The sequence below is a fragment of the Pyrus communis genome, chromosome 12 (genome assembly GCF_041283825.1).
Source record: "Pyrus communis isolate YQ-2024b chromosome 12, ASM4128382v1, whole genome shotgun sequence".
Taxonomy (NCBI): domain Eukaryota; kingdom Viridiplantae; phylum Streptophyta; class Magnoliopsida; order Rosales; family Rosaceae; genus Pyrus; species Pyrus communis.
Window position 1 is genome coordinate 4,858,311 of NC_142576.1, and position 63,380 is coordinate 4,921,690.

The 63,380-nt window shown below is 37.0% G+C and overlaps 7 protein-coding genes and 3 pseudogenes across 11 annotated transcripts; 1 reads left to right on the plus strand and 9 right to left on the minus strand.

The window, feature by feature from the left end:
* Positions 1-984: 984 nt before the first annotated feature.
* On the minus strand, positions 985-1,345 carry LOC148692213 (non-specific lipid-transfer protein pseudogene; annotated as a pseudogene).
* A 6,837-nt stretch (positions 1,346-8,182) lies between these two features.
* On the minus strand, positions 8,183-8,597 carry LOC137745133 (non-specific lipid-transfer protein pseudogene; annotated as a pseudogene).
* A 3,702-nt stretch (positions 8,598-12,299) lies between these two features.
* LOC137744854 (non-specific lipid-transfer protein) lies at positions 12,300-13,137 on the minus strand. The gene is made up of 2 exons (XM_068484662.2): positions 12,698-13,137; positions 12,300-12,509 (listed from the first exon to the last, which is right to left on the minus strand). The coding sequence occupies exons 1-2, from the start codon at positions 13,033-13,035 to the stop codon at positions 12,500-12,502; spliced, it is 348 nt and encodes a 115-aa protein (XP_068340763.2). The 5' UTR covers positions 13,036-13,137; the 3' UTR covers positions 12,300-12,499.
* Positions 13,138-18,051: 4,914 nt separating this feature from the next.
* On the minus strand, positions 18,052-18,990 carry LOC148692214 (non-specific lipid-transfer protein 1-like). The gene is made up of 2 exons (XM_088681966.1): positions 18,446-18,990; positions 18,052-18,277 (listed from the first exon to the last, which is right to left on the minus strand). The coding sequence occupies exons 1-2, from the start codon at positions 18,784-18,786 to the stop codon at positions 18,268-18,270; spliced, it is 351 nt and encodes a 116-aa protein (XP_088538092.1). The 5' UTR covers positions 18,787-18,990; the 3' UTR covers positions 18,052-18,267.
* Positions 18,991-22,311: 3,321 nt separating this feature from the next.
* LOC137744235 (uncharacterized) lies at positions 22,312-22,906 on the plus strand. Its single transcript, XM_088681648.1, has 2 exons — positions 22,312-22,492; positions 22,575-22,906. Exons 1-2 carry the CDS (start codon positions 22,312-22,314, stop codon positions 22,904-22,906), a joined length of 513 nt encoding a protein of 170 aa, XP_088537774.1.
* A 3,426-nt stretch (positions 22,907-26,332) lies between these two features.
* Positions 26,333-30,420, minus strand: LOC137745295 (MACPF domain-containing protein CAD1). The gene is made up of 7 exons (XM_068485228.2): positions 29,630-30,420; positions 28,708-28,946; positions 28,425-28,620; positions 28,249-28,326; positions 27,782-27,965; positions 27,508-27,671; positions 26,333-27,189 (listed from the first exon to the last, which is right to left on the minus strand). Exons 1-7 carry the CDS (start codon positions 29,885-29,887, stop codon positions 26,572-26,574), a joined length of 1,737 nt encoding a protein of 578 aa, XP_068341329.2. The 5' UTR covers positions 29,888-30,420; the 3' UTR covers positions 26,333-26,571.
* Positions 30,421-33,108: 2,688 nt separating this feature from the next.
* Positions 33,109-34,540, minus strand: LOC137744236 (pentatricopeptide repeat-containing protein At2g02980, chloroplastic-like; annotated as a pseudogene).
* LOC137745499 (serine/threonine-protein kinase STY13-like) lies at positions 34,485-38,344 on the minus strand. Of its 4 annotated transcripts, XM_088681413.1 has the most exons (7): positions 38,125-38,344; positions 37,372-37,644; positions 37,010-37,142; positions 36,697-36,892; positions 36,044-36,168; positions 35,192-35,350; positions 34,485-35,065 (listed from the first exon to the last, which is right to left on the minus strand). In XM_088681413.1, the coding sequence occupies exons 2-7, from the start codon at positions 37,590-37,592 to the stop codon at positions 34,778-34,780; spliced, it is 1,122 nt and encodes a 373-aa protein (XP_088537539.1). In that variant the 5' UTR covers positions 37,593-37,644; positions 38,125-38,344; the 3' UTR covers positions 34,485-34,777. The 4 variants fall into 4 exon arrangements, with proteins under 4 accessions (XP_088537539.1, XP_068341559.2, XP_068341560.2 ...); XM_068485458.2 differs by having other exon boundaries at positions 36,697-37,142; XM_068485459.2 differs by having other exon boundaries at positions 37,372-38,344.
* Positions 38,345-47,855: 9,511 nt separating this feature from the next.
* Positions 47,856-49,528, minus strand: LOC137744237 (uncharacterized). 2 transcript variants are annotated; one of them, XM_088680698.1, is made up of 3 exons: positions 49,318-49,528; positions 48,389-48,843; positions 47,856-48,228 (listed from the first exon to the last, which is right to left on the minus strand). In XM_088680698.1, the coding sequence occupies exons 1-3, from the start codon at positions 49,395-49,397 to the stop codon at positions 48,071-48,073; spliced, it is 693 nt and encodes a 230-aa protein (XP_088536824.1). In that variant the 5' UTR covers positions 49,398-49,528; the 3' UTR covers positions 47,856-48,070. The 2 variants fall into 2 exon arrangements, 1 of the variants encoding a protein (XP_088536824.1); XR_015953783.1 differs by lacking the exon at positions 48,389-48,843 and having other exon boundaries at positions 48,060-48,238; positions 49,318-49,453.
* A 6,053-nt stretch (positions 49,529-55,581) lies between these two features.
* On the minus strand, positions 55,582-58,694 carry LOC137744238 (protein DETOXIFICATION 53-like). Its single transcript, XM_088681040.1, has 2 exons — positions 58,443-58,694; positions 55,582-57,100 (listed from the first exon to the last, which is right to left on the minus strand). Exons 1-2 carry the CDS (start codon positions 58,692-58,694, stop codon positions 55,673-55,675), a joined length of 1,680 nt encoding a protein of 559 aa, XP_088537166.1. The 3' UTR covers positions 55,582-55,672.
* Positions 58,695-63,380: the final 4,686 nt, after the last annotated feature.

Consider the following 63,380-nt stretch of genomic DNA (forward strand, 5'->3'; position numbering starts at 1 on the left):
GCATTTATTTACAAGAAATTTACCTAAATCCGCCTAGGCGCTAGCCCGCCGCCCGACTAGCGCCTTGCGTTTTCTATCATGACATCTTTTAGTCCAAAACTTTCAAGTGAAGAGATATCTTTGAGATATTCTGAGTCTTTTGACTAGAATATTAGTAGAGATTTTTTTTTTGACCAAACATATTATATATACTTAGGGGGAGGAGGTGGACTTAGCCTCACAATGGGTTAGCGATAATGTGGTTCAATTCGCTTTTGACGAGAATCGAACCTAAAACCTCTTACTTACAAGTGAAGAATAATACCACTAGACCGTATTACAAAGTGACTATTAATAGAGAATTTGAGTTGGTGAATCTTCTAGTCTCCTATTAATTAACTATACGGTTAAGAAATTTTACTACAGAGAGCCTTTTTAGTTCACTTATCACCTACCAAGTAATTGGCATATATATATATATATATATATATAAGAATAATTTATCTTCCTAGGTTCGATTTCTTACTTTGGTGAATCGCACGATGATGATTAGGAAAAGTTGCAATACCTCTGTAAGTTTTCACGAGCCCTGAAAGAATGAACTGCTTTGACGAAGTCACCAACTATCCATCCTTTTGAGGAAAATAGAAGAATAATTTATATGTCCACAAAGCATGCGCACCTTTGTCACGAAGGGACAAATCTTATTGATTGATTTACCCCCAAGAATAAAAGTTACACTTTTCTCACAGATATTTCAAAAAATAGATCACGTTATTTAACACTTCTTTTTACACGAGGACAAATAACTTGATAAAACCATGACGATAGAACACATGAATTTGAAAGAAAAAGAGAGAGAGAGAGAGAGAGAGAGCACATGACCACACTGCAACCCAACAACAAATTAAACATAGCAAATTCATAATTTTTTTCGTGAAGGTGATGTATTAGACACAGAAATAATAAATAACAATAGGCAACGAACAAGAGTACTAAGGATTTTTATACATACTGGTCGCAGTTGGTGGAGGAGCTAATTTTGTACGGGACATCGACTCCTCACTTGTCGGGAAGCCCTTCTGTTAGGGATACATTAACTCCAGGGACGTCGGAAGCCGTCTGTCTCAGGCAATTGCAAATGATTCGGCGGTCAGCAGTGTTCCTGCTGGTAGAGTTGTTGAGGTTTCTAACCATTGCAACAAGATGCAGTGACAGCTCCGCCATTCCTCACGCAGGTTATGCACGAAAGGTTGCGGGACACTTGTGCACGTGTTATCGCATCGACTATAGGCACGCTCACGCTCACCACCATGCACAAGGCCACCACGAAAGCAAGCTTAATCGTCATTGCAGAGCTGCCCATTATTAATGACTAAATGATCAACAACGATCGAGTTCTGTGATTAATGGATGTAGATAATGACTTGATTTGGGGACTTGGAACCGTGGTCTTGTGATTATATTGATCGGACATGGGGTGAATCTAAGCTAGAGTGACAAGCCTTTTGCGATCGTCGAGGTGTACGTATTACATAAATTCCTATGATCAGTCGTTAATTAAAGGAAAATATTAGGTTTATATTTTTATACCACATTTGTGTATCCGTATTAGATGATGCGAAATGCTATGTATATGTTATGTTCATTAATAATTTTACATTATTAACTATTAATTATATGCATCAATTGTCACATTAAGTAATATTCTTTCTATTTTTCGTCAAACAGAGCTAATTTCATTAAAAAAGAAGACTACTACAAGGTTAGGAAAGTCCAAAGACAACCCAAACCAAATGAAATACAAGGACGGACCCAAAAACAGAGCCCAAAACAACCGTAAAGGGAAGAAACCCTAGATCTGAACAAAGGGACCAGCCACCTTCGCCCAAACAGTCACACTGTCGTTGCACAGCCACCATCGCTGGGAAGAACCAACTTACCATATTGACGAACGGAAAATGGGAGTGGTGAACCATCCGCATTCTAAGCACTCTATAATCCAACCAATTACTGCAAATTACACTTTAACAGCCACCCACACGCAAAGCATGTCTCCAAATGGGATCCATCGAGATAAAGCCCGATGAGCTGAGTAGCAGAGGCCGGTGGGCAGGGATTCACGGCAGGGAACAACGGTTGGAGTGGAAGAAAGCTTGAACCGAGATATAAGATGAGAACCGCCATGAACCGTGACAAAGTTCAGAGAAATCGAGAGAGAGCTCAAAGCAAGATGAGACTAAGGCTCGGGTTTGTGAGAGAGTCCTTCCTCCTTGGGTGAGGGAAAGAAAGCAGCGAGAGAAAAAAGCTAGTTGGGAAAACAAATTCCCACTCAAGTAATATTCATATATGATCTTAATGTTATGAATGAAACTCACATTGATAAGATAAAGGATTTTGTATGGTTTATAAGGAGTTGTGCTACTCCTAAAATTGTCAATTCGTTTTATAGTACAAACTCAATTTTTTTTCATGGTATCAAAATAAATTGTTCCACATGTAAAACCCAACGGCTGCACGTGCTTCACGTCACCCATTTGTGTTGACCACATGTTTGGCTTAAACACTTATCACATGTGAGAAGGGTGTTGAGAATAAAACTTACATATACAATGAAAGAAAATACATTGCATAGATTTATAAAGAGTTAATGTTACTTACCATATTACCAATTAGCTTCATTGGCACACCAAGAATGACCACTAATTAATACCTTAACAGCTGACAATATATCTCGATTTTGAGATGTGTTTGCACTAATTCAAGGAATAGACAACTTACATAGTGATAATAACAATACTCTTTTATTTTTTAGGTCGAACACTACTCATTTAATTTCTTATCGAATCACATTTTGAGTTATAGTGTGTGGTTGAGTTTCGAGAACCTTAAATGATTTCACTATTAAGTCAATACCACTGTTTGGGAAATAATGCTAGGGATACTAAATGTATAGACTAAATTTTGTAAGAATAATGTTAGGGAGACTAAATTTATAGATAAAATTTTGAAATTAAATGATAAGTCACCAATAGGAAATGAGCACGTTTATCAATACTTAAGTAATAATCCGCTTAATTTTCATATCATTTAGTTTACAAAATTTTGTCTTCAAATTTAGTCTTCCTAACATTACTCATTTTGTAAACTAAATGACATAGATATTGATGAATAGATTATTATTTAAATAGTTATTAACGTGCTTATTTCTTAATGGTGACACATCTTTTAGTTTGCAAATTTAATCTACCTAGCATTACTCACCCAAGTAAACCAAATTTTTAGAAGTTTTTTTCTCTTCCTGATTTGTTTCATCATTTTCATTTCGTAAAAATGAGGTCTATATAATTCGGATTAGTAAAGAAAAAGATGCGCGCGGCCTAACAGCCCCAAACGGTCAGGTCCACGCCCCACAAACAAGTGATCGCAAGTGATAAGTTGAATTTTCTTGAAGGGCTTATCATTCAAGGCATTAGAATTTGGGGAATGTTTTCTCTTTTGGAACATGAAAAATTTCAGAGAATTTCCTCAACGGATCTATAAACCGAAGTTATCATACAAAAGGGATTCTCTACGGGTCGTAAACCAAACGAATATGATGAGCAATGCGTGATACTTTAGGCCACTTTGATATGTAGCCATCAGCAAGGATATGAGAAGCATTATCATTCTGGAAATCATTGTATTAGCTTAGCAAAAGATTTTAGCTCTGTGTAGTATACCACGGTTCCACCCTTTATTTTGAACACTAGCTCTAAAAGGAGCTTAGGTATCAGTACTTTTGTAACCAAGTAGCTCACTTGACGAAGAAAGTGCCAACGGGGTTAGGACCCCAAAGTAGTTAATTTTTCTCAACTAAACTAATAGCACTGTTTGTATATCACAAATTTTATTATATAACAATAGCAGGCTCAACAACCATAAGGAGCTTTTAATCAATTAGCCTTCAAAGTAAAAACCTGGAGATTTTGATTTTTCACTGTATTTGAGTGGCAAAAAATGTAAGTACTCTCGACTACATCACAAGTCTTCATTAATAATTCGTGGAATGATAATATCATGAGATGTTGTTCTTTGATTCATATTTACCGTCCCACATACGGTAGGAGTTTTTCTTGATTACAACTATTCTTTTACTGTACACTAGGACAAGAGTTGTTCTATTATTGCATCTTTCCTTCTTTTCTTTAATAATCATATGATTGAGTTAGTTAGAGGTTGTTAGTGAGGGTATTTGGGTCTTTTGCAATAGGCCTAATGACTATAAAAAGGAAGTTGTAGAGATCATTTTCTGTAGAGTTGTATTCGACTATTATGATAAATACAGAGAGCATTTCCTTCATCTTCTTTCCTTGTTCATCTTTCTGCCATTGTTTCTTTCTTCAATCTTTTATAGACTCATAGGTTAACATGGTATTTCAATGTAGTTAACATGGTATCAAAGCCACCAGGCTCACGCCATGGATTCTGGTGGTTCTGTTTTTTTTTCATTAGATTTCATCGTTTTCATCGTTTTTCATTAGATTTTCTTTAATGCTTCTGTGATCGTCCAGTAACTTCTTGGCAATCCGCTCTGACTCCATCTAGTCGCCAGTTCCTCCCTGGCCCGGAGACTATTGAGATCAAGATACCATTTTTTTTTATATATCGAGCGGGCCTTCCGCCTAACCCAAATATGATAGCTTCTGCCTTTCGAACTCTCTTGAATGATGATGATGTTGGAAGGGTGATTGAAGGTGATGACTTGGCCTTGGAACTCATCACTAAGCGTGGTCTTAATGGAGACAAAGCACCTAATGGCCAACTTTTTCGTGTTGCTGCCATCCATGGCCATGCCTTATTTTTCCCCAAATTGGAGTTCTGATTTGTGATATTTGGATTCAAGACTTGAATGGTTGTTGATCTCTGGTGTGTTTTATGGGCTTTTTCGCTCAAGAACTGAAGATTCAGTCATCCGCTGGTTTAGGTGTTGCTCGAAGATTGGGCGTTTGGCGATCTGAAACGGTGCTATTCGGAGATCTGTTGGTGTGAGTTTCGTGAATCAGGTGATTTTTTTTACTAATTTTGTATGATGCCTATTCTTTGAAGCTGTGGTGTTTGTTTTGCCTTAATTTTGTGATTTGATTGAAGTAAAGTTTTGGGGTGTGTTGGTTAGAATCTTGATGTGTTGGTTAGGGGTTTGTCTTTCCTTGGAGTATCATTCTCTGGGATTTGAGAATATGTTGGGAGTTAAAGTTTGTGGGTTTAAAGAAGAAAGTGTCATTCTTTCTATGAATCTTGGAGTGTCATTCTCCTTGGTTAATCTTGGTGTTAGTCTGTGTAAAGATTTAGGAAGATCTCAAGAGTGTCAATCTCCTTGGTTGATTTAATTTCTTGGAGTGTCATTCTCCTTGGTTGATTTGGGTTCTTGGAGTGTCATTCTCCTAGGTTGATTTGATTTCTTGGAGTGTCATTCTCCTTGGTTGATTTGGTGCCAGTCTCTGTAAAGATTTAGGATAGGTAATTTGCATATATAGTGAGTGTGCTACTATGGCTTCTCAGTTCAAAGTCGAAAATTTGTTGGGTATGTTAACAATAAAGCTAGATTGTAGGCTTTCATCATGGCTTCACCAACAACAAAAGTTGTAGTCTTGTGTGATGATAATGGGGTGAGCAGAGGTTTTGGTCAGCAGTTACAAAGGTGTCAGTGGGTGCTTTCTTGTTTGTAGCAATTTAATTCTTGAAGCATGGCAGATATCTTGCTCTCGCAGTTCCAGATCAATCTCAAATACATGGCTAGTTCAAACTACACTTGGATACTCCAAGTTTAGTTTGAGGGGGGAGTAATAACCATATGATTGTGTTAGGTAGAGGTTGTTAGTGAGGGTATTTGGGTCTTTTGCAATAAGCCTAATGACTATAAAAAGGAAGTTGTAGAGATCATTTTCTATAGAGTTGTATTCGACTATTGTGATAAATACAGAGAGCATTTCCTTCATCTTCTTTCCTTGTTCATCTTTTTGTCGTTGTTTCTTTCTTCAATCTTTTATAGATTCATAGGTTAACATGGTATTTCAATGTGGTTAACATGGTATCAGAGCCACCAGGCTCACGCCATGGATTCTGGTGATTCTGTTTTTTTTTCATTAGATTTCATCGTTTTCATTAGATTTTCTTCAATGCTTCTGTGATCGTCCAGTAACTTCTTGGCAATCCGCTTTGACTCCGTCTAATCGCCAGTTCCTCCCTGGCCTGGAGACTATTAAGATCAAGATACCATTTTTTTTTTTTTATATCGAGCGGGTCTTCCGCCTAACCCAAGTATGACAGCTTCTGCCTTTCGAACTCTCTTGAATGACGACGATGTTGGAAAGGCAATTGAAGGTGATGACTTGGCCTTGGAACTCATCACTAAGCGTAGTCTTAATGGAGACGAAGCACCTGATGGCCAACTTCTTCGTGTTGCTGCCATTCATGGCCATGCCTTATTTTTCCCCAAATTGGAGTTCTGATTTGTGATATTTGGATTCAAGACTTGAATGGTTGTTGATCTCCGGTGTGTTTTCTGGGCTTTTTCGGTCAAGAACTGAAGATTCAGTCATATGTTGGTTTAGGTGTTGCTCAAAGATTGGGCGTTTGGCGATCTGAAACTGTGTTATTTGGAGATCTGTTGGTGTGAGTTTCGTGAATCAGGTGATTTTGTTTACTAATTTTGTATGATGCCTATTCTTTGAAGCTGTGGTGTTTGTTTTGCCTTAATTTCGTGATTTGATTGAAGTAAAGTTTTGGGGTATGTTGGTTAGAATCTTGATGCGTTGGCTTGGGGTTTGTCTTTCCTTGGAGTATCATTCTCTGGGATTTGAGAATATGTTGGGAGTTAAAGTTTGTGGGTTTAAAGAAGAAAGTGTCATTCTTTCTATGAATCTTGGAGTGTCATTCTCCTTGGTTAATCTTGGTGTTAGTCTCTGTAAAGATTTAGGAAGATCTCAGGAGTGTCAATCTCCTTGGTTGATTTAATTTCTTGGAGTGTCATTCTCCTTGGTTGATTTGGTGCCAGTCTCTGTAAAGATTTAGGATGGGTAATTTGCATATACAGTGAGTGTGTTACTATGGCTTCGCAATTCAAAGTCGAAAATCTGTTGGGTATGTTAACAATAAAGCTAGATTGTTGGCTTTCATCATGGCTTCACCAACAACAAAAGTTGTAGTCTTGTGTGATGATAATGGGGTGAGCAGATGTTTTGGTCAGCAGTTACAAAGGTGTCAGTGGGTGTTTTCTTGTTTGCAGCAAGTTAATTCTTGAAGCATGGCATATATCTTGCTCTTGCAGTTCCAAATCAATCTCAAATACCTGGCTAGTTCAAACTACACTTGGATACTCCAAGTTTACTTTGAGGGGGGAGTAATAATCATATGATTGAGTTAGTTAGAGGTTGTTAGTGAGGGTATTTGGGTCTTTTGCAATAGGCCTAATGACTATAAAAAGGAAGTTGTAGAGATCATTTTTTGTAGAGTAGTATTCGGCTATTGTGATAAATACAGAGAGCATTTCCTTTATCTTCTTTCCTTGTTCATTTTTTTCCATTGTTTCTTTCTTCAATCTTTCATAGATTCATAGGTTAACATGGTATTTCAATGTAGTTAACATTCTTTTCTATAACTATTTTAACTAAACCCATCTTATAATTAACGAGTTATTGGTGAAAAATTCAATCCGGCGGTTGTTCATGCTAATTTTGCTTCCTTTTTTCTCTTTCCGTTTCATTTTTATTTAGTTTCTGATGGGAGGAAGAGGGAAGTAGTAAAATGGAATAGCAAAAGAGAACAACATTACCTAAACTTAAATATTATTAATTAATTCAATATGGACGAGTATTATAATATTGATGACCTAGTAGATGATTCAGAAGTAGTACTAGAACAACTTAAACGATTCCCTCATGAGGAATCCCGTGTGGCCGGACCGCACAAGCACATTTTATTTTCACTAAATATTATCTGCGGCCGGAATTTGATAATCTCCCATCGCTTACTTCACGCTGCAATCACACAACAACAGAACACACAAAAATCAATAAAATATATTTTTGTTCTTGAGGAAGATGCATTAGCCAAAACAAAAACAATTAGCAACGATGTATGCATTTTTTCGGGTTTATGGAGTTCAACTTAGATCAAAGATCTAATGGTTTGACATTCAACAGGAATTAGGGTTTTGTGATGCTTACGTGGCGCAGTTGATGGAGGTGCTGATCTTGTCGATCGGGGACGTTGACTCCACACTTTCCAGGAAGCGCTGCTGCATTGTTAGGGTTAACACCTCTGATGCTGCCGGCAAGATTCTTCAGGCAGTTGCAAGCAGCCTGGCGGTCAGTGGTGGTCCTGGCGATGCCGTTAATGGTTCTGATTCCATTGCAACAAGCTGGAGGGATGCAAGGCTGCTGGTCACTTGGCCACATGTTATGGCATGAGCAACGCTCACCGCCATGCTCAAGGCCACCACCAAAGCAAGCTTGGTCACTGTAGAGCTAACCATAATTAATGACTTAAAGAGGCTGTTGATTACCAAATATGTGTATGAAAAATGGATATGAAAGAACTTGATTTGAAAACTCGACTAGCTAGTGAGTTCTAAAGGCACTATGGTGTGGTGCTTATATAGAAAAAAATTAAGAAAGAACAGTTGAACTAAGGGTATAGTGGTCAACAACTTTTGTGGCCACGTTTACGTGTTTAATTACTTGTTACATCAATATCACCATGAAATATTAATTTGAACTCCTTACATTTTAAAGTTATTGAACACTCGTCGGAACATATATCAAATTATGATTTGTATACAATGAAAAATGATTTCTTTTTTACGCAACGATACTCTATTTTAAAACTTAGGGGATAGTTGGGGTAAGTCATACAATGGGCGGTCATAGTAATTTGATTTTAAAACTTGTTATCTAAGAATCGAACCTAGTCAAAACATTCCACTTACAAGTGAAAAATTATACATAAACAACCGTGTATTTTATTTGATAAATCTTCTTGCTACTAAGTCTCATGTGTGGTCGGCTAGTATAGTGAGAAACATATATTACTTTATGGGGGCGTTTGTTTGCCCTCACTAACTCGGACTGGACTGGACTAGACTAGCTATTAGTCCAATACTGTGTTTGTTCCATGCTGGGACTAACATTAATGAGACTAAAGGGGACTAGCATGGACAAAACCCTTCACTAAGAGGTCTTAGTGAGACCCCCCAATAACCATGGGACTAGCTAAGACTATTCTCTATTTCTCGTTCTTGTCATGCTCAACGACCACTCCCGACAGACTCCTCGTCATCGCCGGTCACCTAGATCAATCATTAACTTCCCGACTCTCTTTCAGATCCATTTCACAACCAACTTTCATATAAAATATACCAAATTGAAGCTGGGAGTGACAAGATTACGATTTTACTTGAATCGAGGCCAAAATGTGGTCGAATGTGGCCGGAAAATGGCCTGGAAGTCTCGGCCTGTTTGGGCTTCTTCAAATCCATGACAAATTCGAGCATGCAAAGCTAAGATCTCGGTCCAAGGATGGTGATGAATTTTTTGGCGGTGCTAACTTCATCCAATTTAATGAGGGTTGGCCAAAAAACACATCGGGAAACCTGCAACTCGTCGGGAAAATTGGAGCCGTGAGGTTCTGTTTGAACAACGCATAGCTAGAGAGGGAGGGAGGACAGAGAAATAGAGACTGGAATCAATAAGGAGTTTGACCAGAAATGAGAAAGAGAAATGAATTGAGAGGTTTGAGAGGAAAAAAAGAGGGAGAGGGTGGGACGATGAGAGAAGACGAAAAGAGTGGGACGGAAATGGTAGGAAAAGATGGAGAAAAAGATAAGATCATAATAAAATATTAATAATTTATATATTAAATAAAATAATATTAGAATTTGTTATTATCCAGCTTCTTAGTCCAATGCTGCATCAAACGTTTCACTAAGTTAGTCCAGTTTAGTCTAGTCTAAGCCAGTCCAGCTTAGTCCTTGAAGCTCATCCAGTCCGAGATAGTCCGGCGCAACAAACGCCCCCTATGTGAACTGAACTACAGAAGAAAAAAGGCATGCATGTACGTCTGGTAGGAGTTGGGAGGGAGAGGGAGTTAGTTGGTGGTTGTGATGAAATTAATGCTTTTGGTACGTACCATGCTCTAATTTGTAATTGCAGTTGAGTTCCTTAAATGCTCTTAAGCACAAATTTAAGCGTATTAGCCTAATCACATAAATGATCCGTCACTTACCATCGACGTGAACGAGAAAGTATTTAATTATATGATTGGCGAAAACCCTAAGATAAGTTTCATAAAACGAAATTCACGCCTCTCGTGTAAAAAAGCCATCAAAGGAGAATCAAATTCCTTGTACAAATTTGGGGATGGACATTATAATTTGGGGAAGGACTTTATAATTTGGGGAAGGACATGAGAAGCATTATCATGCTGGAAATCCTTGTATTATGCTTACCAAAAGGTACGTAATAACGACTGGACTATACTAACTAAGGTCTCATTTGTTAACCATTTAATTTTTAGGTTTAGTTCTTTTCAATTTAGAAAAGAAATGAAACCTGTTTCAAAATTGTTTGTTAACTGTTTTTCATTTTTTTTTTTTTTTTTTAGTTTTCTTTTTAGGTGGAACTTGGAAAATAATAATAATAAATTATAATATTTTCAAATAGTGAATTTGAGGTCATTACATAAAAAGTACATGTGAAAAGGCAAGAGAAAAGACCCTGGCTGACCAGTTTGAAGCCACACGTTCGAAGAACAAGGTAGCAGAGAGAGGAGATGCTCGCCGTGAGGAACGATCGGCACAGGACGTGTAGAGAGCAAATTTTTTGATCTGAACCTTTACCAGGTTTCAAAGTTTGGTTGTTGACGGGGGTGAGTGGCGTTTTGAGGCGTGTTGGTGCGGCTAGGGTAATCGAGGTGTGGTACTGCAACTAAAGAAGAGATCGCTGGTTCGTTTTGAAAACATATTGACAATCCTTCTTCTGAAAATTAAAAAAGACTTTGGATAATATTAGGAGTTAATTAGGAATAGTATAGTGGGTGGAGAAAGGGATTCCGTGGAGAAATTGTAAACACGAAAAATTCCTGCAACAAGAAACAAGAATACCGTGTACAAAATAATATTTTTGTGTTAATGATTTTGGGGTTACAATCTCTTTGTAATTTGATCCTCTGATTACACGTGAGCGTTGAAATTTTAATTATTGGTCAACATTAATTTCACCGAAATTTCGATGTCCACAGAAATAACATTTTAAATTTTTAACTTTTTATGGTGACCGAGATAATAATATGAGAATTTTAACCAAACACTTCTGGTACTGTTTATTTTAACAAAAAACAACATTTTTTCTAAAAAGTCAGTCCTAGTACTATTCACTTACAACACTTTTTTGTCATTTTCGTTAAAATTCAAAGTTTTCAAACCATTTTCATTAGTTTTCCTTTATAATATAGATAGAAAAAAGCAGATTAGGTGGGTTTAGCAGCACTCAAGCCAGATGTTAAACAGTTTGCTCTTCCTGGAGGCATAAAGTGAAGTAAGATCAGTATTAAGATGAAAATTAGCAATTCTTGCTCTTGTTTTAAGTCTACCCGGAGGCAGCAGAAGATTTTAGTTTTGTGTAGTATACTATGTTTCTACCCGTATCTTGAACCCTAGCTCTAAAGGGAGCTTAGGTATGGGTACTTTTGTAACCAAGTAGCTCACTTGACAAAGAAAGCGCCAACAGGATTAGGACCCCAAAGTAGTTCATTTTTCTCAACTAAAAGCATTATATGTATATCACCAATTTTATTATATAACAATAGCTAGCTCAACAACCATAAGCAGCTTGTAAGTTAATAGTATTAAGATTGATTTTTTAGAGTAAAAATGTAGTTTTTCGTTAAAATAAATAGTACCAGAAGTGTTTGGTTAAAATTCTTTTTAATCAATACGTCTTCATTAATAATTCGTGGAATAATAATATCATGCGATATTGTTCACTGATTCATATTTACCGTCCCACATACGACATGTGTTTTTCTCGAATACAACTATTCTTGTACTGTACACTAGGACAAGAATTGTTCTATTATTGCATCTTTCTTTCCTTTCTTTTCCACAACTATTTTAACTAAACCCATCTTATAATTAACGAGTTATTGGTGAAAAATTCAATCCGGCGGTTGTTTATGCTAATTTCGCTTCCTTTTTTCTCTTTCCGTTTCATTTTTTGTTTAGTTTCTGATGGGAGGAAGAGGGATTAAAGTAAGTAAAATGGAATAGCAAAAAGAGGCCAACATTCCTTAAACTGAAATATTATTAATTAATTCAACATGGACGGGTATTATAATTAATATTTATGACGTAGCAGATGATATAGAAGTACTAGAACAACTTAAACGATTCCCTCATGAGGAATCCCTTGTAGCCGAATCGCACAAGCACGTTTTATTTTCACTAAACATTATCTGCGGCCGGAAATTGATCATCTCCCATCGCTTACTTCACGCTGCAATCACACAACAACAAAACACAAAAATCAATAAATTATATTGTTCTTCTTGAGGAAGATGCCTTAGCCAAAACAAAAACAATTAGCAACGATGTATGCATTTTTTTCAGGTTTATGGAGTTCAACTTAGATCAAAGATCTAATGGTTTGACATTCAACGGGAATTAGGGTTTTGTGATGCTTACGTGGCGCAGTTGGTGGAGGTGCTGATCTTGAAGGGGACGTTGACTCCACACTTTCCAGGAAGTGTTGCTGCATTGTTAGGGTTAACGCCTTTGATGCTGCCGGCAAGACTCTTCAGGCAGTTGCAAGTAGTCTGGCGGTCAGCGGTGGTCCTGGCCAAGCCGTTAACGGTTCTGATTCCATTGCAGCAAGCTGGAGGGACAGCTCCGCCATTCTTCACGTAGCCAATGCATGCCCCAAGGTTGCTGGTCACTTGGCCACATGTTATGGCATGAGCAACGCTCACCGCCATGCACAAGGCCACCACCAAAGCAAGCTTGGTCACTGCAGAGCTAGCCATAATTAATGACTTAAAGGGGCTGTGGATTACCAAATATGTGTATGAAAAATGGATATGAAAGAACTTGATTTGAAAACTCGAGTAGCCAGTGAGTTATAAAGGCACTATGGTGTGGTGCTTATATAGAGAAAAATTAAGAAAGAATAGTTGAACTAAGGGTATAGTGGTCAACAACTTTTGCGGCCACGTTTACGTGTTCAAATTATGATTTGTTTACAGTGCAAAGTGATCTCTTTTTTATACAACAACACTCTATTTTAAAATGTAGGGTATATATGGGGCTAAGTCATACAATTGCGTGATCATAACAATTTAATTTTAAATTTATTATCTAAACAAGTTAAACATAACCAAGACATTCCACTTACAAGTGCAAAATTATACATGAGCACCCGTGTATTTTCTTTGATATATCTTCTTGCTAGTAAGTCTCATACGTGGTCGGCTAGTACGGTGAGAAACATATTACTTAAAGTGAACTGAACCACAGAAGAAAAAAGGCATGTATGTCTGGTAGGAGTTGGGAGGAGTTAGTTGGTGGGTGTGATGAAATTAATGCTTTTGGTGGCTACCATGATCTAATTTTTTATTACAGTTGAATCCCTTAAGGCTCTTTAAGCTCAAATTCAAACTTATTAACCTAATCACATAAATGATCTGCCATTTAGCACCACGTGAAAGAGAAAGTATTTAATTATATGATTGGCGAAAGCCCTAAGATAAGTTTCATAAACGAAATTTACGCCTCTTGTGTAAAAATGCCATCGAAGGGGTAATCAAATCCCTTGTATAAATAATAGGTTCCAGATTTGACGAAGTTTCTGTAACTTTACTATTCATCCTACTTAATTCATTTGTTGAGAACGAATCTCATGTTGATGAAATTAGAGATTTCATTATCAGTTGGTTTTATAGTAGAATCTTAACTTTCTTTATGGTATGAGAGAAGATTGTTCCGCGCGTGAAGCCTAACGATCACACGTGCTTCACGTTACCCTATTTCTGTTATCCACGTATTAGGCTTGAAAATTCACTATACGTGGGGGGGCTTGTTTAGAATGAATTTCACATTGATGGGAAGAGCGACCTTACATTGGCTTATAAGTAAATTGAGTTACTCCACATATTGTCAATTTATCTTACGGTGGAATCTAAACTTTTTTTCAATTTGGCGTCAATTTTATACCAATTTCATGTGAATTTCATTGTACCGACAAATCAAATACAAACACGTCAAAAACAACATTTAACTTCTGTCAATTTAATATTATTTCATAGCCAGTTGTCGGTGGTTCACAAAAATATTGCCCTTGATTGAAACAATTAATGCATGAAATCGTGCAAGATCTTCACTATATATGTCGTGCATGGGTAAAACCAGGTAATTACAAAATATTAACCTTGGATAATGTCTTCCCAGTTGGCTGAAAAGAAAAAGTAATGTTATTCATATTATATTTCTATATTATCTTAGATGACATCTGATGTGAACAATCACATTATTTGAAAAATTTGCAAAATCCAAAGAAATGAAGGAGAAAGACTCTTTTTATACCACAATCATCATTTAATTATTAGTTTATTAATTAATGAACTAAATTTAAAAATATGATTAATTGATCAAATGATGTGGATGTCTACATTAAATGTCACCTAAGATGATATGAAAATACTGTACAAAAACATAGTATAAATAGCATTACTTGAAAAGAAAACAAAATTTGTCGTACCCCAAACAATATTTCGCCTTCCACAATCTCGGTTGCCGGCACCTAGTTAGGTACACAATTAAGGTCGGGGTCCCTTGATATTAATGGCCAATGGTGCATAATTGGTTTCTATTCCGTCTTCCTTGTTGACATGCGAGTACATCAGAGTCCCTCTCATTGTTTATGTTTTGTCCAAAACCAGCTTAAAAAAAAAAAAGAACTTGTGGACCAAATCTCTCGATGGATTAATCTCTAGCTAACTGATCCATCACTTGCTCACTAGCTATCTATCTAATTAGCTCTTCCTTTTATTCGTTGCTTAATTGTTAAGCTTCGATATTGTGTCACCCAATTGGTTATTGTTTAGATTAAAAGCCATCTTTTGTTTTATTGTAAATCCGAGCAAGTTTTCAATTTTAAAGCTATTTGCCAATGAAAGCCACTCTAGAGGAGTAGCTTCGTTGTTTACTATACACAAGGAGTTTTAGCCGCTATTCTTGGTCAATAATTCAATAATTATGATCTAACAATTAAATTCTATTTTATAACATGAGGCCTCGTTTGGACATCTAAACACCAAACAAAGCCTTAGAGGTTATGAAATAGAATTGAGTTGTTAGATCTTGAATATTTAATTACTGATCAAGAATTCCAAGATCTAACAACTCAATTCTATTTCATAACCTCTAAGGCTTTGTTTGGTGTTTAGATTTGATTGAATTTCATAACTCATTAGATTCAATATGCATTAAGTGAATGTCCATCTTATAATATTTTTCAAATTAAAAATAGAAGGATGAATTTCATCCTTTCTACCATGACGGCCGGGTTTGGTAGGTGATTCATGAATAACTCACTTTTTAACTTTAACTTGAACAAAATTTAGAAGAGAGATTATGAAGTTTCATCTGATTGTATAGAGTATTGACAGAATTATATGGAAGTAGGAGTTTTTGTTGAGAATGAGTTCCGCATTAATGGGAGAAAGGACCTTGCATGAGCTTATAAGAGGTTTGACTACTTCCCATATTGCTAATTGATTTTACGGTAGAACTATAGGCGAAGCTACGTGAGGGCGAGGAGTGGCAGCCGCCCCTCCCTTCGCCGGCAAACATATCTAGGAGCGCTAGTTCAACCCTTGTGCTCTCGTAAAAATGAGAAGTCCTATCATACTTCAACCATCATGAACCCCAACCCATGGCCTCGTCAACTTCGGTATCATGTGCAAGCTTCAAGCTTACTCGATAAGCCGACATCGAGTTCCTAACCGAGAAACTTCAATTTGAAGTCCTTCTTGATTTTGTCAGGGCAGTCTCGCAGGGGTGGCAGAGGATGCTGGGTTGGGATAATGGGATGAAAGGTTGGTATATGGGTGGGATAGTGGTGCTGACGGAGAAGAGAGGTTGGAGAAGGAGACGGCGGTGGGGTTGACGGAGGAGAGAAGTTGGAGGAAGATACGAGGTTCAATCAATGGTGGAGAACACGCGGGGGGTTTGACAGAGGAGGAAACAGGGTTGGTTGGCGGAGATGATTGCTCGTTTAGCTTGGGGAATCTCCAATTAGAGAGAAGAATGATGTTTGGTTAGTAGAATAGGGTATGTTTGGATATTAGAATAGATAATATTACAAGGGCAGGTGTATTGTGCCACATAACAAGTTCAATATACTAGATCCTGACAGGTCAGGATCCAAGTATTATCCCTTTTTCTTTTCTCTTCTGACCCCACCTTTTTTTGGTGGTTTGTTAACCTGTTTCTCTTTTTTATTATTATTATTATTATTATTATTATTATTCATGTATGCATTTTTTTCCTCTTTTTAAGATCCTAACGTATTTATCTTAAACTCTCACATTATTTATAAATATTGTATTAATTTTAAAAAAATAATGTAAATATTGTTTAATGCTTATTTTAAATTCATTCAAATCCATCTAGGCTTCTATCTAAATCTCGTCTAGGTGCCTAGCTGCTAGACCCCAATCCACTATCTGATTAGCGCCTAATGTTTTTTAGAATCCAATCCTAACTAATTTAAGCTTCTTACATGTCTTTGATATTACTGCTTACAACCGTTTTGGTGAAGAGACTATTTTCTATTATGAATATTGACTCAAAACTTTGCACTCTTTTGAATTTCGCCCCTCCCCTCGGCAAATCCTGACTTTGCCACTAGGTGGAATCCCAATTTTCTTCATGTATCAAAGCAAATTGTCCCACGTATGAAGTCAAACAGCCACATGTGCTCCACGTCACCCCGTTGTGTTGTCCACGTGTTAGGTCCAAAAATTCGCCACACGTGAGAGGGCATTTGTGTTTCAAATACCTATTGTTTGGAGAACATTTGTGTTGGCAAAAAGAGGATAAGATTATTAGATCAACAAGCTGCAATGGCTTCGTCTTCTATACCGGGCTATGCAGGTTAGTGTTTTTGCATATGTATCGATTTTTCATAAACATGTTTATTGGTGAGTGTTTAGTCTGTTCTTGATTTGTGGTGATTCAATTGGCAGACTTGTGGTTAATAACATTAATATATATATATATATATATATATATATATATATATATATATATATATCTTACACCACATTGATGGGAGAATGGACCTTGCATAGGCTTATAAGAGGTTAGGCTATTTCCCATATTGCTAATTGGTTATTTGGCGAAATCCCAAATTTCTTCAGGTTTACTCTTCGTTTTTTTTTCTTTTGCGTCGGGAAATAATTTGTCACGTACATCATTAGTATGGGAATTGAGTCTTGAAACAAGATCAAAGATTATTCTTGAACACTATTCTAAAAATCCTCCCTAGGTGCTAAACGGCTGGTTACCGTTCCAATTAATGCCTAGGCGTTTAAAAATTAAGAAACGACGCCTAGACCTACTAAGACACCCGCCTAGCCCGCCAAAACTCGTCTAGATTGCGACTCACTTAGACAGAAAATAGATAACTTTCATTTTGCATTTTATTTTTTTAATAAATTGTAAGAGACTTGTCGAATACTTAAATGAACACACATTATATGCTTGTTTCCCATGTTTTCATTATGTTCCAATAGCTCATCATATATATGTCATTATATTTTGTAGCTTATGATGAAATTATATATATTTTAAGTATAAATGCACTTATTTATACAAAATATAATAGATTTAATTAAATCCGCCTAGTACACCTAGGCTCCCGCCTAGCCGCTAGACGCTGCTCAACTAACACCTAACGTCTTTTAGAACCTTATTTTTGAAGAAGGGAGCGAGGTGGGGGGGCGAATTAATTAAAAGGAAACTAATGAGATTAAATAAAATATTTAAGTAGAATATATAGATACCTTGATAAAGATGGTAAGAGTCATCATCACATACAAGGACAACTAACTCATATCGGTGACATGCAATAAAGGAAAAAGAGCTCATAACGACTCAATACTCATCCCTTATTCTTAAGGTAGACTAGCTACCTACTACTATCATATTAGTTATACTATTATCTAGCTAGATGCTCATCCAGATCGACCTGATCTTCACTTCACACTGCAAATAACGAAAAAATTGCTTTTAGTAACCAAAACAAGGGGTAAAAAATATTTATATTTAAAGGCTTAGTGTATTACAAAATAAAATATGCTAGTATTATCAAATTTGTACGCTCATTTTAAATAGCGAAAAGTAATTAGCACATCATTTGATGAACAAATTTACCCAGCGCAGTTAGTAGAGGTGCTGATCTTGTAGGGAATGTTGACGCCACATAAGGAAGGGAGTTTAGCCGCGTTGGCTTGTTTAATAGTTTTGATTTGGGCAGCAACTGTTTTCAAGCATTTGCAAGCATTCTGTCGATCAGCTGTGGTCGTGGCTGAGCTGGCCAGGCCTTTGATGCCCCTGCAGCAGCCCGGAGTGGGGGAGCCACCATTCTGGAGGTAGGCCAGGCAAGGCGCAAGATCGCCTTTAATCTGGCCACATGTGAGTGCTGCTCCAGTGATCAAGGGTGCAGCCAGCACTATCCACATTAAGAAAACACAAACCACCTTAGGACTAGCCATAGCTTTTGCGTACAAAAGTCAAAGGATGGTTTAATAATTTGGTGGTACTTTTACTAGATGCTGTGTGAGTAGGTGAGATGTGGAGTTTATACAGGGGGAAATAGGAGTGGGGCGTTGTAATTTTCTGTGTACAAAATTAATACTTGTTTGAATGGCCCGAACGCATGCAGAAAGATAACCGGGACCCGATGTGAATGCTGCATGCATGCAGTATAAACGACAAGCAGAGCCCGTTGAAAGATGTGTTGGTTAAATGGTTATAAATTGATGAACACCCAATCTTCACGCAACACAGAAAAAAAAGAGAAAAACACACAAGGGAATATTGTTTGTCATATTTATTTTAGGATAATGTTAGAGAGATTAGATTTGTAGATAAAATTTGTAAACTAAATGATATGAAAGTTGATGATTGGATTATTACTTAAGCATTGACAAACGTGCTTATTTCTTATTGATGACACATCATTTAATTTACAAATTTTGTCTATAAATTTAGTTTTCCTAGTATTACCCTTTATTTTAACTGCCCATTGTTTTTTCTTGTTTAATCTAATTAATAAGGTTTTAGTTACTGAGACTCTCTCAAAGTTAGCCTCTCTATAGACTTTTCGTCACCTCATGTTTCTGGAATAATATTTCGTAATGTTGGCATGAGAATTGTGCTAAAAACGTGAGGTGATGAAAAATCCTATTTTTGAGAAAGTCTCCCTAGCATTTCTTTTCGGCGTATAAGGAATTTTCAGCATATAAGGAATTTTCAATGTGACACATAAATTAGTGTTAAATTGTTATTAATAGGATAATACTTGTCTTCATGAAAGAACACACATATCTCACTTGTTGTAAATAATATATATTCATCGTATAAATTTTATAACCGGAATTATTCAAGTTTTCAATCTTTATTAGAATGCAATTATATATTATCCATATTAATATATGTGTTATATACAGTACGGATGGACGATATCATTGAGGTGTCATAAACATGATATATTGTATTAATACAGGTATATGCAACATATAGTGATGTAACTATCACGCACAATAACTTCTCCGATAATTTTATAATTCAATTCAAAACAACTAACAACTAGAATCGACGTTTACGTGTACGTTGTTAATCAACCTGTTTCTGATCAGGATTAGTAGGATTATACTCAAGCTAAAGATTCAGTCAAATACCTTAGGAAAGAAGTTCAATACAAAAGCACTTCTAAATATTTAACAATATAAACACTTTTATCAAAGTTCACTCCAATTTTTTTTTAGTATAAATAACATCGATTATTAAAAAAACTTTTGAAAGAACTCTTGGTCTTTAAATATTCATTTTCCAAATAAGTGCACAAAGTATGAAATTGAATAGTGATATATTGCAAATTTACCATGCATGATTTTGGTTTTAAAAAAATATGTGGTTTTCACACTATTTTTAGTTTTTAACATTTTTTTTTTTTTAGTTATCAAATTAAATTATTTAACCAAAAAAAAAAAAAAAAAAACAGAGATGATTAATCACATATGTTGTAAAACTAAAAGAAAATGATTTTTACACAACTTTTTAAATTTCTCAAATACCTATCTTTATTTCTAACCATCAAATTAAATAAATTCTGAACAATCAAAATTTATGCAGAAGAATACGTGTTTACCATTTTTCGAACTAAATAGAAAAGTTCGAATAGTCATCGATCTCACCATTACCAATATGTATCAATCCTGTTTAATGTGGTATGGGTCAGTGTGCCACACCCGTTGGTATGTGAGCCGACCACGACATTGTGCCATACCCTGCCATGCACCGAAAGGCAAGAATGGGTCCATACTATCTACATGCATTATTCATGCTAACCTTCTTGCACGAGTTCACACACGTATGTGAAATACATTTTTTAAATTACGACATGTTATAGTTGATTTAGACGTTTTAAATGTATTTATATGCATAAATTGACAACAAAAAATCAAATATTTGAAGTAAATGAATAATTTTAAATCATGCTAAAAGAAACCCCTCATAACCAACTCAAGCAACTGAATTCACATAATAAAATCAGTCTCTATAGAATTTACAATAAGAATAGACAAAATAATATTTAATGAACAATTGATTGAATCACATTATTGCTAACCTATTGTGAGGCTATGCCCACCCCCTTCCCCTTAGTGTATAGATAATATCATTTATTCAAATAAAATAAAAAAACAATCATTTGACAACTAATTTAATTACATTGTTATCCGCGTGCGAAATACTTTTTTTTATAACCAGCATTATATGTTTCTTAAGATGTTTTGAACGTGTTTAAAAATATAGAAAATAAAATTGAATGAACAACTGATTGAATCACATTATTGTTATCTCATTGTGAGACTAAGCCCACCCCCCTCTCCTTTAGTGTAGATAATATTGTTAGTTAAAAAAAATTATTTGACAACTAATTTAATCATATTATTATCAGCATGCGAAAGACTTTTTTTATAACCGGCATTACACGCCTCTTAAGATGTTTTGAATATGTTTAAAAATAAAGAAATTAAATCACATTATTGTTAGCTTATTGTGAAGTACTAATTAAAAAAAACAGCACAAAAAAATTAACTACTAAAAAAACATTGTTAAATTGACGAAAATACCCTTGCCTATTTGATGCATTATTTTAGGATGCCTTTGAAGTTTTTTATCTTGGGGCATTTTTGTCCAAATATTTTTGTTGAAGCTTGGTGACACCAAAAATACTGTTCACCACTTCAAATGAATAATCTTAAATCATGCTAGAAGAAACCCCTCATAAATCAATTAAAGCAGCTGAATTCACATGATAAAATCAGTCTCTATAGAATTTACAATAAGAATCGAGAAAATAATATTTAATGAACAATTGATTGAATCACATTATTGCTAGCCCATTGTGAGGTTAAGCCCACACTCCCCACTTAGACCATCTCCAATGGTTGGGCTAAAAGCCAAATATTTTAACCCGAAAAATTTAGCTTTTAGCCCAGAAACAACTTTTCTACTCCAACCATTCTGGCCTAAAATTTTAGTCCGGGATTATTAAAGAAATAACTTAAGCTATTTTTTTCTTAAATTAATTTTTTTTTAAAAAAAATAAATATGTAGATTGTCGTAAATTAATTTTATGAACATTTGAATCTAAAAAAATTTAAATTCCGATAAATATTGAAAAATCACTAAATTTCCCACAAAGCAAGCCGTCAACTTTTACCAATCTTTCAACACTGGGCTAACTTTCAATTCACCAACCTTTCAACACCAAATTTTCAATTCACCAACCGTTCAACACCAAACTTTCAACTTTCACCAACTGTTCAACACCAAACTTTCAACTTTCACCAACCATTCAACACCAAACTTTCAGAAATCATCCTCTATATAAACATATGTCCAATATTTGTTGATTACACAACCTTTTAACCTTCAATCATCCTCTATATTCACCAATATTTCAACTTTCAAAGAGTTTTTGTTTCCTAAAAATCCTCAATATCTCATCAATGGGTGATAGAAGAAGGTGTAGTATGGCAATGCAGATGACACAATACCAAGCAAGGATGGAGATTGAGGATGCAGAATTGTTCAATGCTGAAGTTGAACTTATCAACTCGTTTATGCAATCTGAGCACCATGGCGAATCTAGCCATCGTGGCTCTGTCACGGGGCGTTCATATTTGCAGCGTGATAGAGAAGAGTGTCATGATTGAATGATGAAAGATTATTTCATCGAGCGTCCGAGATTTCCTGCTCATGATTTTCAAAGGCGGTTTTCGAATGAGGAGAGAGCTTTTTGAAAGCATGTTGAATGCAGTTGTCAATCATGACCACTACTTTGAACAGAGGGTAGATGCCACAGGCCGACAAGGTCTATCACCTCATCAGAAGCTCACATCTGCTTTTCGCATGCTAGCTAATGGATGCTCTGCAGACTCAACTGACGAGTATTGCCGACTTGCAGAAAGTACTGCTATTGAGAACCTGAAGCGCTTCTGTAAGGCAATTGAAGGCATATATAGAGCCACATACCTCTGCAACCCAAATCGTGTAGACTTGAAGAGGCTTCTACGCAAGGCAGAAAAAAAGAGGCTTCCCTGACATGATAGGAAGTCTCGATTGTATGCATTGGGAGTGGAAGAATTGTCCTACTGCTTGGGCTGGCCAATTCAAGGGCCGTCATGAACAATTTGGATTAGTGCCAACTGCACCATCTTCGCTAACAGAAACTCATGCCAAGCATAGAGCAACATCTTCCTCACAAGTCCAATTACGACCTCTAATATGCTTTCTTGCCATGTTGAACAATTTGGAAATGGAAAGAAATGGTAGAAATATAAATTGGAAGAATTGTAAGAGAAATTTGAGTTTTGTGTGGATGTTTGAACAAATACATAAGTATTTATAGAGTTTTTGGGTGAATTTTGAGTTAAATAATTTTTTTAATTATTTTAACCGTTAGATTTAAATTTGGGCCGTTAGATCTTTTTTTTACCGTTAGATTTGATTATATTTGATCTCAGCCGTTGGATTCAATGTATTTTAAAATAACATATTTTAAAAAAATCAAATTTGAATCTAGACCGTTGGATCAACCAACGGTCCTTGAAACTCAGCCGTTGGATTGAAAATGTAGCCGTTGGAGGTGATCTGGGTGGCTGACAACCCGCTAACAGCGGGGCCCACCCTGTCGAGAACAGACCGCATGCGCTCCGCGTGGGGCGCGTTGGCGAGTGAACTGGCCGAGACTGGCCTTTGGGCCAGCGAGTCCAGTCGCGCGGGGAAGGGGGGAATTCTGGGGGGTATTTGGCCCAACTTTAACATTTGGCATTTAGCCCAATGTTTTAGCATGGGTTGGAGATGGTTTGGGGGGGGATTTGGGGGGTAATTTAACATTTAGCCACTATTGGAGGTGGTCTTAGTGTAGATAATATCATTAGTTAAAAAAATAATCATTTGACAACTAATTTAATCACATTATTATCAGCATGCGAAAGACTTTTTTTATAACTTGCATTACACGCCTCTTAAGATGTTTTGAACGTGTTTAAAAATAGAGAAATTGAATCACATTATTGCTAGCCTATTGTGAGGTACTAATTAAAAAAAAAGGCACAAAAAAAATTAACTATTAAAAAAACATTGTTAAAATGATGAAAATACACCTGCCTTATTTGATGTATTATTTTAGAAGTTTTTTGTCTTGGGGGCATTTTGTCCAAATATTTTTTTTTGAAACTTGGTGACATCAAAAACACTGTTCACATTTTGTGTTGGCTTTATATAGAGATAATGCGGAGGAACTAGGGTTTTTTTTTTTTTTTTTTTTTTAAGACAAAGGAGACTTCATTAATGAAAGAGAGAATTACAAATTGTGATAGATCGACCCAAGTCTAAACCAAACACAAAACCCAACACAAACAAAGCAAAACAAAAAAAAGTGGACATACCCAAGTAAATAGAAAGCAACATTCCAAGTCAAGACAGGCCAAGACAAGGTCGGAGGCCCATGTACACTTAGGCCCATAGGCAATAGTAAACAACAAACGAAAAGAAACCCTAATCAAGAGCAGCAAACACACTCCTTCACCACCGCAGTTGCGCCCTCCACGAAGGGAATTCACTCCCCAAAAAGAAAAAAGCACCCAAACCAAAAGCTAGCTCTGAGAGTGTTGAGATCCATCAATCCACCAAGAAACACAATATCCACAGCCACACCTGCATAAAAAGTCACCAAACGTAACAGGAGGATGGGGAGGGCAAAGGGGGTGTGCATGACACATTTGTTCTGATGTGAATTGTTCCACACTTCACCCAATTTTTCTATTAAACCGGTTCGGCAGTGGGCTGTGGATGAACGGTCTTGAGTCAAGATGGAGTTCAAAACTCCAAGATCTAACTCCTAATTATGGGTTGGAAAAGATGGGGAGGAAAGAAGAGTTCAATGGGGAGGGGAAAAGGGGCAGGCGATTAGAGAGGGTAAAACTGAGACAAAAGCTCAGTGGGAAACATAGCAAAAGAAACAGGGAAGAAAAGAAGAAAAAATAGAGAAAAAAGGAGCTGCCACCGAACCATAGCCAAAGGCTAGGGTAGGCAACAGTGGGTGGTTCTAATTTTTTGTCTCTCTTATTTGAATGATCACGGTTAACTTACGTTAACATCTTATATTAATTATTTATAGAGAGAAAGAAAAAATAAAAAGTGTGAGAGGATGGGAAGGAAGGAAAGCAAAAGTGTGAAAAATACATGTGCTCACACATGATGAGTGTACTCTTCAGTTTCCTATAATTCTATGAAGGGTAATATTAGAGAGACCAAAATTTTAAATCAAATTTGCAAATAAAATGATGTGTCGCCATTAATCAACGCTTAAGCACATTAATAAATATTTAAGTAATTATCCAATCATTAACCACCACATCATTTGGTTTGAAAATTTTAATCTTCCTAACATTATCTTTCTACGAAACTTTCCAAATTTAACTTGCTTTTGTTGTACAAATGAAATAATGTACTTGTGCATTTCATATGCAATCCTTCAGAAAAAATAAAAATAAAAAAACACTAAAGCAGAGCAAATTACTACGAGTGTGCCACAACCCTCCTTTTCAACACTTCGATTTGGCCATGACTGCTTTCTTGCATATCGCCAAATATCGTGGCGGAATTGTGCCTGTACTCTTTAGAAGGTAACGTTTCTAAGATAAAAAATAGTACCAATTTGCTAAATACATGCATGTTATATTGTTAAGTTGTGAACATGAAAATACAAATAAACAAAATAAAATCATTAAATCAACAATTAGATTAACAGTCTGACAATATAATATAAAACAGTTATATTGATTAATTACTTGGTTGTAGTTTCTTGTTTAGTGTTCCATGTGTGAAGAAGGCATAAGGTTCACCATAAATGGCCACTCATACTTCAACTTGGTGTTGATCACAAATGTTGGGGGTTGCAGGGGATGTCCGTACAATGTCTACCAAGGGTTCTAGGACAGGGTGGCTGCCCATGGCAAGAAACAGGGGGCGAAACTGGCAGAGCAACTCCTACCTCATTCGCCAGAGGCTCTCCCTCAGACTCCAGAGTCACCACTAGTGACGGACGCAGGCAGAGTCACCAGCTACAATGTAGTGCCCGCTGGCAGTTTGGACAGACCATTGAAGGTGGCCAGTTTTAGATAATTTGTGGAAGCAATGAATTGTTTATATAGACTTATGGATCATTTGAAAACACTTTTAGAATAACTGAAGTGTTTTTTATGAAAATATTTTTGAAACGAATTCTTAGTAAAAATACAAATAGATCCTGAAAAAGCATTTTAAGTGTTTTCTGTAACAATAAACCGTATATGAACCAGAACTTAGTGCTCCTTTACTGACATTTCAAATTTCCTCGAGTTTCAATTTTAGTAAAACCTTCGTAACCAGATGCATTTGTGTATGCTTTCCTTTATTTTTGTTAAGCTTTGCTAAATATATGATAGAGAACAACTCTCCTCCCAGAGGAACAATTAAATTAAATTTGATCCTAGAAAATGAGGTATATAATTGCTCTACAACAAGGTTTCTTTCATCAAATTAACTTAACATATCAAACCTTTTACTTATAAACACATCAAGAGGCAGCATCCATTCACTCTAAGACCACCCAAAAGACACAATCTTCGTCCCACTCTCTGTCTGTCCATCAAAAGACACCGCCTCTCAACTAACAAAAAACCACCACTGTGCACATCAATCTTGCAAAATGTTTAAACGACTCAATAACCTAGTAACGAATATTTCATTCTTAAAACAATTTTCCCTCTCTCCACGCCAAGCTTTCCACCCGTAACCAACCAGTGACCAGGATGGTCTCGTGGCCCCTTGCTCATCTCAGACATGTCTACAAACTTCGCCAACTTGTTGCCAGCGACATGTTCTCTTGAACCTGAACTTGAGTCGCCAGTGGATGTCGCTTTCTTCAACTTTTCATTTTGTGTATGATCCCACACGGATCTCCGGATGGTGCAGCCTGGCAGCCTGGAATATAATAGCTTCATGTACAAGACATTTCTCGATCCAAAATCCCACACTCCGAGCTGTGCTCCAGTGACTATGTAGACACCAGAGTGGTCCCCTGTGAAGGCTTCAGGGTTCTCAATTGGTGCAGTGCTCACATGAGAGAAGTTTTTCCATTTTAATGGTTCGAACCATCGGCTGTCTTGCTCTTCAGGTCCTTGCCACTTGGGAGCACCAATTGCCACATCGCTACCCCAATATGGCCGAAGGATATTTGGTAGAGATGCTAAGTGCTGAAGATGAATACAAAGTCGATTCTGCTTGCTTCCTTCTAGACATAACCGTATGCCTGTCACTGGCTTCCGTCCAACAGTAACCTGCAGATCACAAAACCTTGTTAATGGAGACTACATAAACAGCCTAGGAGGATTAAACCATGAATCGAACTCAGAATGAGAGATCACAAAAAATAAAAAAATGGCTATTAGACATCTCAAGGATGTGATGTCCCACCAGTGCGCTGTACATGATGAATTGAGGAGTTAAACAATAAGCATTAATGTTTTTCTCATGTCAATTAGACTGCTTAATGTTTTAGTTTTACCACTTAGCAAATTTTTGTCTCATTCTGTCCAAAGACAAGTACAAGCCTCCCAAAGGATGGAAGAGCTCAGCGAAGAGAGATTCATTGCTACCTGTTCTTGGCTGACATAAAGCTTTTGCCCCATTATGCTGAATTGCAAGGATGGGCAAACAGGTTCCTTTCTTTGGTGTCCAATATTTCTGTCGGACACAGGCGCCCATATTCGGGAAATTTGAAACTCTAGGAAATATCTCAGCTCTTCAATTGGAGGCTTATCTGCAAGAAGGATTTCAAAACCATTTAGTTGGCTTACCTTACTGCTAATGACAGCACATTACAGGAAAAAGAAAACTCTAACCCATCTATGATGAGTTCAGTTGTTATACATTCAAGGTAAAGATCAATAGCTCGAGTAAGGTGCTCTTTTCCGGGTATCTCTTCAAGTAGGGCTGTTATGGGAAAAAATGTCATCTCAATTACATCTGGAGAGGACCGGACAGTTCTTGCCCATCGGGTGTGGTTTTGTTCCAGATCGTCTCCTCCTCTTCTTCTAAAAATGACCGTGACATCCTGCATCAACAATAATTGACGGTAATGAGAAATAACATATAGAAGAAGTAATAGAACTCGGGTTAAAATGCAAGTAAATGTTAAAAGGTATGCCAAAATCAAGGGCTGGTGAGAGCTTACTCTATACTTCTTATGTATTTAAGAAATGGTGAATAAGATTACATTCAAGAAAAATGGAGGTTCAGAGAAAGAAGCAACTGTATACTTTTTTAAACTTATTTCTTATAATAAACTATCAAGCGCAACAGAGATACTGGATACAAATTATCAATACGTTACATACTTCTTTCCCAGCAAGATACGGTGCCGTGGTGGGTTGAGGATATATCCCTTGACTGTTGAATAAACCAGGATCACCGCCCTGAAATATATATAATGATACTCAGTCAGAACCTAAATTTCACGTAAAGAAGGAGGCTACGAAATAATAAAAAGGAAAAGAAACAAAGTGGAACTAGCCTTATCATTAGATTTCATTTGACATGAACTTCTATTGCTTTCTGTGTCTGAGAACCTCTGAGTTGCAATATCCTGGACATAGTTTTTGATCTCCGTGGTTGACAAAGTAGATGATTGGTGTTGTTTAACATAAATTACATCTTTTCCACCAATTGTTACCGATGTTATGACATGAGTTCCAAAATGTTCAATGAAGCTGTCAAGAAAAAGTAACCAATCTTAAATAAGGAACATTTGAAACTATTTCATCACAAGTTTCTACTAAGGCTATAAATATTCATACCTAGCCAAAGATGCTGGATCCCAACTCCTCGGGACAGCCTGTTTCACATTTTCTTGCAACACTATTGGTGATTTAAAAAGCTTGACCTTAGCAAGTGGAATATAAAATCCATCCACAGAAAGGGTCTTCGTGGCTGCAGCATCGATATGCTTTGAACCAGTGAAGCTAAATGCAAAGTTGAAACTTCCAAGAGGAAAGCCGGCAGATGCGTTAGACTTTTGATTGAAATACTCAACCATCTGCAACCATTTGCCATAAGGATCATGTTAAATAACTTCATGCCTCTCTATCACGCACGCGCGCGCGCACACACATAGTTAAAATTTAGTGACAGCCTCTTAAAAACTGCAATGGATATATAAATGTTCTTGAGCGCACATAATTAAAAACTGAATTTGAACCTAGTTTGGTTACTAAACTCACTCAAACAAGTACCTTCAAGCGTTTGATCGCCCCTGTATTTTCTAGTCCAGTACATTATTAAAAAGGATTAACACAATGCAGCTAGTGCATTAGTACCTATTGAGGAAATAATTTTATTAACATTGTTATCGCACATTAACCGTGGCAGAACACAAAACATGAAGTCGGAGCCGTAAGGAGCTGAACATTTTCCGTGCCTTCACATTAATCCGATCGATAATTTAAAAATAAAACCACCTATGAAGTTCCTTTTAATCTTCTGCAACTACCCATCATTTCTTACGCAAATTTGCAACATATTTCTCAATGAACATCAATCTCATAACTTAAACACTTATCCACTTTCCCTACAATCACATCACAGTAAAATGTTCGCAAAATTGCAACCTAAACCCAATTCACAAACTCTTGCAACATCCACCAAAACTCTCAAAGCAGACACAACAACCTAAGTGCACAATCAAACAACAATTCGAGACAACGAAATCATAAACATTACCTCATGGAAGCTGCAGACTCCAGAGCTCATCCGGCCGCCGGCCTCCGGCGAATGCCTGATGTCCCTGGAAACACCCGGCACAACAATATCATCATAGAGGCGGAGATCCCTGGTGTGCTCCTCGTCAAGCTTCAGAATCCTCGTACCCGCCGCTCCCTTACAGTAGAGCAACCTTGTATCGAAGTTCACGTCGAAGCCTCTTCCTAATGCCTGTACGGAGTTCACAGCTGTGTGCAAAGCTCCTGCATTTTCTCCCATTTCTCATCAGACTACTGCCCCAAACTCCTCTCACTCTTCCTCTGATCACGGATGATAAAACCCGACCCGAAATCCGAAACCCAAAACCCAGTTGCCTATTCGGGTTCTGGAGCTCAATTCGAAGGACCAAGTTGGAAACTTTCCCGGAAACCCACAGGGGATTGGAGAATCGTGGCGTTTTCTGAATTGGGTTTTTGGAGATTTCTCTGTTCGAACATATTCTCGGGAAAGCTCGGGACTTTTTCTTCAGCTGACTTCTCTCTCTCCCCCCCCCCCCCTCCGTGTTCTTGGGCTGCTAAGTTTGACTGAAAAATCTTCAATTGGAAATCGATATGTCGAACAAGCTGGAGCTCTATCTCCTTCTTCCTCTAGATCTCAAAAATCCATGGAAAGATTATCCAATCTTTCTCGTTCTCTTTCTGCGTGTGTACTTCTCCCTTCCTCTATCTCTCCCCAGTCTCTACAGTCTACAATTCTCTCTCTCTCTCTCTCTCTGTAAATTTCGCTTACTTTTCCACCAGCTTGCCAGTTACAACGAGGAGAGGGCGTTGACATCGAGGATTTGTTTTTGAGCAACGTTGATTCCGCCACGTGCGTTTCTGATTTGATCAGACGGCGAGGGTTGCAGCTCAATTGTGCCTTGTTGGTCTGACTTTCTTTTTATTTTACTAATTTACTTCATTCATTTTTGGCTCAACATCATTCGAGAAATTTCACAAAAACAAAATATTGAAAGTGGTGGATTATCTCACTGAAATTATTAGAGGTTAGTTTATTATCGAAAGAGTTCGGATTTACGTTTTTATATAAGAACTCAACTTATTTTTATTATTGATTATATAATTCAAATTATCTAACCAGGGAAAATTCCAATGAATGTTATGTTTCGGTGCATAGTAGAAATTCTTTGAATTTCAAACTTTACGGGTTATAGGATTCAGGCGGATATAGAAATGTGTAATAAATTTTGTTTGAAAAGTGCTTTTGGTAATTTGGCCAAAAGATTTTGGTAATTTTATTTGAGTAGCATGCCTTGCAGCTTAGGCCTTATTTGGTATTTTTTTTTTTTCACTAAAAATGATTTCACTTTAAAGTTAAGCAATAAAAAAATGTTTTATAAAAGTAAAATGTTATGCTTACTTTAAAAGGAAAACTAATGAAAAGGGCTTGAAAACTTTGAGTTTTAATGATAAAGACAAAATAAAGGGTAAAGTGAATAGTACTATGATTGACTTTTTAGTGTAAAAATATGGTTTTTCGTTAAAATGAACAGTACCAAGAGCTTTTCGTTAAAGTTCCTTATTTTAAAGGCAATGGTTTCTATATAACAGCTTTTAAAAGTATCATATAGGTTGTTTTTAGAAGCTGCTTTAAAAAAAAGCTAAGTTGAGTCTTTAATGAACATTTTCAATTATTGTAATAACCTCATTAATTTTTTGAAAATGACATGTTTAGTCTTCCACACACATTTTATCTCTTAGAGAATAAAGCGACCGCTATAGTGTTATCACCTCCACTGTTGGGACCACAACCACAACCTCTTCCACTGTAACCACAACCACCATTGTCACCACCATCATTACCACCACCTTCACCATAACCGCCATGACTGCCACCACAATCACAACCGTCACCACCATCATTACCACCACCTTCACCATAACCGCCATGACTGCCACCACAATCACAACCGTCTCCACCACCATTATCACCACCATCATTGCCACCATCATCGTCGCCACCACTAGTGCTACAACTGCCTTACCACCAATGTTACCTTTACACCCGAACCACCACCATACCTCTGCCATTACTGCTACCATCAGCACCACTGCAACCATCACCACCATTACCACCACTGTCACGCCACTGTTGTTGTTGCCCCCACTCCTACTACCATGTCCATTTTGTCATTATATACAATTATATCATTTTTTTTTTCATTAAAATTTACCAAGCGCTTTCACACTGCTTTTCAAATTCACAACACGTTTCAAATACAGTTAACCAAACGCTTATCTATGTTTACTTCATAGGTGATTATTCATAAAGCATAGCAGAAGCAGTTTTTTTAAAATACACAATAATCTCAAATTGTCCCTTAGTCACTTAACCATCGGGGTAATGATATTGAAGTTATTTGATATTCATGTGATAATGCAACTTTAATTACAACCAAAGTAATAAAGTTTTGTTGTTGTGATTTCAGAATATATCTTACACTTGGTAGTCCTCGTAATACCGAAAAAGGGAATGATTTTTACTCGTATGGAGGGGAAAATAACAGTGACTAGTTTTAGACCCGTACTTATTACTTGCTTATAAAGGAAAATCTTTCCATAAATAAATAAAAACAAACAAACTTCAAGAGCCAAGTGTACAAGTGCACTTAAGTTCAAGAGCCAAATGTACCTTTCTCCTAAATATATGGCTTGGGGCAAACTCAAGTTAACCATTTTATTAGGGACAGTTTAAACGTAATATTTTATCATTAGTACGTAACATCACAAAGACGTACTTGTTTCACCGAAGTCATCCTACACTTAAGATGCTCGTGACAGTACCTCTCTCCTATATAAAAATGTAAAAGCACCTGACAGTTAGTGATTAACTTAGGACACTGCAATCACGACATTCTAATTACAAGTAGGTTCATACTACATACAAGTAAATTTTGTCTTTTTAACTAAAGGAACCTTTGTCTATACGACACCATTCTAATTGTAAAAGTAACATTTTGTGTGTAGTAAGTACGTTTTAGGTGGGGGTAACCTTCTTTGCTTTTATTGAGGGAACCTCTGTCTATACCCAAGATAGTAGACAGTGACATCCATCTGACACCCTTAAGAACAGAGTAAAGGGTTGATCATGGCCATGCATTGTTACTTTCATCAGTCCTTCAAAGTCCCAATATCACACGCCAACAAGCAAACACAGACAAGGTGCAGGCACAGCACCATTGCTTGCCTGCTAGCCTGCTAGCCTGCTAGGGTTGGCACAGAAGGCCAATCACTACTTTCAATGGAAATTACCGGTGGTCCTTGAACCACCATTCACAAAGATTTTCAAAGCTGATAACAAAAAAATAAAATAAAATAAAATAAAAAGTGATTTCCGCACGCCTTCTTTCTTGTACGCTCTCGTTTATTTTTATCCTTTGTATCGAATAAGTCGAAGGCGAAGTGAGAGAGATAAATTGTACGAATAGGAGAAAAAAGGTGTGCAGATATAAGTTTCCATAAAATCATAACTTATCCCCAATTACTTCGTGTCTACATGGCTGAAGCGAGCGTTTTGGGGACTCCCTAACAAATCATCTCGTTCCTCAACCGCTTAACGTCGTCCCATCTTTCTGCTTCTGCATAGATGTTTGACAACAAAACATAATCTGCATCCCTTAGAGGCTCCAATTTCGCAAGCTGCCGGAAGCTTTGTTCCGCCAATTCTACGTTTCCATCCCATGTACCCTACAAGCATCCAACAAGGTCCTCCACAGCAAGGAGCTTGCGCCGCAAGGCACTGTTTTGATCATGTGACTGAAATACTGGCGTCCTTCTTCCACCAAACACTTGTGGCTGCAAGCAATGATAACGCCGATGGGTGCAATCCGATTGGGCCTAACTTCACCATGCTGCGTTTCCGTAGTTTCAAACAATTCCAGAGCCTCGTTGGTCGTTGCAGTAACCATGGACAGCCAAATCCATAATCATCGAGTTCCAGCAGCCGACGGGTTTCATTTTCAGCTCACTAAACACTTCCCAAGCTGAACTCAATTTTCCACATTTCGAATACGTATCTACATGGGCAACCCCTCAAATACCTCCAATCTTATGGTGCTTCAAGTACTCGTGAATCTTCCTTCCAATCTCCAGTGAACCGGTTTCAGCACAAGCACCCAATATCGATATGACCGTTACTTCAGTAGCTTCCACCTCGGCAACTTGCATTTCACGGAAGAGATTCAATGCTCCATCATTGAATTTCCCCCAACTTCAAAACCCAGCAATGAATTTCCCCGCCCTTTCGATCCACACCAAATCCGTACGATTTCTCACCATCTTCCATCTGCTCCATTACTCTGGCGCAAGCTTTGAGCGCAAAATTGAAGGTGAAATGATCCGACCCACCACCCATCTCCTGCATATGGTTGTACATGTGTATAGCACTGACGGGAAAGATGCTGTTGCTGTAAACTCTGATCATGATGTTACCGACGAAGGGGTCGTCCCCGGCGGTCTCTTCGAACAAGGCCTGGCCGTGCGCGAGGCAGCCCAGCGGAGATAGCGACGCAAATGCTACGAGCTTTCCGAAGATGGGTTGGTGAGAGAAGAAGAGACCCGCCTTCGTGAGGAGAGCTTGGGCGGATTCGAGTTGCACCATGGAAGAGAAATGCGGAAGTTGCAGACGCTTGGAGTGGTGCGTGGGAGACGGCGAGGTTCACACTCAGCATCTTCCATTCCGAAAGCTCTGTGCTCTCGACAGCCGATATCGGTTCAATATCTATTGGAGTATAGTTCCGTTGTGACCATTTTACCCTTTATCCAGCAAAATAATTTGGCCGGCATTTCATCACCTACAAATGTAAATACTCAAAATGTTTTGGGTAAAAGAGGAAGGGTACCGTTTGTTAAGAGAAAATTGTCCAAAAACCATGTATTTTTCCTTTACAATAAGGTCACCTCTTACACAATGTGAACAATCCTCGGTTTTTTTTTTTTCTATTCTTTTCTCGTCAAGGCACTATTTGATTTCGTGTTCTCTCGTCGTTTGCACATTATATCATCGTTTTTCGAGTGATTAATCACGAATTTGCTAAACTTCTATCGACGAATGTGTGATTGCGTTCCTGCAGTAGGAACGAAAAGATGGTTTCCAAAAAATTTTGCCTGCTCATTGTGAGCTCTTGGTCCTCTTGGCATTGAACAGTTGCCTGAGGAAAGCGAACTTCCCTCTTGTCCGGACAGAGAATTCAGTCATTGTACCATTACTCGCTGCTGCTTCTTTCGTGTCAGTGTCTGGTAAAGGCGGTGAGGGTGGTGAGAGCTTGAAGAGGAATGAGTTGAGCATGCGGATGATCTGGCTGAACGTAGGCCTTAGATTAGGGTCTTCAACCCAACATGACTGGATGATAAATGCAAGATCAGGGGATACGTCCTCCGAAAGTAGAGGCCTCTCGTGCTGCATTCTCAGATGACAACAAATAAAGAGTAAGCAACATTAAAAGAATATTGGTTTCAAAAGAAATAACAGACCCAACAGAATGACTGATAGCATTAACACAAATAACAGACCGAATTGTTATACCTTGAAAGCAGCAGCATAAGCAGCCTGCAAATTGGACATGCCTTCGAAGGGCATGCGGTTAGTCAATAATTCCCATAAGACAATCCCAAAGCTATATACATCAACCTTGTTATTGTAATGTTTCTTCTCTCCCTGGCGTAGAGTAACCGTGCTATACAGCTGCAAATGCTAACAGTCAGTCACAGAGAAGTAACAATTTTGCAGGAACAGTTGGATACATTATTTCAACCAGATCAATACAACTTTTAAGAAGATTCAGAAACAAAAACCAACCAAAAAGACCCAAACGGCACTACAGAGCTAAATCATCAGTGCATAACATAAAAGATTGGCAGCCAGTTAGTTTTTTAACAATTAGTTAAATGATACTTAGGATTCGTAGTAACCAGTTCAACAAACTCTAAATCGTCCCCTCCAACCCTAATTAAAAAAAGAAACCACGCACACTGAAATTAGAATCCATATATAACAGTTAAATATCTGCATCAAGTCATTATCAATGTCTATATTTCTGCTTGTAGGAAGTTCCCTCCAAACCCAAAAATCAGCCCCAACAACCAAGAGTAGTCATGGACAAATCAATGTCAAAAATTATTCTGGCAATATTCGTATTTCAAATGAAGCACCACCAATCCTATCTATCACAGATACAGAATTGAAATGCGCCTATAAATGCATTCAGAAGGCAGAACGAGAGTAATAACTTATCGTTCTGCAGTCTACTCAAATAACCATGCAACGTTTCCAAAACAAAAAGCACTAGAACTGTCCAGTTTATTCAACCAAATAAAAGCACTTGAATCAGAGATTAAAAAGGAATACAAAACAAACAAGATAAACATGTAGACAAACCTCAGGAGCCATCCAGCGGTAAGTCCCAGTTTCTGCCGTCATCATCTCTGTAACACTTTCTTCTCTTGCAAGACCAAAATCTGCAAGCTTCACATGTTTCTGATTTGCTGTAAGCAACAAATTATCTGCAACAAGACATGTATCGTTAAAAACCATAAAAAGGGAATTGTTATTGGCACTCCAAATTCCTCATTCTACCCTCCAAACTTTCTATATTTAGAAAGAAAAATATACTTGAGAGGAGTGTAGAATGAGATTTTTGGAGTGCCAATAACATTTCCCCCATAAAAATAGTCATACTAATTAAGCCACATAAAAATGCTTTATGTGATACAGAAAACAATGAAAACTTACTAATTTCAAGAGTACAGATACTATTGAAAAAACAGCAGCACATATCCAGCTAAATATTACTTTTAGCACAAGCACTGCTGCAATTTCGTCGAACTTATTTAACAGAACTATGAACAGAAATAGACACACTAAGTGCACAATGTTTCCTTTATAAGTATTGGATTCTTTATTTCATTTTATATATTTAAAAAAAATGTCTGTCAACTGAAAAAGTATTAACAAGCCAATTGTTCCACTATACATTATCCAGCAATAGAAAATACAGAAGTGAAGCACAGCTCAAACTAGCAATATGGTACCAGGTTTTAGATCTCTATGTATGATCCCATTGGCATGTAAACATTCCATAGCATGAGCGATGTCAAGAGCAAATTTAATGGCCACATGGAACTCTAATGGATTTGGACGAATACTCATCAGGTACTTCCTCAGTGACATCCCAGGTAATAGCTCAGTAACTATCACCATTAGTGGCTCCTTACAAGCTCCAATGAACTGTATAGACAGTAGAATAAAATTAAGAATTCCACTGAAACCAACATGAAAGCCAACGGCCTGCACCCGTTTGAGCATCCATGAACTAAACAGGACATGTTTAATCACAGCACTTACCTTAACAAGATTTTCATGTTTTACTCGCGACATCATATTAACTTCACGGGCAAAACGACCCTCAAGTGCAGCTCTTTCTTCGGTAGTGCTACCACGATGGAGGACTTTGATCGCCACAATTTGATTTCCGTACCTGAAAAATCATTAGACTACATGTACATAACTAGTACACTTGAAAACACACAGATCACTCATAAACATTCCGTGCAATAACACAACGGCACAACCTAATTCATCCGATGACACCAAAATCAGTAACTCTCACAAATTTACAAACAAAAAACATTTCAGCTAATAATCAAGACTTGCATTCATCCAAACATTTGAGCATAAGAGTTGACTGAAAAGGAATTGAGACTGACCTTCCTTCATAAACCTTCCCATGCGCTCCCTCACCAATTTTTGCCCCGATAAACAACAATTTCGGGTCCACCAGCAAATTGTCGTCGATTGTCAGCTGCTGGGCAGCAATCAAACCATTCTGCGTGCCTGATTTAGGCTCGACACCCTCCACAGAGTTCCTCAAAACCGCTTGCTCACGCTCCCTCTCTTCCCTTCCGCCGCTCCTCACTCTGCAACTCATGCTGCAACCCTCAAATAATTCCAGAATTCCCCATTCCAACCATCTTTTCCACCTTAATCACAAAATCCACATCATTCCAAATCAATACTCCGACCCTTCATCAAGTTTCACTCAACACTTTCTCCAATTTTCACAAAAACAACATCACAAAAAACCCCAATTTCTCCAAAGATTGAAACTTTCTTATCCAAACTAAACATTCAGAGCAGATTCTAACCCCACTACTACCAGTAACTCCACGAATTAATACCACAAAAAGGACAGTAAAAAGGGAAAAAAAAAAATTGGTGGAAACAAAAAGCAGCCAATTTTTTATTTTCCCTAAAAAAAATGGCGAAAATTCAAACTTGTAAAAAAAACTTTGCTTGAGGTGGAAGAATCGTCGGTTTATAAAAGGAATTTTACTGCATAGAAAAACCAGATAAACGGGCAAAAGGCAACTTACAGTCGACGCTAAATTTTCCCGAGAAAATTCATCCGAGAGAAAGAAAATTCCAATTAAAATATTAGTAATAAAGCAAAGAATCGCAACCTTTAACGTCTAAAATTTAGGTCGAAGCTTCTTTTTCTTTTTCTCTTTGAACTTCTACCCGAAAAAGGATAAAACCCTAACCCTAGAAAGCACGAGAGAGAGTCGAATCTCTGTTTTTCAAGCTTCGCTTCCTCTTCTCTCTCTAGAAAACGTGGATATTCTCTCTCTACCCACTGAGGAGGAGAGCTCCAATGAGAGATAAAAATGTCGAGAGAGTTCCGACGAGGGTTTAAAGTTGAAAGCTTTAAATGTGAGAGGAAAAAAGAGGAAAGTGATGTGGCTAATGGTAGAGGGACACGTGGAGAGCACATATAGAAAGGTCTGCTCGTTGCGCGCGTGGCATCAGCGATTTGGACGTTCGAGAGGATGCTTAGATGGAGAGCAGCCATGTCTCGATAAATGCATCTTCTTCGGCTCGGCTCTGCTTTGGCTTCGCTTGAAAGTCGATCGATTTTCTTACATCTTGTACGTGACTTAAGTCAGTTGGTCTAAAGAGTGCTCCCGCCTCTTCATATTTGTGCTCAAATTCTTATTTTAGTAGAGTAGTTTATGATATCACTTTGTCAAAAAAAATTACAAAAAAAACCTGTAAGAGCGTTACAACTAAAGTAGTTAAAAGCATTTGTAAGTGCATACCCTCCGACGATATTAGTAAGGCGAGGGGTTGTGTAAATTCACATATTAGGTCAGCAAAATTGGATAAAAAACACTATTTATGAAAATCAAACTTAAAATATTGTGATATTACTTTTCATTTACAATGAAAGATAAGGCCGAATCTTGCCAAATAGACCTGAATATTAGCTCTGCTCCCTTGTTATTAGTTGTATTAATAAAAATTGAAAAAAAAGTTGGGAGTTAGGATAATCTTTTTATCCGTTGCTTCTTTAAAAAAAAAAAAGAAATTCTTTATCATATTATTTAATAAGTGAATGAAAGGACAATTTTGAATTTTCATGTGAAGTAAGTGGGGAGTTTTTTATGTGTGTGATTTTGACATTTCTCCAAATTTGCACTGTGTCTATTTTATTGACCAGAAAAATGTGTGTTTTCATTTTAAATGCCAATCTTTACACCTTGATAAGGAGAGGGTGGCCATTAGCCACCAGGGATTGTGTTGACACTTGAGTTTGTATCCAAAGTCATATTTTTGTAGTTGTTAGATAGAATTTAATTGTGTTTAAATATTACTTGGTTCACTTAATTCACCTATTCAAGTGAATATAATAAATTTTGATATAGTGGATTTTATATTATGGGTCGATATTAGGTCTGATAATTTCTTGCATGATCTATTAGTCCGACACGAAATGCATGAAAATAAAATGTGTTTTAGATCAATACGTTAATGAGCTGGGTTGTTATTGGATTCTCTGCTAAAAACTTGTTAACAAGTCGAATCATTATTCGATCACCTGTTAATAATTCGATAAGATATTGTTTGCCAGATTTAACATGCGATTTCTCACATGACCTGTTAGCGAGGGATGAGGGGAATAAGTAGCTGATCAAGAGAGATGTGAGAAGCAGGCTGTACTGTAATCTAACAGTGGAGTTCGTGATCCTTAATTAAGAATTAAGACCTCTTGGCGTAACCGTCCTTAGTTTAGTATGCGCTGTCTTCCCGCTCATACTTCCATATACCTATAGTATACCACCGAATTATCTTATTTCCTCTATGAGGGAGAAAGAAAATTAAGGAACCCGCGAATATTGGCAAAACTACAACTAGCGTTAACCAAGGAAAATTATTCATGGTACCCCTCCCGGCTTTCTTTTTCGGATGAAGACGAAGACTGTATTTCCGCAATCTGTCAAACACTTTCTTCAAATTCACGGTCTTCTTAAGCCCAGGTTGTTATTAGTTCACCTGTTAAGAATCCGTTAAGATAACAAGTTTGACACGACAAAGCCCGTTAAGATAACGAATATGATATGATCACGACAAACATGACTTGTTTGCCAGGTCTAGTTGATATTGAAAAACTAAGCCTTATTCAAAGGAAGAAAATTTAAAAACAAATTCTTATGTATTCCTCCTACTTACATCAATATTCGAAACTTTTGTTCCATTTTATTGATTTACAAAATTCTATATATAACAAGGGTGTTGTTATTGACACTTTACAAAACTCTTTGTAAACTTTATACTTGTTATCGATTTACGGAATTTTAGATAATTAGTGTTACATCAAAGATTATATTAACTTGGTACAATGAAATAGAAAAAAAGTTTAGTCGATGAAATGATACACAATCATTGTACAATATGAGTCTTGCGATTAGCCTTGGTTATAAAATTAACAACTAAAAAAATCATAAACAACGGGAGGTGGAGTGTCTTCATGAATAAAAGCTTGTTTAGGAAATGTTTTTAAATGATGAAAAACGCTTTTAGAGAAAGTCTTTATGAACCAATCATTAGCAAAAAAGAGTAATGCAAGTTAGTATTAGAAGTGCACTTCAAGTGCTTACGAAACCCGAAAACAATGTTTCTAAAAATGTTTTCAATCATTAAAAACACTTCCAAAACAAGCCATAAAGCCTTCATTGTTTTCAATCAAGTGCTTATGAAGGCTCTATGGCTTGTTTTGGAACCAAACTCCTATTAAAGTAATAAGGTTGTTCGTAATCAACAAAAAAATTTTAAAACTATCATAGTTTTGAATTGTTCACATAGGTCCATATATAAATTGAGATGTGATAACTCTACAGATGAATTCAACCTTGTTTTCTTGAACCAAAATTCGAATTTCAGTCCCAAACTCACATTTCGACTCAATATCGACTATCTTGGCACATCCTTAGTAAAATAGGAGTTTGGTTTTCAAGAAAACTCCCAAAATAACCATGGCATAAACACGGGTCAGAAAAAGAAAAGTAAATATTTTGACATACTTTTGGTGCTAGACGATAGCATATGCGACGGCGTAGTTGCCAATTTATACCATCACCATGACAGTGTGGGGACTTTGTACCGGAAGAGGACTTTTCCAATGTTTTGTGACAAAGAAGCGTTGAATTTTGGGGCGTGGGAGAAATATTTGAATGTTGAAATTTGCACATGCCAAAATTCTAGTGGGTTGTAATACATTATGAAAATAAAATAACAGTTTAAATGAATTTGAGTAATGTCTTTTTCCAATTAATTAATCACACGTGGGAGTGACACGTCAATTTTTGTATGGCCTCCTGCATGGGCCATGATTTGACTTGGAGGACTTGAGGATGTGGAGAGAGTTTGGGCCACCGTGCAGTGGAAAAATTAGAATTTACACTTTGGTAGTGAAAGGGTAGCAATTTAGCCGAAAATTGAAAATTTTGTTGAGTGTTTATTAAAAGACAGGATTAAAATATAGAAAAAATAATGAAAATGATTTGAAAATTTTGAGTTTTAACGATAAGGAAAAAATAAAGGGTACAGTGAATTGTACCAGGATTAACTTTTTAGAGTGAAAATATGATTTTTTGTTAAAATGAACAGTACCAGATACTTTTCGTTAAAGTTCCCTTAAAATATAGAAATAACATCATCCGTTCTAATAACTAAAGAGTAATGCTAGGTAGATCAATTTTTTTAAACCAAATTTGCAAACTAAATGATGTGGTTGTAGATGATTGGATTATTAATTAAGTGTCGATTACCGTGCTTATTTCTTATTGGTGACACATCATTTGGTTTAAAATTTTTGATCTTCCTAGCATTACTCATAGCTAAATAGATTCATACTTTCCAGATCTTTTTATGATTTCCAAGTTCCAATGGAATGAACACATCATTCTCTCCCATTCATACTTAGGGCTGGTTTGGTATTGCTGTGCTTTGAAAAAAAATTGCTTCTACTGTGCTGTGAGAATAAGCAGCTGTGAAATAAAGCAGCAGAGTGTTTGGTAAACTTTTTTGTAAAAGTGCTTTTGAAAAAAAAAAAAAAGCAGTATTATGGTGTTTGATAAACTTTTATGTAAAACAGTTGTGAAAAAAGCTGGTTTTTCAAAGTTGGGTTTTGCAACTTTGTGTTTTTGGCTTTTTTTCATCCAAAACTATGAAAAAAAGCTGAAGCTGAATGTTTACCAAACATAAAAAAGCTCTCAGCTTTTTTTTATAGCCGTTTTTTTCAGAATCACATTAGTACCAAACTAGGGCTTACTTCTACATCCCACTTCCCAAGTTAAATCCCAACCTTCTTTCCTTTTGAGTTTTATTGAATAAATAATCTTTGTGGTGATAAGACATTTGAAAAATATCTAATGTGCTAAAAAATTAGAATATAAACTCTCAGAGTGTAATTTGTCAACAAATTTAGTCAAAAATGATATTTCTGTTAAATCTTCGCTAAACACAGGCGTAAAAGCATACTTTCATGTGTGCACCTTATTCTTCCTCGTCTCTATTCTCTCTGTAATTTGTATTTTCACTCTCTTTTCTCTAATGATGACATGAAACAGGCAATCTCAGCCGCACTTCAATTTATCTTTTTACTATCTCTCTCTTATTAAAAATACTAAAACAATTTATAAATTTCTTGCCTTTGTTTCATGGTTCGCTAGAAAACGAAGAGAGCCTAATGGCAGTAGCCAGTAGTTGCGCAAGTGGTTGTAGTGATTTGTACTGTTTCTTTTTCCATCAGAAGCTACTCGTTCATGATACTAAAAAAGGTTGGGAATTTCGGGGGAAAAATAGTATAGCCACTTTTGCGTTTTTGTGGTCTACTAATTTGGTTTGGATGGAAAACTCACAAAAATGGTTGGACAAAGAGAGAAATGCATGAAGAAGGTGAACATTCAATACAGACATAAGGAAGAGAGATGGAGAGACAAGGTGAAAACAAAAGAAGGATTGAGATAAAAGTACGAGCTTGACCCCACATTTAACATTAAATCACTATTGCATTAAATTTGATGATGGACTACACCATGATGATTTACATTATAAATTTTTGAATGTTTTAACGAAAAGTTCGCGGTATTATTCATTTTAACGAAAAACTATATTTTTACACTAAAAAATCAAACCTGGTACTATTCATTTTACCATTTATTTTGTCTTTATTGTTAAAACTCAAAGTTTTCAAGTCATTTTCATTAGTTTTCCTTAAATTTTTTACCATGGCGGCTATCTTCTGAATCTCTACTAATTAATAAAACACTCATTGTCAATAAAAATCCTATAAAATTACTAGTTTAACCCTCTAATTAAAACATAACATGAATAAGAAATATGAGGCATAAATGTAATTTCACATAACCAAATTTTACTGTTTTTTTTTCTTTCAAAGACTCACCTACATGTAATCCTAACATATCTCTAATTAAAAATAAATAAATAAAAATCACACTCTCACATTCTCTATCACTCTCTTCCTCTCTCCTTCTATATCAAAAATAAAAAATAAAAAATTTTCTCACACAGTTTGTGTGTGCCCATATGCTAGTACCTTATTACCACGAGACCATTTATCCAATTAAGTCTTTCTGCTATTAAACTAATTAACTACTCGTCAAAAATGTTATTCATATCGTCTATGTACTCTTTCTAATAAAGATGAGACCCACATGTGTTAGTAAATTCTACTTCTATTAAAAAATGATTCAAATGATAGAACAAATAAATAGTAAGTGGCACTACACATCACTCTTGCATGAACATTCGAATTATTCCATGTGGTTAATGAAAAATGCCACGTTTTGGAGCCAATAAAATTCCAATTCAGCTATGAAGGTACATCTTGTGGACGACGTGCCGGCAACAATCTTTCACACTGTACATGCCTACTTTTGATGTGATCATCCGGAGTGCGAAAAACGTGACCGTTGTTTATTAGCCAACTAGTCAAAATAATATCGACGTTGCTGGGCCACTGAAACCCTCATTGTTATCTTTTGATTCGTATATCCATGTCTCATATGGGTAGCCATCTTACGTTGCATGAATCAATCATATTTTGGACCCACGTCGCTGTGATGCATATGCCATGTCATCCACTATACAAGTGGTGTGTCTAGTGGCAGATTATATATCCTCACATGCCACGGTGGCCTCTAAACATTGATATATATGGAGTCCACAGCAATTTTTATAGTATAAATATATTGTTTTAGTAGCGTTTTGTGTTTTGTGACAAAAAAAAAAAAAAATGTATATGAGATTGTATGATTGATATGGAAAGTCACTACGAACAATAAACTTGTGCTACAAAAGCATTTCTTCTAAGAATATAATAATATGACATAGTCTAAGTAAAGTTTTTTTTGTTTTTTGACAAGAAACGATAGCATAGTATTTCATTAATCAACACCAAATAATTACAGAATGTCATTGGGTACATAATTCTAGTGACCAATAAATTGATCAGGAATGAATTTGCACAAAACAGACAAATAACAGTAAACCCTTAGTAGACACCCACAAGCACAACCACACAATCACCAAGCGCACAAGAACTACCAGTACAAATCTGTCACAATAAACAATAGCGCAACAGAGAGATACCGGCAGACACAACATTCATCGTTGAATAGTGAGGCCATAAAAAGTCATCGCGAAAGTGCGAAACCACGTCCAAGTCATCGTTAGCAGACAAGACTCACAATACACAATGCACAAAGGCGAAGACCAAATTAGCCAAAACACCAGTGCTACCATGGTGCACAAGGGCGAGAGGAACTACATTGCACCAAGAAGGGATCCGATGTACAACTCATAACAGGGGGAACGAGGCACTCTTGCCAAGGCCACCTACAAATTCCGAACAATGGGACACAGGCGTCCACGCACAAGCCGAGCCGAGCCGCAATGAGATGTACATGCCAAGCTCCCAGACCAAGCCGATCTTCCAGAACTGAGAGCACCGAAGCTGTCGAGGAGGGTAACACCACTAAGGAATCGAGTTGACGAAGAGGGCCCTAACCCAGCTGCAGCACAGATCTAAACCCCACACCTGGAAAGCGAGCGCTAAATCGAAGAAAATCTTGAAAGGGCATGGCCCGAGTCGGGGTATAGGGCATATATCCATGGATATCTACACCCAAAATGATGGGAGAGAAGCAAAGGAGAGGAGAGGAGGATGGGAAAGGTCGGGAATGAGGGGTCAGCGTGAGGAGGTGGGAAGAAAACGAGAATGGCGAGGGGTGGAGGATGGTTGAGATGGGGAAAATGAGGGAAAAAGGAAGGAAGGAAGAGCTAGAAAAGGGAGGGGAAAGGCTGCCACCTGTAACGAGCTGAAATTTCTAATTCGGAAGCTAATTACTAAGATAGGCCCTTAATTCATTTTCTTAGCAAATTTCACTAAAAGATTAATCTCAGGTATTTTATTATGGCTGCATCTAACCTTCTCGTTAGACTGCCTACGTACCTTACTAAGGGATCAAGTCATTCGTAGTTCACATTACACTTCTAGAACAACATACTAAAATTTAATTTCGATCCAACGGTTGGATCTCCACTAATCACAACATTTGAGTGGCGGTTGACGTTTTAATTTACCAACTTGAAAATCCAATTCAGGAAGATCCGTAAGTCGGATTCTCAATCTGTAAGTTCCTAAGGTCCTCAAATATTATGTACTATAATGTCTCAAAGTTCAGTGCCGATCCAACGGTTGAATGGTTGTCAATTACGACAAATCGTACGACGGTACAATTATCCGAAAAATTTGAATATTCGAATCATTACATCAAATTTCAACGAACAGACTTTGGATATGGGTTCAAAATCCATGTAAACAGATTCTCCCCCACTCGCTACCGCGTGTGGTGGTTTCTGGCGACCGGAAACCCACTTTTTCATCTAACTCCAAATTCTACCAAAATTTATAGGAAAATAGAGCTCAACAAGAGGAACAAGTTTTATACCTGCCACAAAGTCCAAAAGTGGACGGAAGAGGGTCAATTCCATTGAGAAAACTGGTGGGTGCCTAAAGCTTCCTGGTGTCGATTTGTCGCCCACGGTGGTCCAACGGGATCAAAGCTGGTTGGGATTTACTCCTAGGATGATGGGCTACCAAACCCAAGTGGTAGCATCAGCCATCGCTTTTCCAATTCACCGGAAAAATCAAAAGGGTGGGCGGAGCACCATTGGTTTTCATCGGTTTTTATGGCCTCTCACCGCCACATACGGTGGCTAATCAAGGTGGTTCTTTGGTTGGATTTTGTAGAGGGGAGTGAGAGCTTCAACATGGTGGTGGTGGCGTTGTAAAATTCCACCTGAGTTGGCCGAAATCGACCTTGAAAATGGGAGGTCGCGAGAGGTCAAATGAGGATTTTTCTAGGTCATTTGGGCCTTCTCACCAGGTTTCCCAAAGTGGAAACCTTCTAATTTCAGGCTGACTAATTATAGGCTCCCTACAAATAGTAAGTCCACATGTCTAAAAAGTCTCACTACTTCCGTGGCTCGTAATTTCTCCGTTCTAACTCGGAATTAGGATCCGTTTGCACCTATGCACTCGTAGAGTCATCCTCTATTCAAATATATTTAGAAATACGATAAAGTATTTGAAGATAAAATACATCCTCATCAAAATTACGTTTAGTCAACAAGAGACATTTTCGTCTTTTCACTTTCCGATAAATTTTTTCCATATAATCATATATTTTAAAATTTTCAGGGTATTAGGCCCCCAACCATAGCTAGAGGCTAGCGGCGAAGGGGTTGACGGCTAGGGTTTGGTTGAAAGAGGGAAAGAGCTTTGTGTGGGCCTTAAATCCTAAAAGGATAATGCTAGGGAGACTAAAATTTTAAACCAAACTTGCAAACCCAATGATGTGTCAGTAATAAGAAATAAACACGTTACTTAACACTCGAATAATAATCCAAGAATAATCCAATTATCCACAACCATAATAATTGATTGAAAATTTGTATCTCCTAGCATTACCCAAACTAAAAACCAACAAAATTTTCCTCCTTACCCATGTGGGCCTCAGACAAACAACCAACTTTTTTTTGCCTTTTTCCTTTGCTTTTTATCCCTTTTCTTCTTTCTTTCCTCCTGTGGATTTCTTCCATTCGCACAAAACAAATTGCAGCAAACAAAACAACTCATGTGCAAGGCCAAATTGCAGAAGGCGACTTCATACGGTTTCGACAAATCTGACTAGTAGAAGTGGGTGCGAGTATGGTGAGAGTAGAGCAGGTTGGTGCAGGCAGCAGCAAACGGAATTGCAAGTGATGGGGGCAAAACGCGCAGCGGCCCCTTAAGAGATTCAAGAATAAAAAGTTTTTAAGGTGTACAATGTTTTGGTGGGAGACAAGTAATGTGGTACAATTTAGTGCAAGTGGTATTTATAGTAGCGCTGACTGCTGAGACGAAGATAACGTGTGGAGCTGTACTCTAAACGGGGAAGAAAAACTGAATTTAGGCTCAGCCGCATGATGAGGAGATTGATCTTTCAGGATTTCTTCAAGCGGCAAGAATTGGCTTTTGCTCACTAGCCTTACGTTAAATATGTATTGAATGTGGATCCAAACTCCCATCAACGAGTACTCATCGTTCACCATAAAACGAGGAATCTAAAGACAACGCACGTTACGTGAATCTTAAAGATTAAATTGTAAATTGTATATCTTAGCATAATTCTAAGACACGCCATGAATTAAGGAGTTGATGCTAGAAGTTTGATCACTAGTTAAATCTTCAATCCGCCTAGATTGATCGACTTTGTATGTATAAATTGTTGTGATCAGTTAGCATCAACTAGAAATTAGAACTTATATATATTAGTTGGCGGCCAAGTCATCATGCTCATAGCAAATTATATGGACCATCTTGTCAAAGTAATATAATTTCAAGGTCACAAGAGGCAAGCGAGATCTTGTCAATCTGGAAGAGAAACATATATTGACAATCTGAATTTGGTGGGTGTAATGGTGTTAACCTTACGCATTAGGCATTAGTTACATATGATTTATTCCCTGATCTTGATTAGTTCAGTTATCGATAAGACCTAATTAATTATAGCTGGACATGGACCTTTTCTTCTTGTACTTGGCTTTAAAGAAAGCTCTTCTCAGCCTCTTTGTGTTCTCTTCGAGTTGCAAATCCGGAAATTCCTCCATCAGCTGCCTCTCCCTCTCCAACAATTCCACCTCTCCATTCAGCTGACCATCTCCTACCTCCTGCATAATCCACATACACATCTCATTATATCAACGTATAACCATGCCAAAAAAATTGATCCACATCCACATGCATGGTAAAAAGTAAGCATGCATGGTAACAAAGTTGTACGTGTATTAAAGAATTAATTATAGGGAGAAGTTAGAGACATGCATGAATGTTTCTTGCTAGGGTTTGAAGGCTGGCCAATTTGCGATAGGGCCAACGAGGAATGCCCAACTCCCGACACCTTTTCTTCAAAACCGTTTGGCTGACATTCATTTCCTGGGCTGCCTCAGATACGGGCATGTAGAAGTGATGGGATATGGTTTCCTTGGACAAATCTATTGAACGGTGGCTTCTCTTCTCTTCTACTTTGCATGTAGTGTCGGACAAATCTATTGAACGGTGACTTCTCTTCTCTTCTAGTCTGCATGTAGTGTCGGACAAATCTACTGAACGGTGACTTCTCTTCTCTTCTAGTTTGCATGTAGTGTCTTCCCTCAAATCATTGGTTTTCGTTTCTTGAATATCCAGTGACGATGATGATGAGTAAAACGGATCCGAAAAGTTATATTCCGGTGAAAATTTGTATTCCCAATCCAATGGAACGTAGGCGCTTCCCCTAAGATACGTTGGAAAGATAATGAAGATTAATATATACTACGTCTAAGGTTTTGTGGAAGAGGAATGCTAGCACCCTTTGAATTTTAAGGTTCTCGTTCTCTCTTCTAGACTCTTTTTCTCATATGTTGCACGATGGTTTAAACAGTCTATTTTCTAGGCTGCTCTTTAAAGAACAACTCTGTCAAAAATCAATTAAATCCAAAATCGTTTAGTCATCTAACGGTTAAACGGATTATGATTTTGGTTGATTTTTTATTTTATTTTTCTGAGTTGATCCTTAAATTGTAACCTAGAAATTAGACGATTTTGATCATCAAGCAACATAAATACAAAATAAACAAGAGACCAAAAAAATAAAACGAGAAGATTCAAGTAAAAAAAATTACTAGCATCTCTTTTTGTGAAATTGCAACCTTTGTGTAATCTGAGTATTAGAAGATAAAATTATACTGCCGTAATATGCTATATGTACCTCAAGTCAAGGGGAGCAAGATGACTTGCGAAGGAAAATAGGTCTCCATCGTTTTGATCTTCGGTGGACAACCAATCCATGAAACAGAATACTTAGAGGTTGGGAATGTTGTGTCTTCACTGTCGACGGTTGGACTACAAAGACCTCAAATAAACCAATTGTTGTGTCTTCACTACTGTTGAGGATGATCTCAGGGTTCTGCAGCTTAACAATTTATAGGAAAATCAATTAGTGGTAGGCTTGAAATTAAGAGTTCCACATTAATACCTACATGTTACGTACTATACTGTATGAAGCTTCATCGAAAGATCATAAGAATAATTAGGCACAGATTTGTTTTTCTTATAGGCTTCCATGTACAGAAAAAATTATTAATTCTAAGCTTCCAATCTGCTTCCAAAATCCTAAAAACAGCCATGCATGAGTGCTGGTCAATTGGTTTTCACTTTTATAAATGGTCAAGTAAACATAGACTTTGAATACAATGCTCCATTTGGACCAGATATTTGAAGACTAAATACTAATTGCGTTTTCCCTTCTACGACTTCCTAACATTGACTGAACGATATAGGTAAGAAAGGGATATATTTATGGGTAGGCAATTACTTCCTTAAGTCTACTTTTATGTATACGCCATTTTCTACTTTTTCAAAGATAAACCACAAGTTAATTCTTAAGGCCTTCTACAATTGTGTCTAGTATTGAAATCGATTGGATAACTTTATAGAATAAATGTATTTTAAATGAAGAAGTAGATGCAACTTTCAAACTGTATTCAAGTTGAAATTAAAGAATGAACTAGTTATGAAAAAAAATATTTTTTTTTCAATGTCCATGAAAATAGTAAGATTAGAATAGAAAAAAATTTCTTCTTGACTACTAAGTAAAAAATATCAGAGTCTTTATCTTCCATGATGCATTTTCATATTTTGATATTGTCAAATACATCTCACGTTCTAATACAAAGTGGACTCTCCAAAAAATAAGTTTCTAATCAAACTTTCCCTTATGGAGACATTCCGATACCATAGCATGAACCGAAAAGCAAAGTCTTCCTCTCGAAAACGAGCTAACATAGAACACTTGCAGGCAGAGATCTATTTCTGTAGCAGGAGGAAAGCCCTTACTAGACGGGGCAATCCAAGGCATCGGTTTACAGATGAAGTTCTAGCACATCTGTGAGTGAAAAAAGAACAAATAGATCTTAAAAAATAATGTACAGAACATATTGAATGAAAGTCCATCGTGTTTGCTTCATTGAATAAAACTTATACAATGAAATTAATCAAATTACACTAGTAGACAAAAGCTCATCTATCACGGTCAATAACCGTGGTAGATTACAATCCACCACGAGCTTAGTGTCTGTTTGTAATCTGGACGTGATAAAAACTCTTAGTTTTTACCACAGACAATGCCCTTTGTCAAATGCAATGTAACCACGAATTGTGCGCATGATAGATTTGAATCTAACACCATGTGCTATGTGTAACATCCCGTCCCGGGATTATTTTAACGTACATTGAAATTACGATTTTACCCCCTAGTTCGTTAAACTTACGTGTAGTTTTGTGTAGTGTGGTGTTGTGGGACCACACACACTCATACACTCTCTTTTCTTCCGGGATTCCCTCCCTCTTTCCCTCACTCTCTGTCTTCTCTGCCTTCTCTCTCTCTCTCTCTCTCTCTCTCTCTCTCTCTCCCCGAGTCCATTTCCTCTCTTCTTCTTCTTCTTCAACATACGGACTACACACAAACATACTCAAAACCTTCACCAATCAAGAAACCAATTACACCATTGAACTCGTGAGGTTGTGAGGAGCACAACCATACCAATTCCAGGTAAGAATTCGAACGTTTTCACGTCGTTTCAACAATGGCCGAATTATTGCACTGTTCATGCAAACCTAAACTAGTGTGTTTTTGGAATTTCTAAGCTTGTAGATGTGTTTGTGAGGTCCCAAGGAGCCTCGGAGTGGTTCGTTGGGTGAATTTGGACGTTGGGAAGGCTAGGTTCAAAGTTGGCCGAACTTTGATCGTTGTTGCAGGTATGATCGTGTGATTTTTAGGCCTTAAAAGTAGTCTAACGTGATTCTACTAGTCCTAAGCTTCATTTTGGTATAAAGATCGTGAAAAATGGTTGAAAAACGAAGGAGAAAACTTAGTTTGAAAATTACCCAGTTTTCCGGCGCCGTCGCCGGCGCCGGAGTCTCGCCGGAGAAGACAGAGGAATATTCCGTTAAGTTTAACGGAATATTCCTAACGGCAATGGACGGAATCTGGTTAGATTTAACGGAATATTCCGTTAGTTGACGGAATATTCCTGACGGCGTCAGCTGACGCCGTCAGTGTGCAGTACACGTGGCTGCGCGTGGGGGCGCGTAGGGCCGTGCCTGTTCAGGCGCGTGGGGGCGCGTGCGTGGTCCAAAAATTATTTTAAAAATATGGGTGTGATCCTGAGGTTGTGTAGATCACGTTGGTATATTCATTTGTTCAATTTGAGCAATGTATGAGAAGTTATTATGAGAAGTTGCTTAGGTGCTTTTAAATTAACGTTTTCGTAACTTTGTCGCGTATAGGTGATACGTATTCCGAGGACGAGCGTACACACTCGAGGCAGGGGGGCTACGACCCTTCCAATTATCAGTGAGTGGGCTTTTGTTTTCCGTATATACCTATATACATATTAATTCCCAGAAATTAAATAGAAAAGGTTATTGTTTTATGCCATATATTTTATTATTAATACTTATGCATCATCACATGCATTAGTAACGGCATACATTTATATATGTGTATTTGGTGCTGTGGACGCACAGGTAAGTGCCAGGTAAGTGGTATTTACGTTTGTATGCAATGGTAGTTTGAGATGTTTAGAGAGCTTATAATCTGCACCCCCGGTGTTAGTGCTCCCGCCCAGGGCCAGGGCATAGTCCTTCACGTGATGTTCACCCGCACCACACGCTCGCCTTGGATCCAAGTTAGGTGCAAGCCTTGTCGTGCAGACCACATTAGGTGGTTCCGACTCGTAGGTGACCCGCGATTATTCGCATAGTCTTCACGTGATCGTAGCACTAGAGCGTATATATTACACCCAGTCTTGTCGTACAGACCACGTTAGGTGGTTCCGACTCGTGTGCAGATTCAGATGTTGAGTTGAGATTGGAGCTCTATCTGCAGCGGTACATGTCACGTTAGGTGACTCCCGGCTGCCAGATTATATGTTATTGATGTGAATTACGCTTGAGCATTTACATTTGATTATGAGTTTCTGTTGTGGCATATTCTCAAGCATGAATGGCATATTGTGAGCATGAATGGCATATTGTGAGCATGAATGGCATATTGTGAGCGTGAATGGCATATGGTGGAGCATGATTGGCATACCTATACATACGTATATATGTTCATTTTCTGGGAAGTATACAGGTTTTACGGCGAGGGGTTAGAATGTATTTTGCTAAAGAGTTTTCAAAGAACTTTGTTTTTGCCCACTCACGCTTTTGTTTTTGCGCCCTCCAGGTTCTAGTGGTCTAGCAAGTTCAGTGGTTTATCCCAGAGGGCGTCCCGGCATTTCTGACAGACACTCACCATTGTAGGGTCACCTTCGGGTGTAAATATGTCATATCTTTTCCTTTTGGACTGTTGTAGACTTGCTCTGAATTGTGTCTCACATACACTAGTACTTTGTATGCTATTAGGTTTTTAATTATTCGTACTTTTATATTACTATCTTAATAGCTTCCGCACGCGCACATGGCAACGTCACCTTCGTGTGACGGCCAGCACGTCCTGATCTCGGTCGGGGTGTGTCACTATGGCCATTGTGAGTTACATATTGACCATAGGCCATGCCCGTTATAAGAAAAATTTCAGAAATAATACATTACTTCATAAAATTCACAGATTCAAATATTACACTAAAGCTAGCAACATAAACAATTAGTAGTAATAGTAAGAAATACCAAACCAATGAGTTGTACTACAATTTTGTACCAAACATGTACAGACTTTGTTTCATACTTTAAAACAAAACTAAAGTTCTAATTCCAAACTTGGTGCACTAATTATATTCGTCTTCTATGCATTCGTCTATTCAAGAAGACACACATCTCCGGCAAGTCAATACGCACTTCAAATTTGCAGGTGCCTATAATGTAAATGTAGTAGTTGGTATTTGAGTTATAACCCATCATAAATTAGAATCACCAACCACCTATGAAATAAAGAAGGAAAAATATAAAGCTTAGAATCAAACTCATGTCTCAAGGACACTATAAACAGAAAAATTCAAAACCACCAAGTCAATTACTCAAAATGCAACCAATCGTAATCCAAGTAATAAAAAAATTCCAAGTATCGAATATCCCAATAATATATTCATATATCAATTAACAAGTTAATCCTATCACTCTAAAAAAAAAAACAAAAAGTCTTTGATAACTTACTGTAATTGATTAGCCAGAAGACGAAAAATAAAAAAACTGAAGGAAAAAAATTCGAAGCAAAGAAAATTGCTACCAAATCCCTCCAAGAGTAGCACCGCTCCAGTTTGGTTTCTGCTCTTAGATGCCTGCAGGGAAAAAGACTATCAACCAAATATTGTACGTAGCACTTTAAAAGAAAAAATTGTAAACCCTAAATTTTGAAGAATAAATACAAAAACCTAGAGTGAATATCTAATAAATTAGGGAGCTTGAATAAAAGAATTTCAGATTTCAAAATTAAAAATTAAAAATTTTGGTTAGTTAAAAGAAATTCAGATTTCAAAATTAAAAATTTTGGTTAGTTAAGAGAGAGAGAGAGAGAGAGAGAGAGAGAGAGAGAGAGAGAGAGAGAGAGAGAGAGAGAGAGCCTTTTATAAATACCTGTTTGGCTTCTTAGAATAACCATGAAAGGGAAGAAGATGGGGTCAATGAGAAGGAGAGGGTGAATGAAAATTTGTAGATGGCTAACTAAGAACGGTTGAGAAGTTTTGAAGTTGGCGCTGGTGGGAGAGAAATAAAAAGAAGGTAAAAAGATTGAGGAATGATTTCACTTAAATTTTGGGAAGAGTGGGAATATTGTGAAAATTTAAAGATTTGAAAATTTGGGAAAATTTCTAGTCCCACCTTCTGAAACTTTTTAAAATAGTATGTAACTGCATCACTTTTAATGTTTGTGGTAGATACAAAAATACAGTGTGGCTACTAACAATATTGACCACGGCCAATGTACAAGGTGATTTAATACTTTTACAACGTGCTGACTAAGACCGTGGTAGTAAGTTTTTTATTATAACGGGCTACTACTTGCCCATTGTAAAATATTATTATCCACAACATGCTGACTAAGCCCGTGATAAATGTTCATTTTTTTTATAATGGGCACATAGTGTCCGTGGTAAAATTGATGTGGTAAATGAAAATTTTTCTTGTAGTTAATTGAAAGCACCATTTGCATAGCAGTTCATAACTTTGCCGTTGGCTCTCTACATTTAAATGAGTTTACAAAATACATTGAATAGGAAGTTCAGTTAGTTTGATTACAGCAGATGCAGATGGATTGACTGTTGGTGTTTATGTAGTTTTAGTTGAAATTTAGTCCCGCTTTGGTAGTGGGAAAACTTCAATTCATAATTGTTGGTCCACATTATATATGTTTGAAAATGGATGATGCCCTATCTGTGTCGGCCCATATGGTTTATATGTTGGTTTTAGGAAACGTTTAAAACATCAGTACAGTGAAAATATTGATATGCAAATTTATGAAATATCGATGGATATATCGATATCGGTTGCTTTTGATGAAAATTTAAAATAAAACTTTAGGGAATGTCAAACACTGGATTAGACGAAATATAAGAGTTTCTCTGATATTTAACCGATATGTTGGAAATATTGACAGAATATGTCGATTGTAGCTGAAATTTAAGAGTTTCTCCGATATGGATCCCTTCCCTTTTCATATCTTTCTCAAACTTTTCTTATATTTTCAAACATGTTTTAGGCTACGTGATTGACTAGGACAAAAATTTTAATCCGGAGATTAGGGCAAAATTTGAGTTTTCAGTTGGCCTTGCATTGTAATAATTTTCAAGTTTTTTCATATGCCAAAAATGCCCTCATCATATCTGTGCAAATGATAAGGATTTTTTTTTGGGTCCTATATAATCTAAAGGAACTATGAAAAAAAAATTATGTATTAACGTTAAATCTCGTGATTAAGGACCAAGTAATTTGATTTTTCTTTTGGTTTCTTTCCAATGCTGTAAACACCAAAAAGAAAACCAAACAAAAAAATATGTGATTTCTGACCAAAGGATTAATTTGTACTGAATTCCCTACGTAAATTATCCCTGAAATATTTGTAAAACTTAGACTTCAGTAGGAGTTAGCAGCCCACTTTCTTCATCATCTATCTTCTCTAAGTTCTCTTCAATTTCGTTTTTCACTTCCACAGCCTGAGTCAGCTGCTCAGCCCTTCTTGTTTGGTGTTTCCAATCAGTGTGGAGCAATGTGTACACCATCATACCCACACAAGACAACTGTGCTGAAAGCAGCCCAAACCACAGCCCCAAAAACCCTATTTTAAACGTAAAAGTCGCAAGAATAGCAACTGGCAGTCCAATTAGGTAAAATGCCAACAAATTTATTTTTACACCAAGCTTAGGTCTTGCAGTAGCTGTTAACACTCCACAGGAAGCTGTTTGAGGAACGTTGCCTATTTCACACAAGCCCAAAACTGGAAGTGCAGTCGAAATCAAATCAAGAATTTGTGGATCGTTCGTGAACAGTGTCCCCCACATGGACCTAAAAGCAGTCATGAAAATGAACGCGGAAATCCCCCAAGCAAATGCCATGATTAGCCCAATCAGGGTGGTCCACTGGGCACGGGTCGGTTGCCCTGCGCCCAGCGAGAGTCCTACACGCGTCGATAAGGATCCACTTAGAGAAATTGGGATAATGTATAACATTCCAGTTGTTTGCAACAAAATTCCCATTGCTGCAACACTTGCTTGTGGGTTACTCAACCAGCCACAGAAGAACAACATAAGTTCATACCACCACCACTCTAGGCAAACTGAAACACAACTGGGTAGAGACAAACTTAGCAATGGCCCCCATCCTTGAAAGGCTGAGAGCATGGTGAGCCCATGCCATGGCTTCAAAGCATGAGGTGATCTGGCTAGATAAATTACCAAACCCAAATTGAAAAGAAAAGTGTTCCAAGCAAGCCCTAAGGCAATACCTGCAACCCCAAAATCCATATATGTGACCAAAAAATAATTCATAGGTAAATGAAAGAGGGCGGAAAATGCGGCTGCTAGGGTTAATGCGGTGGTGAACCCTTGTGTTCTGAAAAAGATTCTCAATGGTAGAAGCTGAGCTTGCCCTATCAATTCAGGAATGGCAAAAACCATGTAACGTTTTGCAACCCTAGTGATTTGCGGGTCCTGCCCTAACAATATAAAGATGGGCTCCATGTTGAGCCACAAGAGTGAGATGGGGATGGTAACAAGGAGGAGGAGGCAAAGGGTTTTCTGAAAAGTTTGACTGATAACTGACCATCTTTGAGCTCCATAAGCTTGGCTACAAATGGGGTCCATCCCCGTCGATAGACCTCTGAGGAGTGAGTAACCTGTAATATTTGAAAACCCTAGAGCCAATGAGCCTCCAGCCAATTCTGTTTTCCCAAGACGGCCTAAGAATAGCATTGAAACAAGAGACCTTGAGTATATAAGCATGGATGTTATCACTATAGGGCCTGCAATCTTTACCAACGATCTCAACTCTTCTCCTATCTACATGGATTCACAAAAGGAACGCGAAGTATTAGAAAATGGAATTTAATTTTTCTGCAAAGAAAGAAATTACTACAAGGAGCCCCGTCTACAACCTCCAATCATAAACTGTCGAGGTGGAAACCAGAACTGTTAGGCAAAGAGTGGATCGAAACTTTTTCACATAATTGAGAATGATTTAGACAAAATGCATAAGTAACAAAATTAACTTCCCTAAACACATACGAAAGCTTAATTTGCTGAAAGAAAGAAAATTTTACAGAGAAATTACTTTAAAATATAACACGTGGAAAATAGAAATATAAAGTCACTAGCTTAAAATGTATTTTTTTGGACCTTTCGTAGATTGTAAGAGTTGCAAGTTGCCAGAAGGCATAGTTGGTGAGGCATCGAACAAAAACCTCAGGGCATCGGCTCTCTTAAAAATGTAGCCAATGAAAAATATTGTCAACGTACGTCTAAAGAATCTAAAGCTGCCATAAAATGATTATGTTTAGTGCAGAGTAATTTAGGTTTGTCACCTATAGTGAGTATACTTTACTATTATCTAATTTGAAATCGATGTTTAATATATTGTTGATATATTCACAAATTATAGAATCTGTCAGACATGTGAGTGAATAGAAAAAATGGTCCAAAACATACATTATTAACCAATACCTGAACATGCGGTTATGATTAGGGAAGTATATATGTGGTTCTGAATTATTTCTTAACTGGTCAGCTTACGTGTTACTAGACAAGCATTGTGGCCTTCAATTGGGAAGCTTTTAGTGTGACCACAAACCTTTACGTGGAATAACCAATCCATCATTATATTGTTCAACCATACTATAACTTATGAATTGATAACTTTATGTAACTGTATGAGTGTCACATTGAAAATTTTCTCATCTTAATTAGACATTTCACTCGTATGAGTGTGGGGGCTGTGGTGCCACATGTGAGTGTGTATGGGATAGCTCGTCAAACATATGGTGTAGAGGTCCGTGAGCCAATCTCAGAATTGTTTGTTCCAAAGAATTACAACAAGCAGTTTGGATTGCACTTAAAAGAATAAAAAACATAACTTGAACGATAAAGCTTAAGCTTCAACATCTAGATTTCTAAACAAAAACCTGACAGTCTATATGTGTAATGACGTGAAACACGTATAACTGTTAGACTTAACTAGTGAGTTGTCCAGTGTAATGCTTGAAAAAATTTATACCATTCAGCACAAAACTAATGGCCGGTGACATCATAAATATTATCCACAAATTTTCACATTTCCGATGTGAGACATGACGTCGAGTATGTGAGAGCGAGAAGTAGAGGGAATGAGAGGTTGTAGGCTGCATACCTCAGTAAGCGGCAGCTCTCGCGGAAGTACTCCATCGGAGGGAAGGTGGGGGAGGCGTTGAAGAAAGCTCCGTATGAAAGTAGTAGTAGTGGTAGTGATTGTGGTGGTGGTGGCGCCGTCTTCGTCGCCTCTAGCTCTCATTGCCAAGTCTTCTTCATTACGATCTCCAGCTCCATGATGCTTTAGAATCAGAAGGTCATGAGCACCACCACCATTTATAATTCCTCGAGATTCAGTACCAGGCAGGCACATGTTTATCCGAAGGGACACAGAAAAAAAATCCTATAAAAGTACAACCACGGACCGGTTTCAGAGACGGATTTGTCCAATGGGGTCCGATATGCACGCTTTTATATTAAACAAAAACTCCTCCAAAAAAAATTAACAAAATCAAAGTACTTCAAAACCCAATTTCTACTACTTGCATGCGTTTTAGTTTTTTCGCTTGTTACAGAGGAGAGTTTCGAAACCTGTATTTTCACACTAGTATTTATTTTTAAAGTGCGCCCCAAAGTTTTGCCTAAAAAAATGATATATCATTACAATAACAAACCTTGTATTTGATTTCAAAGCCCCAAATTAAGCTGCAGCTTGCTGGGCTGTCTGTCACTTTTTTCCCTAGCTACTACTTGATGAGCTCCTCGGCCATGGCATTGGACTTACTATTATTGCAGAGAAGATGGAAGAGGAGGGAAGAAATGGTGCATTGAAACATGGAAGGAAAGCGTAAACAGAGAGCAAGCTTTGGTCAACTTATAACATAATCCCTAGGCCTTGAATTGTATTATATATGTATGTATATATATATATATATATATATATATACTGTGATTAACTGGACCAGAAAAAAAACAATGTGATTAATGAAAATTATTGTTGTGAAGCATGCGCGTCACTAAGTCTATGTCCACCAAAATTTTGGCATTTTCCAAGAAAATCTGTTGTCTACATTATGTTATGTCAGTAATTTAAAAAAATACTTAATTGGCTAGCACAGCAGAGAGTGATCATCAATCTAAAATAGTTTATTCTTTATTTTTCAAGCCAAAGAAAATGTGCAGGAAAATTCTGCGGTATACTTGGACTGACTGAATAACTATAAATTATAAATTTATTCCTTTTGTATACTTGCAGCTCAGTTTACCTTAATTATGTTGTTACGCATACAACTATGTCGTTCTGTGTTCGATTATCTATCTTAAGTGATTAAAATTATTTATCTTGGTGTTCGATAAAATTATGTGTTTGATCTCCCCTCCCTCAACACACTTGTGTGTATGTAGTATGTACAAACATACAAGTAGCGTTAATTATTTGAGTACAAGAGAATAGCAATAATGAATGGGGATTTCAGTTTGGGGCTGAGCCAAATGCCAGCAATTTCCTGGTTTATGAACCTCAGAATATAGCTTGTGTACGTGCCTAATATCTATTAGATTAATGTCTGGTTTGGTACTGAGGTGATTATGAAAAAAGCTGGTATAAAAAAAAGCTGGAAGCTGTTTTGATTTGGAGTACTTGATAGGTGAGAATTATTATGAGACATTATGAATTTAATTATTCCTCGAAGATTTCGTTGTACATAATCTATTCACGGCTTCCTGTATAAGATAAGAACACTAGCATGCCTTCATAACAATGTGATTCTTTTTTATGCAAGTAACACTAACTGTTAGCTAGGACATTCCTTAGGTTTCATTATACAAGACCAAAAAAAATTTACTTTAAGCATTTCCAGTAGTGAGATGAAAATGTGGAATGCAAAACCCATATTTATATCTCACTTGCATCTCTAGGAGATGTGAATATCAATTTTACTTTAATGTAGGAGATACAAATTTGAGATCTCATTTAGTTTTCTCTTTATAACTTATGGAGTCCACTTTCTAAAGATTTAGAAAGATGTACATTTATATTTTCCGTCGAAGATAGCTACAATGCTGCTTATCCTGCCTTAATGTTTGATTGTATTGAAACTGGTCATACTATAACTTTTTCCTTTTAATAATTTTTTTTCTGAGCCAAAAAAAAAAAAAAAAAAAAACACACATACACACACTTATTCCATACAAAAAAAAAATGAGGAGAATTTATACATGATGGAGTGCTCGATGACCTTGGAGTGTCCCTGCAAATATACTATATAACTTGGAGGCAATTTCCATGGAATATTATTATAAATTACCTTGGAAACTGTTCTTTATTTATCTTAAATTAGAATTATTCAACTAATACTGAACCTAGCTAGGTGGAATAAAAGGGACAATAATTAGGACACTTATACTTCCAAATAATGGGACATTCCCCCCGACCAAGATTGAGAGATCGAGTTCTATTATCAAATAGTTCCACAATAAAATTTATCATGTAAGTTGATCTTGTCATTGTGGATTATTTGAGAATGATTCTTTACAAAGAGTTTCTCTGTATCAATTTTTTTAGTAACACATTATTTTTCTTCTTCTTCACACTCTTATTTTTTTTTATTTTTTATTCTTTGTAATTTATTCAATTCAAATCCTTGACCACAATTTAAAATACACGAATGTATGCTCGATCTTGCGTTTTACCTAAGAACACCTCTTCGATGCGCACTAATTCTTAATAGTTTAGCCAAAAATGTGGTACGTACGTACGAAATACCAAATTAAAGCATTCCCTTCATTGCTTTATTCCTTCCTTTTGCATTATTCTTTTTCAAAAGTTAAGTCTTATACTTTGCACCTTGATTTTTGTTGTTGTTGTTGATGTGTATGTGTGTGTTGAGACTTGTCTTTTTCAAAAGCTAAATCTTATACGTAGCACATCACCTCAGAGGGTTTCGTGCTTTACAACAAGGCTCCTCTACAAAGCCATGAGTTTAGAATCCATTTTGGCTGTGGTACGTACGGACCCTTTTTCAATTGGGGATTCAGTTGACTATGCTGACCAGAATTGGAAAGAAGAATACTTGCTTTGTGTAAGAATATCAAAGCTAGTAAAGCTAGTGATCCAAGTAAAGAAGAAACAATGGTTAAGATCATGTCACATGTCAATAGATAAGAAGGGTTGTTATACAAAGGTTGTTAGAAGTGTGGTTTGTTGAAATAAGGAGGTTACACATTGTATTAGCTTAACAAGTAAGCTTTGTAATAATGTAGCATGTAAGACCATATGTAACAGTTACTTGGTAATCAAGGAAGATCAATTCACAAAAGCTCTCGAGCTCTCTCTCTCTCTCTAAAATCTTCTTCTGCATTTATGTTACATTTCTTCTGCATTTCTTTGTAGCTCTTACACTTTGATCGCCAAGACATGATCTGGCGCTTCTGCATTCCTCTTGAATTCTTCTCTCTTCTCAATCCTCTAGTTTGTACAACTTCTGAGATACAATTGGGAAAATCCCATCATCCAATTCACAAGAAAGTTAGAGTTCTTGGTCACGTATATCAACTGTTTGATTAAAGCATCAGTGAAGAAATTTCATGCTCTCTACAAAAATGGTTACAGCAGCACAGCTACAGATTGTTCAGTCATCGATTACTAGCCTTATTCCAATAGTGTCAACATCCGTTACAATGAAATTGGATGACACCAACTACCTAACATGGAGTTTTCATATCAAATTGCTTCTTGAGGGACATGGAATTTTGGAATTCATGGATGGCACCAAGAAATGTCTAACAAGATTCATCAATGATTCAACTGTCGAAGGGGTAGAGACAGATGCCTACCAAGTTTGGAAAATGCATGATTGTGCAATCATTCAACTCATTATTGCAACTATGTCATCCACAACAGTGTCTTGCATTATTCACAGCACTAGTTCTAATGAAATGGGGTGAATCTTAAGGAAAGGTTCTTTTCTGTGACAAAAGCAAATATCTTTCAATTGAAGACTGAACTTCAAAACATCAAGAAAGGTTTTAGTTTCAGAGTACCTGCAAAAGATTAAAGATGTAAGAGATCATCTTGCAACTGGTGGGGTTGTCTTTGAAGATGATGATATCATCATTCTTGCTCTCAAGGGACTCACTGCATAATACAACACTTTTCGATGTTTTATCATAGGAAGGAAAAATGGTATCTCTATCAAAGATTTTCGATCCCAGTTGCTTGCTGAAGAAGCAACTATCAACCAGTCTTTGAAGTCAAATATGTCTTTTGGAACAGCAATGATGACAGCTACTCAGACTCAAAAAGGAAAAGCTTCGGTTCTTGATTCTAACTTTATAGATTCAAGTAACTATAGTTCATCTTCTAGGGGTGGATCAAATCAACACAACAGCTCAAACAGTCAAAGCTACTTCTCTGGGAATCAAAGTAGCTATAACAATGGAAATTACAATGGAGGTTACAATGAAGGATACATAGGCAATAACAATAGAGGCAAAGGCAGAAGCAAATTTAATTACAATTATGGGTCAAGGTTTCATACACCAAACAATAACCTTGGAATTCTTGGGGCTCCAAAACCATATCAATCCAATTGTCCTGATCATCATTAAGAAATTCCAACATGTCAAATTTGCAATAAAAAATGACATATTGTAGTTGACTGTTTTCAAAGGCATATAGGTTCTTCGTGTAGCTCATCATCACTTGTTTAATGCCAAATTTGCTGGAAATTTAGGCATACAACTATTCAATGCTATCATGGAGGGAATTTTGCATATCAAGGAAGGCCTCTTGCACCTTCACTCAGTGCAATGCATGTTAATCATCACCTTTCAGCTCTACTAAATAAATTTTGGATTGCTGATATTGGAGCAACCTCTCACATGACATCTGAGCTTGTCAATATTGAGTTATCTACTCAGTATCAGCTCCACTAAATCAATTTTGGATTGCTGATATTGGAGCAACCTTTCACATGACATTTGAGCTTGCCAATATTGAGTTATCTACTCAGTATTTAGGCACATACACCATAACCACTACTAGTGATGCAGGTTTAGC

Coding starts and splice junctions, on each gene's coding strand:
- LOC137744238 (XM_088681040.1), bottom strand. CDS start 58,694: ATGTGCCTGCCTGGTACTGAATCTCGAGGAATTATAAATGGTGGTGGT. Junction 57,101..58,442: donor GAGAGCTGCCGCTTACTGAG/GTATGCAGCCTA, acceptor GAATCCATGTAG/ATAGGAGAAGAGTTGAGATC.
- LOC148692214 (XM_088681966.1), bottom strand. CDS start 18,786: ATGGCTAGTCCTAAGGTGGTTTGTGTTTTCTTAATGTGGATAGTGCTG.
- LOC137745499 (XM_068485458.2), bottom strand. CDS start 37,592: ATGAGTTGCAGAGTGAGGAGCGGCGGAAGGGAAGAGAGGGAGCGTGAG. Junction 36,169..36,696: donor ACATAGAGATCTAAAACCTG/GTACCATATTGC, acceptor GTCTTGTTGCAG/ATAATTTGTTGCTTACAGCA. Junction 35,066..35,191: donor CTTATGCTGCTGCTTTCAAG/GTATAACAATTC, acceptor CTGAGAATGCAG/CACGAGAGGCCTCTACTTTC.
- LOC137744237 (XM_088680698.1), bottom strand. CDS start 49,397: ATGGATTGGTTGTCCACCGAAGATCAAAACGATGGAGACCTATTTTCC. Junction 48,844..49,317: donor CTTGCTCCCCTTGACTTGAG/GTACATATAGCA, acceptor AACGTATCTTAG/GGGAAGCGCCTACGTTCCAT. Junction 48,229..48,388: donor AGCAAGAAACATTCATGCAT/GTCTCTAACTTC, acceptor AGGAGGTAGGAG/ATGGTCAGCTGAATGGAGAG.
- LOC137744235 (XM_088681648.1), top strand. CDS start 22,312: ATGGGTGATAGAAGAAGGTGTAGTATGGCAATGCAGATGACACAATAC. Junction 22,493..22,574: donor GGGGCGTTCATATTTGCAGC/GTGATAGAGAAG, acceptor TGATTTTCAAAG/GCGGTTTTCGAATGAGGAGA.
- LOC137745295 (XM_068485228.2), bottom strand. CDS start 29,887: ATGGGAGAAAATGCAGGAGCTTTGCACACAGCTGTGAACTCCGTACAG. Junction 28,327..28,424: donor AAATGAAATCTAATGATAAG/GCTAGTTCCACT, acceptor TATATATTTCAG/GGCGGTGATCCTGGTTTATT. Junction 27,190..27,507: donor TTTATGTCAGCCAAGAACAG/GTAGCAATGAAT, acceptor TGTGATCTGCAG/GTTACTGTTGGACGGAAGCC.
- LOC137744854 (XM_068484662.2), bottom strand. CDS start 13,035: ATGGCTAGCTCTGCAGTGACCAAGCTTGCTTTGGTGGTGGCCTTGTGC.